We start from the raw sequence: 72,089 nt of genomic DNA, 5'->3' as shown, positions 1-72,089 counted from the left end.
TTCATAGTCTTAATTGTTTGGAATCCTAACTAGGGTCACCCTTATAGGTTCCAAGATGGGTTTTTTTTAGATTTATTTATTATTTATACAGTATTCTGCCTACATGTGTCCCTGAAGGCCAGAGGAGGGCACCAGATCTCATTACAAGTGGTTGTGAGCCACCATGTAGTTGGCAGAAATTGAACTCAGGACCTCTGGAAGAGCAGCTGATGCCCTTAAACACTGAGCCATCTCCAGGTTGTTTGTTTACGTTGCACTATTTTCATAACCCCTGGTAAAAGCTCCCCTATTCCAGTTATCTCTCCCTACCTTCTCCTCATTTGTCTCTTCCTTACTCACCTGATCCTTCCTGTTCCCATCCCAACTTGCCATCAGTGCACCCAAAATATCTATTCTATTCCCTCTTCCAAAGGAGAGATGCAAATCTCTCCTAGGGCCATTGTTTCTTCTTTAGCCCCGCAGCATCTATGCATTTTACTGTGATTAACTGTGATTGCTGTGATTGCACTTTACTGAACTACTTATATCTACTTTTTTTTTTTTTGGTTTTTCGAGACAGGGTTTCTCTGTGTAGCTTTGCGCCTTTCCTGGAACTCACTTGGTAGCCCAGGCTGGCCTCAAACTCACAGAGATCCGCCTGGCTCTGCCTCCTGAGTGCTGGGATTAAAGGCGTGTGCCACCACTGCCCCGGCTTGACTGTATATCTACTTATAGGTGAGTACATACCATGTTTGTCATACCATGTTTGACTCACTCAGGATAATAAATAACTAAAGAATCTTGACAACATCAAACTAAATAATCCCTTTATAATGGGATATACCTCTAAACAGAATTCTCAGTAGATGAATCTAAAGTTGCTGAAAAACACTTGAAGAAATGTTCAAAATTCTTAGCCATCAGGGAAATGCATATTAAAACTTCTTTGAGATTTCATTTTATATCTGCCAGAATGAGAAGATCAATAATACAAATGATAGCTAATGCTGGCAAGGACATGGAGCCAGGGGAGTCACTGCTTTGACAAGTGCAAACTTGTACAGCCACTGTGGGAAATAAATATGCAATCCTCTGAAAATGGGTAGTCAATCTACATGAAGACCCAGCTTGGGCATATACCCAAATGATGGTCCTCCACTCTACCACAATGACAATTGCTCAACTAGATTCATAGAGGCTTTATTTATAATAGCCAGAAACTGTTATGTCTGTGAGAGATTTTGCTGATTGATGATTGAAATGAGAAGGCTCCTCCACCTAGGTTAGCAGGAATGGCTATTCCATCTAGGGTGACTGTAGCAAGAACATACCCAAGTTACAGGGGAGGAATAATCATTCTTGATTCAGACATGATATAACACTCATTTATTCACACATTAAGATTACAAGTAATATTTATCCTGTCTTCCAAAAGGAAATGGAGTACCTCTCCAGGTGTACAGGTCCGGACTCGCCACATCTGTTCCTTTGGATCTTGGGTCAGCCTTCCTCCGGTTAGCCATGTCTTCACTGGGGACAGGATCTCACATCTCATGCAAGGGTCTGATGAGATCTGTTGATCAGGTCTGAGGCTTCATTTTATATCTCTTTCTGGCAAGGTTTCTAGTCTTATCCCAACTTCAACGAATAGATTATAGCTCATCCCTACTCCATTTGTGGTTTACTTAAGTCATTCTATTGCTTATCACTCCTGTTCACCCTAGGTCTTACATGTTTCTTACAGTGACAATAACCCTAATAAAGTGGGCCTGGGCTAGAAAAGGGAGCTAACTGAGCATGAGACTGTAGCTGGAGTTTTCCTGCCTGGCCCACAGTCAGGACAAATCTCTCTCACCTGCCAGTCCCACAGCCTCTTAGACCCGACCAAGTAAACACAGAGACTTATGTTGCTTTCAAACTGTATGGCTGTGGCAGGCTTCTTGCTAACAGTTCCTATAGCTTAAATTAATCCATTTCCATTAATCTATGCCTTGCCACATGGCTCGTGGCTTACCGGCATCTTCACAAGCTGTTTCTCATCGTGGTGGCTGGCAGTGTCTCTCTCACTCAGCCTTCCACTTCCCAGCTTTATTCTCCTCCTTGCCCCGCCTATACTTCCTGCCTAGCCAACGGCCAATCAGTGTTTTATTGATTAATTAGCAACACATTTGCCATACATCCCACAGCATGAGACAGTTATTGCCAAGAGAGAACACTGGAAAGCAATCTTTGCCTGTGGGTTTTGCCTTCAATTTTTAGCATGGGTTTTTATCCTCATCTCTCAAGGTGATGGAGTGTGATCTGACACAATCAGCCAAATAAACCCATTCATTGCCTGATATGTCTTTGGTTAGAGGCTTTAATTGCAGTAAGATAAAAGAAATTTAGAACAAAATATGTAACACCAACAGTGATTTTGTTGCTAGGTAGAACCTGAGAATGTTGTCTTTTGGAAGAATGTGGAAGATATCAGGACCTTAGTTGGCAAAAATCATAGAAAGTTACACACAGAACATTATTGGTCCATTGTGTATGACTAGGAATATGGGAATGTTAAGAGTAATGGCTGAAAATGGAGATTGAGGCTATAGAATTTCAGTCAAAATGACTCAGTAAAAATTAGGCTAAGAGTCACTTGTGTCATATTTTGGCTCCAAATCATTTCTTATTCTGTCAATGCCCAGGATATTTATTAATGCAGAATTAAAAAATAATGTACTAGTTTCTTAAATGGAATATTGAATGTGTTGGAGTGTTTTTATAGACTCATTCAGGTGAACAGTGGAAGAAAACAAGACAGGCAGAAACAATTGAAAATGAGAAGGTAGTTTCAGAGGGCAGTGAAGTGCTGAAAAAGGCAAGGGTTTTCAAAGACTTTATCACCATTATACAGAAAATGGAAGCACGAAGAGTAATGGAAGGTCTCCTAAGGTTAATGCTCTATTTACCTAGTGCTTGAAGTTATGAAATGAGTAAGCACAGTGATTTCTAGTCCCATGAAGCAACTTCATACAAAACCTGCTTCACCTATGGTCCAAGCATGTTAGTGTCCATCCCAATCAAGAAGTCAAACTTTGCTGGATCCCCCATCATTTGCTGGTCCTGAAAACAAGAGAGAATCAAAATTTAAGGTCATCGATTCTTAGCCTCTGGTTACAGTTCAGCATTTTTGCAGGCATTTATGATTGGCAGAGACAGAAATCAAGTGAGGAGATTGGGAGGGTTCACTGCATGAAGTAGTAAGGATGAGGCTTAGTGCTTTTTAATTCTTTTTTAACTCTTTACTGTTTTGGTGTCTGGCTACCCAGTTCTAAAATTAATTGCACACATAGAGGCTTAGTCTTTTTTATAATTGCTTGGCCTTAACTTGGCTTGTTTCTAGCCAGCTTTTCTCACCTTAAATTATCACATCCACCTTTTGGATTTTCACTTCCTCTATTCTGTATACCTTTCTTTACTTCTTACTCCATTGCTTGCTGTGTAGGTGAGGGGATGGCCCCTGGTGTCTTCTCTCTCTCTCTTTTTTTTCTTTCTTGCTGCTTCTTCCTTTTTTCTATGCAGATTTTTTCTCCCATTTATTATCTCTGACAGCCATCCTTGCCTATCCTTTCCTGCTGAGCTATTGTCCATTCAGCTTTTTATTAGACCAATCAAGTATTTTAGACAGACAATGTATCACAGCTTCACAGAGTTAAACAAATGCAACATAAAAAATTGCAACACATCTTTGCATCATTAAAAAATTGTTCCACGGCATACACAAATATAACACATCTTAAAATAATATTCCACACACCTGGGTTGCATTTTGTGACCACAAGATGTTGAGATACCTAACCTATGAGACATCTTCCATTTAGACTTAGCTGCATATAGAGAGTAGAAGTAACCATAGAGATAAATGTTTGGGAAATTGCAGGGAAAGGGCCATCTAAGCCCTTTTGAACTGAAGCCCCTTGCATCTGAGACAGAGATACAGGATTTGTTGTTTTTCTTGCTGTGCTTCAGTCTTTTCTTGGTTCAACCTTCCCTCACTGTGTCTCCATTTCACTGTTTTGGAATGTGAATGGGACTGTGTGCCATTGTATGTTCAAAATATGTAACTCTACTAATTTTTCAAGATATCACTGTCAAGAGATCATCTTGAGGGTCAGAAGATACTTTGGACACTTGAACAGTGTAAGGGCTGTTGCAGACTATGAGGATCATTGAAGTAACTAAATGCATTTTCCTCATGAATGACCATGATCCTTAATGACTTGGGTCAAAATGTAATTGATTTAAAACCTCCCAGGTAAGACACTGTATTTGGACACATGTTTCTCCTTGGATATTTCTTTCTATTGTTTTGAAACCTTTACTAGGAGGAGTCTTTCTGGATAAAATTCCTCACTAGGAGTGTAATATGCATTTATATAGTCTCAACACATTTCCTGTTTGTTCTGTATACTGTGTTGTGTTGAAATTAATCAGCCAGCTTCCTGTTCTGTCATGCCTTCACCAACATTATAGACTCTATCTCAAAATCACATAAGATAGAGTAGAAGCATTTGTAATTCAGTGATAAGGCAGTTTGGTAGCCTGCTCTTTTAATGTTTTGTTGCTGTTGTTTTTGAAGACAAGGTTTATCTGTGTAGCCCTGGCTTTCCTGAAAGGAGCTCTCTACACCAGCTAGCCTCAAACTCAGATATCCTGCTGATTCTGGCCCTACATCCTGGGATGAAAGGAGGGCCAACATTCCTAGCTTTTTTGTTTTTATATTATTGAGTGATAGGCTTGAGATATAGGTTTTTATACATGTCAAACATATGCTGTTATACAGATTTTCACCTGTATCTTGAACTTTAATATTTGGCAGAGAGCATCCCTCTGTTTCTCAGGATGGCATGTACTCATGACACTAATACTGCCTGCACCTTTTGAGACATTGTATAGCAGGTGCATGAACTTCTTCCTGCCTGTTGTGTTTTGTTTGAATTTTTAAGTAAATATGAATATTTTACCTGTATGCATGGATATACACCACATGGGAACCTGGTCATCACAGTAATCAAATGATGGTCTTAGAAACCCTGAGGTTGGAATAATGAATAGTTGTGATCTTCCATGTAAGCAAGAGCAATTGAGTCCACCTCCATGCAAAACAAACAAGAGCTCTTTGCTGCTATACCATCTCTCCTGCCCTGTGTTGATTATATTTGATCCACATTTATATTTCTAAAGTTTTCATCTGTCCATTTATAACTGTTACAATGTGCAGTGCCTTTTATCAAAATCTTATTGTTGTTACAGTTTGAATTGGGCACTTCATGTTCTTGAAGATGAAAACAGAACTGTAATGAATCCAACACTCTTTTAAGGAACTTCAGTAAAAACCTCTGAGTTTCCTCTGTAGCTAGAGTTTTCCTGCCTTGCCCACAGTCAGGAAAAATCCTTGTCACCTGCCAGTTCCACAGCCGCTCAGACCCAACCAAGTAAACACAAAGACTTATATTGCTTACAAACTGTATGGCCATGACAGGCTTCTAGCTATCTAGTTTTTACATCTTAAATTAATCCATTTCCATAAATCTATACCTTGCCACGTGGCTTACTGGCATCTTCACATGCTGCTTGTCTTGGCGGAGGGTGGCAGTGACTCCTTCTGCCTTCCTGTTCTTTCTTTTATCCTCTCTGTTAGTCCACCTATAGTTCCTGCCTAGGCCCTGCCAATCAGTGTTTTATTTATTTATCAATCAGAGCAATTTGACATACAGACCATCCCACAGCATTCCTCTACCTTTTTTGTTGATTTTTGCATGGAAGATAAGGTCTTAATGTATAGTTCTGGCTTTTCTGGACCTGATTTCATAGACTAGACTTCTATTCAACTCAGAGGCAGATATACCTGCCTCTGCTTTCTGAGTGCTTGGGTTAAAGGTATGAACATTACACCTAGTCTACCTAACCTACTTTTCTTTTCTGTAGTTCATAATTATTCATACAATTTCACTCATGTGTACTCTGTACTGTTGATCTGTTTACTTGTTTCTCTATGTTAATAGGCATTTCTCTTGCAAAGTAATATCTCATTCAAGGGGTATATAATTGACAGAGGTAAACCTCCTATTCAGTTTTTATCTAAAGTGACTTGGTGATTATATTGCAATGTCTATGTTATGAAATATTGTGGGAGGATCAGAATTATATGACTACACTGTCAAAGAAGTATACATTTACAATGCTTTCTGTTGTACACATGTATGGGATGTTTTAGAATGTAGTGACCTATGATGATGTGCATGTTGGCTTCACTTGGGAAGAATGGACTTTGCTGGATCCTTTCCAGAAGAATCTCTACAAAGATGTGATGCTGGAGACCTACTGGAACCTCACTTCTATAGGTAAGACTGAATACTCCTTCATGTTTTAAAATAAGGGGACAATATTTTCTTGATTATTGATTCTCTTCAGTAATTTGCTTGAGAAAGGAGAATGGGGTGAATAATTCAGTCATGCTTTAAAGAGTCACTGAAGATAGTAACTTAAATTTTGCACAGTTTTCAATAAAATATCATACATTTTCTGATACTATATTTTAGGGTACAGTTGGAGAGACAATACTACTGATGAACATTTTCAAAGTTCCAGAAGACATGGAAGGTAATTGTCTTGTGCAAGTTGATAAAAATGCACCTGTGAAGAAATTGTAATGTGTTCTGGAAGAATTAAACAAATGCAGCAGTGTAAATAAGCACTGTTTGAAGTGTGTTGGTGATTATTAAATTCTTAGAAAGCACATACCTCAATTTTAAGTAGGTGAATTGCATTTGCAAGGCATTCTTTTAAGAAAGAAGACAAGGGGAAAATGCCTCAACAGCTATCAACTTTTGAATCATTGCACCATGAGAGCTATGCTGTAGGACTATAAACCCATTTATTTTATCCTACTCAAATTACAAAATTAATAATCAGTGAAGAGGTGAGATGTGTATCTCCAAAAAGTTCTAGTAAGCAGAGTCCATAGTAAAGATAGTATTGCTCATATATTTATTGTGACTGTGCTGTTTAGTGAGAAGGGCAGTTAGAGTCAATAGTCAATGGGCATTGTCATGGAGAAATATTAATCCCTATAATAAGTCTATGAGGACAGGAAGTCAAACTGAATTCATTATGGAAACCTTTATTTGTCATTCTTCCTTTACTAGGTATATCATTTGTCACTCTGGATACAAGACATATGAGCATAGAGATATGGAAAGACATATCATACCTCTCTCTCAGACCAATTAGAAGATATGTAGCAGTCCCCACATTGAATATATTTGTTGAATTTGATGCAATTATTCAAGTAATTCTTTTTCTAGCTTCATTCAAACACCAACAAACTCACATTACAGAAAAGCCCTATGAGTATTAGGACTGTGTAACTACAACATGAGTGTAAACATAGTGATAAAATCTAAAGATCTGTTTCCTTTTATAATATGACCAAATTGTAAAAATCATTTATACATATATAAGGAGTCAACAGTGTATTGAGTGTGTAAAGCTTTTACATGTGCCAATTATTCTTGCAGGTATGAAAGAAACCAAACTGCAGAGAAACCTGTACTTTTTCAATGTGGTAAAGCCTTTGCATATGAGAGTCATCTTCACAGGCATGAAAGAACACATAGTGGGGAGAAAACCTTTGAATGTAATCAGTGTGGTAAAGCCTATAGTCATCAGAGTAGTCTTCAGATGCATAAAAAAACTCATACTGGAGAAAACCCTATGAATGTAACCAATGTGGTAAAGCCTTTGTTCATCACAATATTCTTCAAAGGCATGAAAGAATACATACTGGAGAGAAACCCTATGAATGCAATCAATGTGGTAAAGCCTTTGTTCATAACAATGGTCTTCAAGTACATAAAAGAAGACATACTGGAGAGAAACCCTATGAATGTAAGCAATGTGGCAAAGCCTTTGCACAATATGGTCATCTTCAAAGGCATGAAAGATCTCATACTGGAGAGAAACCCTATGAATGTATTCAGTGTGGTAAAGCATTTGTGCGCCAAAGTCATCTTGAAATGCATAAAAGAACACATACTGGAGAGAAACCCTATGAATATATTCAATGTGGTAAAGCCTTTGCACAACAGAGTAATTTTCAAGTGCATGAAAGAACACATACTGGAGAGAAGCCCTATGAATGTATTCAATGTGGTAAAGGCTTTGCAAAGCGTGGCAGTCTTCAAATGCATGAAAGAACACACAGTGGAGAGAAACCCTATGAATGTATTCAATGTGGTAAAGCCTTTGCACAGCGTGGTAATCTTCAAATGCATGAAAGAACACACATTGGGGAGAAACCCTATGAATGTAAACAGTGTGGCAAAGACTTTGCACAAAAGAGCCATCTTCAAATGCATGAAAGAACACATACTGGAGAAAGAATCTGATTAATGTGGTAAAGCATTTGTATCACAGTCATCTTCAAATTCATGAAACAATACATACTAGAGAGAAACCCTATGAATGTATTCATTATGATAAACCCTTTGCCTATCACAGTCATCTTCAAGTGTATATAAAAAACATACTAAAGAGAAACCTTATGAATGTAATTAGTGCTATAAATCCTTTGTATGTATCAGTAATATTTGAAATCATGAGAAAAAGTCATATTGCAGAGAAACCCTAAAAATATAGCCTGTGTGGTAAGGTTTTGCACTTTATACAGGAGTAAAACTTTTGTGTGCATCTGATCTCTTAAAGCCCTTTCTTATCACAATAGACATTGAGTACCTGAAAATGATACTGAGGGCTATTTATTATAATGTATTAGTAAGATCTTTAACCAATACACTTACAGCCAATTACACAACATTATTTATTTTGTAGAAAAAAAAAAGTTGACAGTTTCAACAAACTGTTCAAGCATTATGATTTCCATTTTTATATAGTTTGGCCCAGCTATCTCATGGGGGAAAAATCAAATTTATGAAGCACTGTGTGTAGAGTAAAAGGGCCAGCTAAAGAAACGCACTTTGTCCCTGAATCCAGAGCCAGTGAGAGATACACTGTGGTCCCGAAACTAGAGGCATAATTTTAAGAGGGACCAAGTGAAAGAAACATATTTTCCCTGAAAGCACAGCCAATGAAACACACTCTAGCTTTGACAAACTGAGCACAAAACCAACCGATCAATGAGCACAAAATGTAGCCTAACTCTGAGACTGTTCAAACACAGGGATTGAAATCCAAATAATTCCCACTCCAGAAATCTCCCTGGAAAAACTCAGCCCTAAGAAGCCCCATATAAGCCCTGTGCATGTTTAGTTGGCTGCTGACCTTTTCCATACTGGAAAAGGAATCCAGACTCTCTCCTTGATTCCTCCCTTGTAATACACGACTTGAATTACTTTTGAGTGAAGACATCCTTTTTCCCAAGTGGATCAGAATATCTCTAGTGACTTGGAGCAAAGATACAATGGACACTTCCTCTGGGAAACTCCCTTAGGGGAGTGGAACAGAGCAACAACAGACATCTCTGGTGGGAAAATTCTCTTAGCAGAATAGAGCAGAGCCCAGCTCTAAGAGCTCTCTCTAAGAGAGAAGCAGAATTTCTCCTTAATGTGTGGAGATCATCTCTCATGGGAACACAGCTCCAGGCATAGCCTAACTTCCTGTCAGGATACCTTTCTCCTCACCGCAGTAATTATATAGGATAGCTTCCAATCACACCTGTAGGTGTAGTCTAACTTCCTAAAGACAAGGTACATTCTTTCATTAAACAATAACATAACCCTTTTAGATTTTATACTTGTCTTAAATTGCATGAAATAACTAATTCAAGTGTAAAACTTCATGGATTTGTATTAATTCCTTTTCTGTTGTGATATAATGTCTAGGTCAACCTATAAAAGTGTTTAATTTGGCCCTTAATCCCAGAAGGATACATGATCACCATGAAAGTGGCATGGAAACAACTGTCAGATGTGGCAGCAGAAGCAGAAGACTAAGAACTCACATCCTTAACTGTAAGCATGAAGCAGAGTGTGGCACCTGTAAATGATGTGTGGACTTAAATTCCCTACCTGGTAGTTCCAGTAACATACTTCCTGCAGCAGGCAGAATTTCCTAAATCTTTCCAAATGAAACCACCAATTACAAGTATACATTTCTGGAACTCATGCTTTTGGTTACATGAAACAATTCATGGTGAAGAAACACTGTAATAAGCCATTAGACCAGCTAAACACTGGCTATAAGATTGAACACTTACAAGAGAAAAACTTTCATGAATGGAAAATTTGCTAAAATTTGCTTTAATTATAATTATGTGATGTCACTATTGGTCTTTTGGAGTGCGTGAATGTGCATTTGTTCCTGAGAACATTAAACACTTGGATCTTCTTGTAGCAGGAATTACAGGAAATTGTCAAAAATCAGACCTTGGTCATGGGAATGAACATTTCTTAACTGCTCAGCTATGCCTCTTGTGTTGTAAATATTTTACAAACTATTTCTATCATTTTGAAGTCAGAAAATGGGGACAAACTCATACAAGAGAAGAACCCTATTTGTGTAAATAATTTGGTAAAGACTTTTGACACCACAGTTGTCTTCAGCTTCGAAAAAAATACATTTCATTTATTTTTCATTGTAGCCTTGGAGGAAGTAATTTACTTACCATGTTCACTCAAGACATATGGTTGAGATCACTGCATTGTGGTTTCTATTTTGAAACATTTGAGGTAGATACTCAAGTGCGCTCTATGTATGGCAAATCCATTTAGTGAAGTTTATTTTTTGAACTTTATATACCTTCTGTGGCTTTTGTTCATCTACTATTGTGCTTTTACTTAGTGACAGGTATTTTTTTCTGCTGTAATGGATAGAATGAGATGCTATTCATCTCTGTGGTCTATTGTTTATTTAAATATCAGTCAGTGTGTGATCATACTTTTCAAGTAAGGTTGTCTATGAAAGGTGGTGGGTTGTTGTTGCTGGTTTTGTTTTTCATATTTTTACATATACCCTTGAGATTTTGTTGTTTGTTACTCATCATGACTTGAATGTCAGGAATGATTCAGGGATACATTTCAACTCAAAATCCTCATGTGTCTCTTTCCAGAATACAAGTCTATGGGTAGATGATGTACTCCTAATGTGTGCTGTATTGTCAACAAAATTTAACAATGATAATGTTAAAAAGCTTAATAGAAGAGAATATCATAAACATTAAATGCCTCACTAATGGAAACTATTAGGGGTCTAATCTCCAATAGTCTCCTTCCCAGGGTCTGCAGAAGAGTTTCTACCATCAGCAAGAATAATCTGAGGAAAACAACTTCAAGCATAATAAGCTCTTTGCTCTACCCACTTTATTCTTCTGTGACAAAATTCTCCCAGTCCTGTCACAGAACCAGTCTACAACCTAAGCAGCAGTCACTCTTTTACAATATAATGCAAAAGCTTTCTAGGTCCCCATAAGAACATTGAGAGTCAGCTTCATTTGCACGCAAAAGGGGAATGAATAAAGGAAGTGGGGTCACATATGGCCTGGAATAAGTCAGAAAGTGAATTTAGGTGCTCAAAATATATCTTCATTTGTGGATAGGTGACAACTTACAACTTTATCATAAATGAGCTCAAACTACAATCTAACAAGTTGTTAAGTAAGAGAGTCTTTGAGTCACTAAAATCGAACTGTCTTTATTTTCTTATGTACTCATTTCTGGCAGGGCAGAAGAGTACTTGAAGCAAGTATGAAGAAAAACCATTTGTTCTAAGTTAGTTGCCCAAAGGTGCCACTTGGGTTGTTAGAGAAAGGGAGGTCTGAGCTTAATTTGCACAATATGTGTAATGAAGGAAAGATGGAAGAGTTGGAGACACTTGCTCCCATGCACTCAAATATTCTCATTAATTCCAAACAGCAGAACATATTAGCCTCGATGAAGTAAGACCATATACTAAACCCAGGGTGGTGATTTTGTTTGATTTTTAGTAGATTCACAGAGTGAATTACACTGTTTCTCATTTTTAAGATACCCCCATACCCAAAACAGTGATTTGTTCTTCTTTTTCCTCTTAAAAATTTGTAAATGATTTATTTTATTTTCATTTTTTATTTATTGTACATACTGAACACAGTTTCTTTTCTCTCCTCTCCTCACACTTTCTCTCCTGCCTGCCCATCTACCCCACCGCCCTCCTCACTCTTGCTCCATCTCCATTCAGAAAGAGACAAGCCTCTCATGGGCTTGATCAAAGCCTGGCACATAAAGTTAAGTCTGATTTTAGTTCCTCTCCCTGCATCAAGGCTGGGCAAGGTAATCCAGCATGGGGAACAGGTTCCCAAATGCCAGCTAAGCACGAGGGACAGGTAAAGATCCCACTGCTAGGTGCCTTACAAACAGACCAAATTATACAACTGTCACACACAAGCAGAAGGTATATGATGGTTCCATGTAGGTTCCCTAACCATTTGTTCAGAGTATCTGAGTTCCTGCAAGCTCAGTTTAGCTGTCTCTGTGGGTTCCCCATCATGAACTTGACCCTCCAGCTTGTACAATCCTCCTCCCCTTCTTCAGCTTTTTAATTACCAATACTTGATGAATTACTTTTCATTTTTATGTTTCATTTTTCTTTGTTCTGATGGAGTTGGTTGGAAAATATTTGTACTTTAACAGGACATATCTTTTTTTAGGAATTCCATAACATATATTTAGACTACACTTCACTCTTCCATCACCAAAAATGTTACATGAAGTTTCTTTAAGCTCCTAGAGGGAAGAAAATCTTCCTGTTATTCATAAATTTCTCCACAGAAAATGATTAAAAATGTGATGTAAGCAATGAAATTCACTCACCATTGATAAAAATTTAAATCATGGAAGTTGTAGGGGAATCATCACAATTGAAAATAATTTTCTTAAAAAGCATGACTGTTTTTCCAAAAATGGAATAACTTTTGACTATGCCATATGTATGTTTTACTCTCACTTGTATATGCATGTGGATAAGGTTGAAGATATTTAGTATACTTACTGAAATTAGAAAATATTCTGTCAAATGGAAAGAAGAATTCTCAAAGGAAGTGATTGGAAAGAGAATGGAAAAGGAACACAAAAAATACTAAGGATCTAGGAGGAATTCCAAAGTTTTACAGGCTCCTGAACAAAAAGAAGAGGGAGCCATTAAAAGAAGGATAATCAATAATATGCACAATGTAAGAAAATGTCATTAATAAAACTTTGGCAACGAATGCTAGTTATAAGCAAAGTGTAGAGAATGAATTAAAAATAGAGGTTACCAGAGAAGACTCATGTACATCAAACATAGGGAATGTTTTAAAACTAAAAAAGAGGAAACAGCCGGGCAGTGGTGGCACATGCCTTTAATCCCAGCACTCAGGAGGCAGAGGCAGGTGGATCTCTTTGAGTTTGAGGCCAGCGTGGTTTACAGAGTGAGTTCCAGGAAAGATGCAAAGCTACACAGAGAAACTGTGTCTCGGAAAACACAAACAACAAAAAGAAGAGGAAACAATGTCAGGTGTCTCAGCAAAATTAAATCAAGACGTTCTCATCAAGGAGTGAAACAACAATTAACAATTAAGGGGTGTCTGACTTCATTAAAATTAGAATAATGGAAATAGTAAATAAAATATTCAGACAGAAATGGGGAAGTTGATAAACTTTGTAGTGTTAGAAGCAACAGTGTTAATGTGTATCAAGCCTGGGAAAAATTGGAAAGGCAACAAGTGAATAGACTCTTATTAGTGAAATTGGAAATGGAATGGATGAAATTACAATGTAGCATAGTACAGATCACCATAACCCAAATAAATGACAGGTGTGGTGGCCAGCCTGTAATTCAGATCTTACAGGCAGAGACATGGATATTGGTGAGATTATTAAGGCCACTCCATGTAGTTAAAAGGGAGGTTTATTAAGTGGTATAACTTACAAATGAAGGGATAGGTAGGTTGCAGGGTCTAGGAAAGGTGTGGCACAGTCCCGCGGTGTTCTCTGGAAAACTCTGCTCAGTCTACCTCCAGCATCAAGGGTCAAGGAACCAAGAGAGACAGCGCGTCAGGATCTCCAGTCTTCAAGGTCCTCTTTTGGCCCTGCCTTGTAGGTGTGACAGTTAGCAAAGGCTCAATGGGGGTTGGAACTTCCAGATCAAGGTTAAAATGGCTACCCACTACACATGGATACCCACAGAGAACGTTGAAAGACAGAAAGACTAGCTATCTTGATCAGCTGTGTGTTTATCTTGACTCAGTTAATAAGATGAACAATCAAGAAAGTTTTCTATAAAGCATATGTACATATCCATGCACGTGTGTTCACAAGCAAACAACTTCATACATGTTCAAAATAGAATACTGGAACTAGAAAATGGGACCCATACAAAGAAGTCAAATTATGCAGGAAAGGGTATTTATTAATTGGAGCACTGTACTGTCATTATGGCTCAGCAACCTGGAAGGAAATCAAAATCCAGAGTTTCTACACAATTTTTTTTAGGAGAAATGTTATTTTAATATACTCATCTCATGTAAAAATAATTAAAATACTAAGTGCACAAGATTCCATTATTTGATTCCTATGTCAATGCAATATGCATTTGTGAAACAAGGTATCAAGCCTTCCTCAAAGATAAGCAGAAGTTTGGAGTAGGTACCTCAGATCAATCTATAAAGCAAGACTCTGAATTCTGAACTGTGAGTTCTCTGTAGGTGACATCAGGGACTCAATGAGCATACAAGAAGCTCTAATGATGCAGAGTATTTTCATTGCTGAGGTTTCTGTGTGTTCCCTACTCCCTGGAGTATTTTTCTTGTTTGTTTGATTAGAGACAGGCCATTTGTATATAGCCCTACAGGCTTACAATGTGCTATGTAGATCAATCTGACATCAAATTGACAGATAGCCTTCATCCACTGCATCTTGTTGGGAATATTAATGACATAAGTCATCACACCCTGCCTCAGTGCTGAGTATTTATTATAGCCAATGGTAAGCACAGATACTATATAATCAATAAATCTGTTGAAAAGGAGTTAGAATATTTTGTTTAGTAGGAAACTGTGGTGAACATATCCATGGAACCATCTGTAAAAAAAAAAAAGATGGCTCTTCAAGCTTAAGAAACAGAACATCCTCATGTACATGTGATAGAAATGTAAGTTTTACAGAACATTTCCCAGGGTCCTCAATGTGACATGTTCCACAGAGTTCTTAGTCACAGAATGTTTTCTGTCTCAGAAAAGGCTGCATGACAGCCACACAATTTTAAAGAAATAGTACGTTCTAGCTTCCTTGATATGGAAGACTGCTGTATGGGAGATTTCCTTTAGTAAGAGCTGTACCAAGTTTCAAATTGCTCTTGTGTGCATCTTTTTCAGACACTATTTGTAGCATAAGTTTATTAATTTTACAATGAATAATGAAATTTGAAAACTGTGTTTTGACTGTTGAACTAAACAATCCTCACTAAATTACTGTTCAGAAATCCTGATAACAATGTCAAATTTAAAATGAGCCTGAACAATACTCACAGTCTTTTCTCTCCCAGAAGCATACCCAAGATAAGATTTACAGAAGCAATCTGAAAGAAGAAATTTTAAATGCATCCTGATATTGTAGTGAGTGTAATAGAACTAGAACTATGATGATTCTGACAAATATAATTTGACTAGAGTAAGTAAAGCAAAGTTTCAATAAAATCAGCTATTTTAAAGAGGGATTCAAAACATTATGTTGGTGGAAAACTTGCAAGTATACAAATTAGGGCATATCCTTCAATTTCTATGTAAACTTCATTCAAATTATTTATGCAACACTGGAGACAAAAGTTTGCATCAAAATTTGGAAACAGTTTTTGACTCATCTTTTAAATCTTATTAAGTATCCAAGATTCCTTATTGAGAATAAAATATGAGAAATCTGTGAAATGATGCAGGAGATCCTTCACACTCAAGACATGTAAGAGGCTCTACAGTGGATGGAAACCATGCTGTTGAACAGAATGTGCCAAGACCTTTGCCTAGTACTCCACTTTTAAAGAACATCAAAAAATCAGTACTGGAGAGAAAACTTATAAATGAGAAGAATGTGTCAATTACATTATATACTGCTCACATCTTCAAACCCACCACAGAATTCATTGAAGAGGAAAACACTATATGTGTACAGTATGAGATATCCATTACCTACTTCTCAAATGTGAAAGATCAACACAGAATTTATACTAGAGAGAAACAATACAGATATAAAGAATGTTACAAGTCCAATGCCTTGAGCTCAGAGCTTATATAACATAAGATTTATGTTGGAACAAAATTTGATACATAATCATTGTCCTACTGTTTATACATAGAAAATATTCTTTAAAATAGAAAGACTTGACTAGAGTATACTAAACATTGTTCATGTCTTACTCGATGTCAGAGAAAATAAAAAAAAGAAGACATACGTATAACTTAAATTTAGAAACTTTTCACCAAGAAATGCAATTTACCAAGCAGCTTTTTGGTAAATAAGCTACAGAGAAAACAAAATTTTGTACACAATGATTTAGAAATTATTTTTTTAAAATGGTTCAAATTCATGTGAGAATTGATCAAAGCAAAATGATTTAAAATATAAGGACTTAAAGCCAGGTAGTACTATTTATAAACATCAATAAGCTAGGATATTAGTGTTTGTGTTATATTCTACATGAAGATTATTTTGTACATAGGATTTATAATTTTAACTAAGTGTATATTATAAAAAGTTTTAACATTAAATTATTCCCTTGACTAAATTCCCAATAACTGTATTAACACCTTGTGTTCAATACCTGCTGCCTTGGCATGATAAGTAATCATTTTGTGGTAAACTATGTAATTAATATCATCTGCTCCATTGATCTTTATACAAAGTAAAATGTGTTTATTTCTTAGTACATTGTTTGACATAAAGTCTAACATAGAAATCAATAAATGTGTTTCTGGGGAGCAGAAGAACTTTGGAATTTGTGGAGGAATGAACGAGTTTCTTTTGTATAGAGGAAAACATCCATGTCAGAGAGCACACACTCAGGCCCATGAGAAATTTGTAAAACAAACCACTTCAGGCTTAGCAGAATGAGAAAGCCTCCTGTGCTCCATGTGGATATTGATAGTGTTCAGAAAATATTCACCCCAGCCTTCTCCAACAGTGGTTTAAGCTTCAGCAGTGCTCCCCTACAGAGACTGTCCCTCCTGATATGATTCAAACCTGCCCCCTTATTCAGTTGGAGAGAATGACCCCTCTACCTGTAGGTATTATCCCTGAAACATTGTTCAACTTTTTGTAGTGAATAGGCAAAGATTTCTGTTGATGTTGTTTCTCCATCAGAAGGAAAGATCCACCAAATTCCAGCCATTTTGTGTGTCCATTTTTCTGTTCATATATTTTTTCTTATTACATTATCAGCCACTTCACACATTTAATCCCACCACTGGAGAGCAAGAGACAAGCCAGTCTCTGTGAGTTTTACATACACTATGTTGTATAGAGTGAGTTTCAGGACAGCCAAGTTGATGATACAGAAAATCCCTGTCTTCAAAAACTAAAATAAAAAATGTTAATTATATTACAAAAGTAATTATAATAAACAAGGAGACAATGGGAAAAATCACCAAAGACCTTAGAGAGGCATGGATTGCCCTCATGCTTCTTGGCCACAAACACCTAGGTTTTTCTGTCTGTTGAAAGTGTTTGCATCTACTCCACAGATTTTGTCATTCGCAATGGGAGCATCCTTGTTATTTTAATCAGCCATTAGAGAGAAAGAGAATGTGTGGGTCTTTGGGACATACTTAAGGCTTCTGTATAACACCTGTGCTGAGCCTCCATTTGAAATGGCTAGCTGGCTCTGCTGGGTGCATCAGGTTAATTCAGTCTCATTCCCACCTCTGTACTGAAGCCCTTGAAGATGCTGGTCTGAATGTATTAAAGGAGAACCTTCAGTTTGGTCTGCCTCTGAGAGCCGGTAGAACTCTGTATCTTGGCTCTGCTTTAGAACAGGGAATGAGGATTGTGATCCTTGCCTTCCAGTCTCTGTTTGTGGTAGCAAGCATAGGGTGCTGTTGGGGTTTGAAATCTGAAATATTATCAGGAAGGTGAAATTTTAAAACAAAGTTTCCTGAAAGGATCCACATGGAAGGGAAAAGAGAAATGACATATTCTCAGGTAAGTATATAAATGTAGATAGGATATGTTGACTGATGTTACAGAAATGCTTCATTTGCAGTAGCCCCTAATGTTTAATTTACCCCCTAGTTTTGACTTGGCTTTCTTTTTCTTTTTCTCAAGTGGTTTTGAAAGTAAACAGTTTAAATGCATGTGAAAGATCTGTGTTTACCCACTTTTCACAGCTCTCCCACTATTTCAGTTTTTTCTGGATAAATTTTCTCAATTAATGCATGATGTAGACTTTTTTATATTACATACAAACATGTACACTCACTTCCTACTCACAGGGATCAAATGTTCATTACATAAAAGTCAAAGAAAGAGGCACAAAAGAAACAGAATGGAATGTCTGCATTGCCAGAAATAATATTTAAGATAGAATTTCTATAAAAGATATACTGTGTCATATACTATGATGAAGTATTTAAATGTGATAAAACTTCCAAATGCAATTCATCAGGCATAATGCAGTGTGAAACTATACTAATAGGAGTGTTTTCTTCTTCTGGGTTTTTTTGTTGTTGTTTTGTTTTGTTTTTCTGTTTTGTTTTTTTTTTTTTTTTACTAGATTTAAAGAGTCTATTCAATTGTTTCTTTTTGTCAGCTACAAACCTCCTAGTGAACCTGCAATGTCCTTCAGTTGTGCTGACACCTGCTACCAATCTCTTCCATGGGGGCTGAAGCTGATTTTCTTGCCCTGGCTTAGGAGTGTCACACTTGCCTTTATCACTTAGAGTTCACAGCTTTCTCTTTAGCAGTATTAACAGCTTTGAGAAAATTTACAGAAAAATATGCAAATTTAATCAGGATTAATGTGGAAACTGGAGTTTCTCTTCAGGTATCATCTTTATTCCCTTGTGACCCAGGAGAAAAGGTCCAACATTCTGTATCTGCACTCTAGCTGTTAAAGGCAGAGATGCTTAAGCAGGCATAAGTTCTATGCCTTTACATTTGTATAGCTTTCTCATGCTTGAAATGTGCCTTTGATCAAAGCCCATCCAAGATGAGAAACATCCTTTATGAACGAACAACTTCTAGTCTTTGCTAAAGAGATTAACCTCCTAAGAGAAGAACATTAAAATAAATGAGCTTATGGGGGTCATTCAGTGGGAACACAACCCACTCAAAAGGAAATAAGCCATGCCTTTAACTGGCCCTTTCTTTTGATACATTGTGAAAGTCTATCCACAAAGACAAGGCAGTGCCACTCATGTAGGTCATGTCCACTCAATCTGGGTTTTATTCAAGTACATGCATATAGTTAAGAATATTTCTAGGATTGGGAGAGGGAGGATCGAGAGACAGGAAGAGGGAAGAGTTGGATCTTTGATATGTAAAATGAAAAAATCTTAATAAAAAACAATATTTCTGTTGTGCTAGATTTATATTTTTATCTAGAGTCATTATCCTTCCACATAGTTTCTGAACTCTCCTACCCTCCAATCACTCATAAGCAATGTAAGAATTACAAACCTTAAAATATATTGTGCTATCACTAAGTATTTGTTAATGAGAGGGTTGGTTTCAATATCCTTATCTGTCTGTGAAGTATCATGCTCCAAATTTCTTCTGGTCAAGAATCAGTTGACAATAGCAATTCACATCAAAAAATCCAGATTTTTTCCATTATAAAACCAGTATGTAGTCTCCTAGAGGGTTTAGTAATATTAGATGTTCATTCGACTTTGGATATGACTGTGGAACATAAATAATTCCTTTTAGCTCCAATGCACTGATTCATTGATATATTCATTTGAAGATCTAGTTTTAGAAATAATTAGCTTCAGGCTTACATGTCACACTTCAATTTCTCCATCTGCTCTGATGGTATCATATGCCTATGTCCTGTGTGTGTTTCTGCATTAGACCTTGCCTCAGGATAGCAGCAATTCCAAACATTTTTTTTGCTATTTTAATTAATTAATTTTCCCAGCCTGACTAGAGCTTCCCCTCCCTTGCTCCTCTCCTTCCAGTCCCTTCCTCCAACCATCCCTCTGCCTATCACCATTACTCCTTCTCCTTTTGATTCAGAAAATTGGAGGCACCACTTGTATTTTAGCCAACCATGACATAACAAGATGCTATAAGACTAGGAACCTCATCTCCTAATAAGGCTGAACAACACAACCCAGTACAGAAAATAATATGAAAAGCAGGAAACAGATTCAGAGACAACTTCTGCTCCCACTGTTAAGAGTCCCACAAGAAAAAAAGTTACAAAACTGTTACATATGTGTAGAGAGCCTAGGTCAGTCCCATGTAAGTTCTCTATTGCTTCAGTCTCTGTGAGCCCCTATGAGTCCAGTTTCCTTGATTTTGAATTTGAACTATATCATTTTTATAGTTCAACTTGAAAGGAAAAGGAAGAGAGGGATCCCGTTCTTGTTATGGTATCACTAGAGAAATGTACATATAGGAATTCTGGAATGCCTTAGAAATCAAGTTCCTGTTTTTGCTGTGAAATCTATTGTTCTTCAATATTTCTTTTCAGACAATAGATAAAGGCCTCTTCATACTTGTATATCTGGTGTATGTTCATCTGTCTTTCTGTGCCAGAGTTGTAGGGATGAAAATTGCCTTCATTTAGCTTGATGCTGGTCTTGCCTAAGAATCAACAAGCTAAAATTACAGTGCATTCCATTCTGGATTTCTCCTTTAATGCTGATTTATACCTCTCTACCCATCATGTCACAAGCACTTATTTCACACCATCTTCCCTCTCATAACCAATCTATTCAAATAATATGTATCAATTACTGACAAAAGAATGTTTTATATTTAACTAATTTTTCTCTGAGCCATTAATGCATTACATAAATGGACATAAGTTAGAACAGTATTGTTTTCTGAACCTGTTGATTGTCAAGGATGTGGCCATAGACTTCACCCTGGAGGAATTGGGTTGCCTGGAGTCTGCTGAGAGGCCTTTGCCTGGCAAAGACGAGTTGAAGAACTATACCAACCTGGTCTCTACAGGTAAGATTATATATTTTTTACTTGATAAGTAGTTTATCCCTAAGATTTCTATCAAGTGTTATTAGAAGACACACATATTTTGTGTTAATGAGTCTTACATGTCTTTTTTCAAATGGTTGAATTTTGGTATATAACACCCATTTATGTAACTCATTCTTGTTTTTACATCCATTCTCCTGCACATGATATAATTCTTACAATCTTGTATTATACATTGCTGCAAGCAATGTATACCCATCTTAACATGATGTTCCCTGCTTGTATTTCTGTTTTGTTGTAGTTATAATAAATATACAGAGAGAGAAAACTGAAAAATCACTCAATATTTTAAAGTATTTTTAACAAGGCATTTACAATGAGGAAATCAAATATGGGTCTTCCATTATTTTCCTCTTACTCTGAGTTTAATGCTGTGTTAGGATTCCAACTGTATTGGATCATGTAAAGACAGTGTCATATGTCTCTTCTAATGCACAGGACATTCTGTGTCAACACAAGAGCTCTTCACCAACCTTGACCAAAGCAAACATTCCTGGAATGAGGCCATAGAGCAGAGAGGATTTGAAGAACCTGGTAAGTCGGAATGAAGCACTGACATGGGCCATGGGTTCATAGCAAGGCAAATTCAATCCTGCAGTGGCTGAGGCCAGCTAGTTAGGAAAAAGTATTCCTGAAAAATCTCAGGTTAAATAATGTCCTCAATGTGCTTCCCAAGATGTGTGTAAGATGATCTTAGCCTGTTCACATATGAATAGTGTTGATTTGAAATTTAGAAATTTGGTATAAGCTTGGAAATGAATAAGATGGCCTATTTATGCCCATCTGCATTTCTGTATTTGTCAGCAATGGAGATGGTATTAAATTATTATGGTTGCTTATAAAAATAAATCTGGAAATGAGGTAATATAGACCAAGGAAGTTTTTTTTCTATTTAGAAAATTTTTGACTTCTTCTTGATTTCATGAATTTCCACAATACATCCAAGATGACTTTATAAAATTCTGCAAGCAACCATCAGTAACTACATGGTCTGAAATTGATCAGAGTCCAAAACAGTATTACTGTTTTGCTATAATCCTTAAGAATTAGGGAATGTAGCCGGGCGTTGGTGGCGCACGCCTTTAATCCCAGCACTCGGGAGGCAGAGCCAGGCGGATCTCTGTGAGTTCGAGGCCAGCCTGGGCTACCAAGTGAGTTCCAGGAGAGACGCAAAGCTACACAGAGAAACCCTGTCTCGAAAAACCAAAAAAAAAAAAAAAAAAAAAAAAAAAAAAAGAATTAGGGAATGTTAATTTTAATTGATTTGAGGTCAAATAGGTTTCACAGAGACATTTCATGGTTCTCTAATTGACTGAGATTTTTCTTGTTTTCCATTATGATGTCTGTTTTAGAGGGCCTACCATGGATTGAGCAGTAGAATTCATGTTCTTCGATATTGGTATGGGATATTCTATAGATAACCCTTCTGGCTGCTTGATGTATAATTTCTTTTCACTTTTATATTTACCCTACTTACTTTTTTGTCCCTATCACCTGTATATATAACAGAGTGTTGTGATGAAATCATGTAATATTACTGTTTTTTGCTAATCTCAGTGTATATTTTAATTATTATGTATTTTTAGAAACAGTCTGTACATTAATTTACTGTATATATACTTTGGGTAGTAATATCATCTTGATTGATTATTGAATTAACTGAGATGTTAATTCCTTCTTTGTATTTTTCTTTTAAATTTTCCTATAAAGTTTATTTCATCAGATAATAGGGTAACAACAACTATTTGTTTCCCATTTATTAGAAAAAAAATGTTTCATTTTTTCATGACAATTCTTACCTTTAGATCTGAGTTTTTTGGAAGTAATAGAAAGATTGGTTTCATTTTTTAATCCTTCATGTAACTTGCATCATTTGATTAGACAATTGATGGCATTATTATTTCAAGTTATTCTAGAAATGTATTTGTAGTATAAACCTTTAAATGTATATTACTCTTAAATTTTTTCATTTGTTTTTGTTTGCGTTCTTATTTGTACTCTGTGTTTTAGTAGTTACAGATGATTTTATTTACTTTATCTGCTCTCTGAGTTATGCTTATTTCTCTTTTTTCTTTCACTTTTAAAACAGTTTTTAATTCTAGTTTGATCACATACTTCCTCTTTCCCACTTCCTCCTACAAACTCTCCCTCTTCCAACCAACTGAACTTTAAGTTGCTTTCTGAATAAAACAAACAAAATCCCAATTCAACAGCAATGGCTCCCAAACCAAGGAAACAAAATAAAACCTACACAGCCAAACAAAGAAAAAAACACCATCATTTAACCAAGTAAAAGAACACACAAAAACACATGTGAGGTCCTTTATATTTTTGGTCAAATACTTGTGAACATGAGAGCAGTTCTGGAGTGTTTGACAGATTGAGTGTCACTCTATTGGAGAAAAGTTATGGTGTGTCTCAGCTGGATAAGTGTCAGTTTACTTGCTCACATTTAAAATAGTGGTTTGGTTTAATTCAATCTTTAATTTTCTAGATGTAATAAAATAAATTGTAATAAAATAAAACAAAACTAACATATTGAAGTTTTAAAAACTAAAACAACAGAACAGATGGAGTCAAAGGATAGGCATAATAATCAGAAATCAACTCATTTTCCTGCTCAGGAATCCCATAAAACCATTAAACTGGCAGACACAATTTATACAAAGAAAACTTGTACAAACCTGTGCAGTCCCTGTGCTTACTGCTTCATTCTCTCTGAGATCATATGAAATCCCTCCATGTTAATTTAGAGGGCTTGTTTTCATGGTATCTTCTATCGCTGTGGCTCTTACACTTTTTTTTACCTCCACTTCGGCAAGTTTGCCTGCGCTATGGAGAGGAGGTATTAGAGAGAAAGATCTCATTTAAAGCTGAATGTTCAAGATCTCTGTGTCATTGTAGAATGCCTGGCAGTGTGTCTATCTATCTATCTGTCTGTCTGTCTATCTATCTATCTATCTATCTATCTATCTATCTATCTATCTATCTAGGTTTTTTGAGACAGGGTTTCTTTGTGTAGATTTGTGCCTTTCCTAGAACTTGCTTTGGAGACCAGGCTGGCCTTGAGCTCACAGAGATCTGCCTGCTTTTGCCTCCCAAGTGCTGCGATTAAAGGCATGCACCACCACCACCTGGTATGTCCATATATTTTTGTATATTCTTTAGGAGAAACCTTCCATGATGTTATGTGAACAACATGCTGATCTATGAGTATTGCAGGATATCATGATGAGTCATATTATCACTACATTTTTTTTTCTCTTTTAGACAGGTAGTATTTTGTTTTACTTTAATTCCATGGGTTTTCTATTACGAGGTTTGTGATCACCTAGAAAATGCCAGGTATGGTATCTATCTGGAGAAATGGCCTTAAGTCAAATCAATTATTTGTTGCTTGTCCCATCAAGCTTTGTTTTACCTTAGTCCTACTTTATCTTGCTGGGAGAATACATTGAAGATATAGGTTTTTTTTTGGAGGGGGGTAGTGATTTGGCATACATGTTTATGTCTAAAAATGCAGAGATTTTTTTCTTGTACCAAAGAAAATAAGAGTTGCAAGCTCTATGTAGTCACTAGACCTAGGTCTCCATTTTTGATAATTTTTATAATTATTGTCTTCAGCAAATAAACCATGCTAACAGTTCATGGAGATGTTTGTGTAGAACTGGCCACAGCCTGACTTGTTTTGATATAATATTTGGACTTCTTGGCTGACCACTCAATTGTATGTAATGTAATTTTCATAATGAAAACTGTGTTAGATTATAGGAGAGAGACAGTAGGGACTTTCGCTCTCCCATTATTTGGCAATGTTTTTCAGATATCCTTCATATATATTTCTGGAAGTTCCTACTGAACTTGGTTCCAATAGTACCCCTCAAATGACAATTTTAACAATCTTCCTCCATATTCCTGCCTAGAATCCCATCTCCACTCCACTTGCACACTTGGTCCTCCTATTCAGTTGTCCATCTATTTGTATTTGTTTATTCTATTTCCCTTCCTTAGAAGATAGATCTTCTTCATCCCTCCTGTGATTCTACAGTTTATAGCTTTGTTATCATTGTCTTAATGGCTCTTATCCACTACATGTAAATGGACAAAGAGTGAAAGGAGTCAACAGCAGAATGTCTGATAAAGATCTGGGGATGAGTTTGGGATATGGGACATAGAAGTGAAGATGTACAAATAATCTCCTCGCTTCTCTGGTCAGGATGGCCTCTGTGTTCAAAGAGAATAAGCCCTGGAGTTTCAGGTAGGAATAAAGCAATGAGATAGGAGATAAAGATTTGGGTTGGGAAATCTGTGTGATCCATTTTAGATTGGTGCAGGAGGGAAGGAATGGCTTCAGAAGGTGTTGTATTTTCTTCCAGATAAGGGACAAAACTTGGGAGATAGATTTAGAAGAACAAATAAAGGGGTGAAGATCAGTAATCCATTTCCCTAGTTCCCTTCCCAGTTTGGTTCTTGTGTCTTTGTTTCTGCTGGATTTGGAGTGTTTGACAATGCTATCAGGAGTAGAAGGAAGGTTTGGTGGTGGGCTGTGTGATCGATCCCCCAGAGATAAGGAAGGCTGAGGTTGCTACAGTTTCACTACAGAGCTGGGGCTTAAATTAGTGTATTGAACTTAAAGAGCCAAGATGAGAGGTGATGTTCTGCAATTAACCTACCTGCTTCCCTGGCAGGAGTGGCCTGTGGGCTTCAATAGATTTTCTGCCAGATTTGCTTGCTGAGATCAAGAAAGTTTGTGAGAATGATGTTAAAATTGGAAGATGTATTCTAATCAATGGAGATGAAGTCACAGGCAGCAGAGAATCTGCAGTAGACCATTTTGTCAAAGCTGTAGATTGGTCTGTGGGATTGGATTAAGAGAAAAAAAAGTTGAGGTGAAGGTCTACAATTAGCGTATCTGCTGTTCTAGCTGGAGTTGCCTGTGTCCATTCATCAGTCTTATATGCTATTTTCTATCTCTTGTTTTCTATTGGCCTGCATGTTATAAGTCATTCCATACATTCTAATTCATAACAAAATCTTTCTTTTTTGATTACAGCAGATAGTTTTGCTTAGTACAGTAGTCAGTATGAGCCCTTATTCCCTTTAGAATTGCACTGTTCTAGGCTATTTTGGTTAGTACCTTCTCCTGTGAAATCAACTTTTATTCTAATGGGCTTTTCTTTACATGAGATATTTAATTCCCCTCTTCATATTTTAATGCTCTTGTTTTGTTCTGTACATTAACTAGGGCTTGCTGTGTGGTATTTCTTTTTATATTTTTCCTATTCAGTGTTGTGAATGTCCAGTATCTGCAATATTATGACTTTCTTGAGTTTGACAGATTTGACTTTCATGATCTTGAGGGAAATTTTATCTATGGCATTGAGGTAAGATTCTTATCTTACATATATACATTTATTTAAATTTCTTCACATTCCTATGGTGTAGAGCATTACCTGTGTAATTATCTTTGTGCTATATTTAAATATACAAATATATATGTATATATACACACACACATATGTATATATGTGTGTTTCTGATCAGAAGTTAAATTACTATTCTTGTTTTATTGAATTTTAATATTCAATTTGCTATTTTTCTGTCTTACTTATAAAGTTTTATGTTGACTTTGCTAATTAGTTTCCTGTTATAACTTCACTTCAGACTGAATTCTCATCAATAATTCTATAGCTTTTTTTGAGGTTTTTTTTTTTTTAACAATGGACTGTCTTCATTTATGTCTCTGTGGTCTCTTACATCAGTCAGATTTTTAAGTTCCTCCTCACTAATTTTTAACCTTTCTAGATCTTTATAGGGGCAGAGAGAGCGAGAGAGAGAGAGAGAGAGCGCAAGAGACAGAGAGACCACATAGAGGTGGGGAGAATATGGAAGGAGAGAGTGCAGAAAGAGAGCTCTCATCACTAATTGTATTGGGCTGTTCCTTTTTATCTAATTTAAGTACTTTGACTACTTTAATAATGTTTATGATAGTTTTTCCATCTTCTATATCATGGTAATTATTAATTGAAGAATACTTCTATGAGATTGATAAATTTGGGGGGTAAATGCTACTTTAATTTTTTTTATATTCTATGTGTGATTTTCTGTTGTTGTGATGAAACACCATTACCAGGGAAGTATGTAAAACAAACAGTTTCATTGGTCTAACAGTTCCATGAGAATAAGACTCCACTATGCCACAGAATGAAGTCAAGAGGCAGCAGACTTAGCAGAAAGAACAGATAACATTCAAATATCAAATTTCAAGCAGGCACCAGAACTAAAAGATAGTGTGTAGTTCTGACACTTCAAGGTCCTGACACAGATCTATATTTTATTCATTAAACCCCAATTTTGAGTCAAAGAATGTGGCTACTTGAAAACAAATTTGTCAAGTATCTGATCTTTAGGGAATATTGGTGTTTGAAGTAGCATACATAATGATCATGTTCTCATCATTAAAATTGAGCTTGTTAACTATTTAGTCATTTCTATGTCATTTTAAAAAACAGATTAAACAGGCAACAATGAATGCAGGGAAGTTTATATGTGAAAACTATATATAGCATGTGTGAAAGGGTGTCTCAGGTACAGGGGCTGGGCAGAATTACAAGATATGCATCTCATTGTAAGGGTGAATATAAGAATATTCTGGACAGAGATTAGTCTAGATATGAGCACATGGGGTGGAATACATGGGAGAGCCTGGGATTGGTGAGGAAATGTCAATGAGGGAATATTGTTGATTCACCAATCTGAGATAAGGTGTAAAATGTGTTTTACCAGACTGTCATCAAAAGTGTTGATGATTTTCAGAAAGTAGAACTGGGAACTATTCTGTATTTCCTTGCTAGGGGTAGAAGAAAGCCAGGAACTTTTATTGTGTTTGTAAGATTTAGCAGCACAGATTGTATTTTCTATTTTTATTGTCTGTGTAATAAGTGATCCAAAGTCAGGTTATCATATATTACTTGTACAGCTGGTGTGGAAGAGAGGATATGCTGGCATGGACATAGTGACTCACTCTTATGGGATATAGTAATAATGCAAAGGGGATGGCAGACATAATTGTGCAGTATCTAATGTGTTCCTAGAGAAGGGATGAAAGGCCTGATCTCTTTGTGGGAGGAAATCAGTTGGGGTGCAATACCAGTTACCCTGTTTTAAAAAAAGGAAAGAAGAGGCTGTTCACAAGGAGTAGTGTCAAAAAAAACCCTTGTGATTTCTTAGACTATGATTGTTTAAGCAGAAAGAATTATAGCAGGGAATTCAATGGGCATGTTCCTAATGCACATGGCAAGTGGGAGAGAGCTTCAATGTTTTTGAAAATTGTTGTCTAAGTTTGCCTATTACATGACATTTTGAAGGACAAACATTCTATGAGTTTCACTCACTTTTCATAAGCACATTTAGTTCCTACAGCAGAAACTACCTAGACTGAGTCCACCAGGTTGATCTCAGTCTGTGGGGAAGGCTTTGCCCTGGAGGAGATTGGAATCGGGGGCGGGCTGGGGGGGAAGGTGAGGGGGGCGGGAGGGGAGAGAACAAGGGAATCTGTGGCTGATATGTAGAACTGAATTGTATTGCAAAATAAAAATTTAAAAAAAATCAAAAAAAAAAGAAAATTTCCTATTATACAGTCATGACATGTTCCCAGGACTGCTATCATTTTATGCGTAATATTCATATAGTGTTTTATTTTATTTTATTTTTTTACAAATCAAGAGTTTGTATTCTTTTATTCCAGCTCTGTCATATCACCAGACCCAGGAGGTTTTCCAACAGAAGTACAAACAAGATTCTTTACAGGGAGAAAGAGCAGGCATATATGAAACTAGTGGTCTTGACATGCTACATACAAGGAAGTTCTGGGAATATCATGGTGACAACAGACAATATGAATTATGTTGTAATGAGAGTGTTTATGAAAAAGATACCAAAGGCATTACTTATGAAAAACATCATATACCTCTAGTATCTCAAAAGACATCGTACTCTGTGTCAGTTACAAGTTCAGAACCAAATGAGTATATGGAAAAATATTTACACCAATCATGGACACCTGGCTATACTCTACATGGATATATGAAAACTTCACAAGGGGACACACAGTGTAACACTTCAAAGTCTTTGCAACACTTTTCAAGTGCTGTGAAATTAAATGATACTCCAATAGTCCCTGAAGAAAGGAGGGATTTAAGCACAGAAAAATATTTGAATTGTCAGCAGTATGGTATTTCCTCTGCTCAAAATTCAGTAGAGGTTCCTAAACAATTACTTCCACTCTATGACAACCTCCACAATTTAGATCAACATAAATATTTTAGGAATGAAATGTGGCATAATATGTATCATAAGGAAAGAAGTTGTGAAAATTCCAATATATTTAGTGATGTTGATAATGACCTTGCTAAGTTTTCTTTGGTAAATAATTACCAGAATAGTCAGTTTGAAATACCTTTTAATGGCAAGAACTCATGGGCTTACTCTACTAATGATGTAATTCCTAGTAATTCTCACATAAACACATACTCAACAGTTAATCATTTTAAAATCCATGAACATCAGAAAGTTTTTCATAAGTACTCAAACACTTCTTTGCAAAAACATGAACATAGCCAAGAGAAGCACAGGACAAGCAAACACCATGACCAAATTCTTAATGAATTCTCAAACTGTATTCAGAATAATGAAACTAGTACTCAAGAAATTTATGAGAGACTCAGACGTAATGCATGTAAGAAGGTAACAATTGAATCCTCAAATTTGGAGATGGATAATATGAAGTATACAGGAATAAAATTTTGCCAGATTAAAGAATGTGATAAATTCTTTGATTTCAATTCAAATATCATTCAGAATGATTCAAGTCACACTGCAGAAAAGAAACCATACAGATATAATGATTGTAGCAAGTCCTATAGCAAACTTTCATACCTTCATATTCATCACAGAATCCATATGAGAGAGAACCCTTATAAATGTGATGAATGTGGAAAATCCTTTAGGAAAAGTTCATCCCTTCATGTTCACCACAGAATCCATATAGGAAAAAAAACTTATAAATGTGATAAATGTGGAAAGCACTTTAATAGTTGCTCATCTCTTCATGGTCATCAGAGAATCCATACTGGAGAGAAACCTTATATATGTGAGAACTGTGGAAAGTCCTTTGGTAAGTCCTCCCTTCTTCAATGTCATAGAAGAATCCATACTGGAAAGAAACCTTATAAATGTGATGTCTGTGGAAAGTCCTTTGTCCAGTCTTCCCATTTTCAATGTCATAGGAGAACCCACACTGGGGAGAAACCTTATAAATGTGATGAATGTGGAAAGTACTTCAGGGATGGATCATCTCTTCTTGTTCATCAGAGAATCCATACTGGAGAAAAACCTTATAAATGTGATGAATGCAGAAAGTCTTTTGTTAAATCCTCCCATCTTCAGTGTCATAGAAGAATCCATACTGGAGAGAAACCTTATAAATGTGATGAATGTGGAAAGTCCTTTGTCCGGCCCTCCAATCCTCAGTGTCATAGGAGAATCCATACTGGAGAGAAACCTTATAAATGTGATGACTGGAAAGTACTTTAGGGATGGAACATATCTTCATGCTCATCAGAGAATCCATACTGGAGAAAAACCTTATAAATGTGATGAATGTGGAAAGTCCTTTGTCCAGTCCTCCCATCTTAAACGTCATAGGAGAACCCATACTGGAGAGAAACCTTATAAATGTTTTGAATGTGGAAAGTCCTTTGTCCAGTCCTCCCATCTTCAACGTCATAGGAGAATCCATACTGGATAAAAAACTTATAAATGTGAAGACTGTGGAAAGTACTTTAGGGATGGATCATCTCTTCACGTTCATCAGAGAATCCACACTGGAGAAAAACCTCATAAACGTGATGAATGTGGAAAGTCCTTTGTCCAGTCCTTCCATCTTCAATGTCATAGGAGAACCCATACTGGAGATAAACCTTATAAATGTCATGGCCGTGGAAAGTGTTTTTGCGATGTGTCATCTCTTCATGTTCATCATAGAATCCATACTGGAGGAAAACACTTATAAATGTTATGACTGTGAAAAATACTTTAGGCACGGCTCATCTGTTCATGTTCACCAGAGAATCCATACTGGAGGAAAACACTTATAAATGTTATGACTGTGAAAAATACTTTAGGCACGGCTCATCTCTTCATGTTCATCAGAGAATCCATACTAGAGATTAACCATAGAAATATTAAAATGTGTTGTCTTTTACCCATTTCTTTCTATTAAATTTCATCAGAAAACTAGCATCTGAGCCAAGCCTTATAAATGTAAAGAAGGTGAAAATTTCTTAACCAAATCCTCAACACTTCATCTTCCTTGAACCCATTCTAAAGAAAATATTTACAAATATGAGGAATGTGGAAAATACTTCTCATGAGCTCTCACCTTAGAAGACATCAGAAAAATCATAAGAATCTTAAAAAATTCTCTAATAATTATTAAATTTATTTCAGTATCATTATATTTATGTAATAAAATTTCCTTCAAAAATATATGGAATATACATGATATTTGATCAATATTCACTCCTTATTCAATATCACAAACATCACTTTAGGAAGCCCTACCATTGGTGTGAATTTGGAAGTGTTAATTCAGGAGTACACCTTATAATTACTAAATGCTTATTGAAAAATTTGCTCTGGATATTGTTGTATTAAACTATCAACACATTAATTTCAAAGAGTTCTTGTTTGAAAATACTAAATTAACAGTAATGTGAAACAGAAGAATTTTTGCTAATAGATGATTATTGACTACAATAGAAAATCCAAATAGCTACATAATATTTTTGCAATTTGTTGAAGATGATGTCTTTTGTGTGATATTATTATATTCTATATCACTATTATATTCCCAGTATTTTAGCTTTTGTAGAGTGTATATTAATGATTGTTTTTAACTTCATATTGATTCCCTGTTTTTACAAGTACAAATAAATGCAGTATACTTTTTGTTGATTTTTATTTACCTTGATGAGATGAATCTTCATTTAGTGTGAGGATGGCATAATGAAGATTAAATGTTCCAGAAATGACAGTGCTAATAAAAACATATCATTAAAAACAGGTTGTATAGAAAACTGTACCAGTCAAAATAAGCATATGCAAATAGCAATATTATGATTCCAAAACGAGGGAGACATCAAGATTATTTTAAGTAAATTATGTCTCTATTTTCACATAGAAATAAGATAATGCTTGATCCCCCCTGGTTCCTACAATCCTTTTTCTCTCTATTCTAGGAACACACAAGTCTTAACCAGCAAGCAGCGAGCCTTCATGTGACCAAACTCCACCCTCTACATATATGTAACATATTTGTAGTTTGTCTATTTTTGGAACTCTTTACAATAGGGGCAGGGTCTATCCCTAATTCTTTGATTGGCTCTTTAGAGCCTATTCCTCTTACTGTATTGCCTTTCTTAGTTAACTACAAGGGGAGGTTCTTAGTCTTACAGCAACTTTATATGCCATGCTTTGCTGATATACATTGGAGGCTGGCACCTTTCTTATCAGAGAAAGAGGGGGAGTGGAATACAGTGTGGAGGGAAACTAGGAAGGTAATTGGAGGAGAGAAGGGAGGGGAAAGTGTGATAAGGATGTAAAATAATAGATTATTAAATTTTTAGAAGAATAAAGAATACAACCACACAGACAAAAACAAACATAAAATGTTGTTTGTATATTGACTACTGATGAATCTCAGTGTAGCAAACCATTTTTAACATTACTAATACTGTGATATTTTAATAGGTCTTCATTTTTTGTCACCTTAAACTATAAAAGTATTTTTGTTGCTACTTCATAAATATAATTTTGTTCCTGTTATAAATTTTCATGTAAATATCTGATATTTCTAATGGTCTGTGATGACCCTTGGTAAAGGGTCTTTGGACCCCCAAGTGAATATGATCCACAGGTTGAAAACTGTGGCTGCATGGTTTCTCTAAACTGATTATGTAGAGAGATATACATATAAGCAACAATAAGAAAGATGTAACTTATTATTTGAATACTGTTAAGTGATTTCAAGTTAGACCCCGGATAGCCTAGTATTTTTGAAAACATCTCCAAAATTGACAAAAGGACTCCTCAAGTAACCTACAAATGTTTTGCAAGAGCTAAAATGAGTGTTCTATCCAAGTAAAATGAAATGTTGGATCCCCGTGGCAGCTGATTTTGATTTCATAAACTGTTTTGAGTTTAATAATATAAAGTAAAGCTATCAATATGTCACAGAAAAATCATCCAAACCTTTAAACTTTCACAAGTTATTCACTTCATAGAGAAAGTAATACAAATGCCCCAGTGTGATCCAATATAATTATGACATGCAGGATCTTTTCTTATAGAACTTAATCCTGAAATATAACATATATCCTCACCCACAATTATTTTTATTGAAGATTATTGTCACTCTTTAATCATTTAAAAGAATGTTGCAGAGTATAATTTGAATGAATATTTATACTTGATATTAAGGATATGGTATCCTTAACATCATAAAACTTCACTGAATATTTTCTTTTTTTTCCTTTTTTTTAAAATTTTTATTTTGCAATACAATTCAGTTCTACATATCAGCCACAGATTCCCTTGTTCTCCCCCCTCCCACCCCCCTCACCTTCCCCCCAGCCCACCCCCATTCCCATCCCCTCCAGGGCAAAGCCTTCCCCACAGACTGAGATCAACCTGGTAGACTCAGTCCAGGTAGGTCCAGTCCCCTTCTCCCAGGCCGAGCCAAGAGACCCTGCATAAGCCCCAGGTTTCAAACAGCCGACTCATGCAATGAGCACAGGACCTGGTCCCACTGCCTGGACGCCTCCCAAACAGATCAGGCCAATCAACTGTCTCACACACTCAGAGGGCCTGATCCACTTGGTGACCCCTCAGCCATTGGTTCATATTTCATATGTTTCCATTCGTTTGGCTATTTGTCCCTGTGCTTTATCCAACCTTGGTCTCAACAATTCTCGCTCATATAAACCCTCCTCATTCTCACTAATTGGACTCCCAGAGATCCACCTGGGGCCTAGTCATGGATCTCTGCATCCAGATCCCTCAGTAGTTGGATGAGGTTTCTAGCATGACAATTAGGGTGTTTGGCCATGCCATCACCAGAGTAGGTCAGTTTGGGCTGTCTCTCGACCATTGCCAGCAGGCTGTTGTGGGGGTATCTTTGTGGATTTCTGTTGGCCTCTCTAGCACTTTGCTTCTTCCTATTTTCATGTGGTCTTCACTTACCATGGTCTCCTATTCCTTGTTCTCCCTCTCTGTTGAAGCAACTATATTTTTTAACCAGTTGAAGAATTACTTTCATCTGCAACTACCCTACAGATACCGTTTGCTTTAATCAACTACCTCATAGTAAGAGAATGTGAGGGTTCTTAATGCTTCTCAATGTCAGCTTTGCTCAGTTTCAATTTGAAATGCCCACCTGACTCTGCTAGATCTAGCAAGTCAATGTAACCATGTTTCTAGGTCTGTAATAAAGGCATTCATGCTGGCCAAACAACCTACCTGCCTGAATGCATGAAAGTAGAATGTATCATTTTCTCTGCCTCTGCAAGCTCATGTTGTTCTACATCTCAGCTCTTTTATAGTACACAGAGTGAGCTTTTATGATCCTGCCTTCCAGTCTCTTAGTGTGGTAGAAAGTACATGGGACTTTTCTTGCTTTGAAATCAAAATATTATCAGGAAGGTGAAATTTTGAGATAAAGTTTCCTGAGAGGATCTGCACAGAAGGGGAAAGAGAGATGGCTTTTTCTCAGGCAAATGAATGAATGGAGTGGATTTGAGACCTATTGACTATTCTTGTACAAATGCTTCTTTTTCTGTGATCTCAAACTTTACATTACCTCTCAGTTTCTACAAACCATTATTTTTTTTTCTGAAGTAGTTGTCAAGTTAAAGTCTTTTGAATGCATGTCCCATGTATTCCACTGCTTTCCACTGTTTTCTCACCATTTTATTTTTTAGCATAAATTCTCTGAGTTAATGCATAATGCATCCTTTTGGTAGACAAAAAGAACATGCATATATATGTTCTACTGAGAATGGTGTTGAGGCATTTCACATGAATGAGAAAGAAGCCAAGTTCCATGATCATTTTGCCCAGATATCCATTTGCTCAATATAAGCTTTTCCAAGGAGGAGGCACTGTGAAAAAGGATGACATGTTTTCCTTCAATGTATAATGTTTAAAGCAGTATTGGTATGAAAGACATACTGTGTTATATACTAAGATGAAATGTTTAAATGGAATACACACTTCCAAATGGAATTTGCCAGTCATAAGGTGGTATGAAATTACCATATCAGGCAATTTTCCATCTTTTTGTTTTTCTGTTTGGTGACTGGATTCAAAGAGTCTATTCTATCATTTCCCTTTGCTAGCTACTAACATTACAGTGAACTTGCAATGCCCTTGTGTTATGATGACAACTGCTAACAATCAGTCCCCTGGGAGCTGATGCAACCTTACATCTCATGGTTATATAGTACATTTTTTTCATCAAATGAACAAATGGAGAACTTGTAGGTACTTATATTCCTGTGGATTTCACAAACAATCAATAAGTCTCAAAAAGGAAATTTTATGTGAATGGAGTTGAAGTGTCTTTATTAACAACCAAAAGTACTAAATTGAATGCAGGGATGGCATTATTTAGATACAACTTTTGCAAGTGAATCCAAAAGAAGCTTTTTCACAGTTTAAAATAAACTTAAGAGAAAATCTAATCATTTGCCTCACTGAAATACTGTAAAATGATGGAATTTTAGTAAGGAACATGGATAAAGGAAATGTCTCATTGGAGATACTGTTGAGGTATCAATTTTTTACTCTGCCTTGGTTGCAAGCAAGTATATTAATTACCCAGGGTGAGAAATACTTGCAGTTGAGGCTACCCCTCAGATTTCATCCATTATTTAAAATACAGGTGTCAGTTATGTTTTAATTAATGATCTCAGGAAAATGGAATGTGAGGAAGGGGTCTGTACAACTTTGTACAGCTGTGTTCAGACTCAATTTAAAGTAGGGCACTGACACCACATACCCATGTGGTATAGATTTCCATGATCTGAAGGAGTAAAGGACCTGTTCAAGGCAGGAAAGACAAAGCTACGTTTCGGTCTGCCTGTAAATGTTCATGGTTTCTGCATCTCTGCTGTGGCATAAGTCTCCAATTGCAAATTTTTTTAACCTGCTTTTGGATCTCTGAGTGTGGAATGCAGGTGCTGCAGCCTTTCCCACAGAATAGTATCAGAAAGGTGAAACTTTAAGATAAACTTCCTGACAGGATCCATTAAGAAGGGGAAGGACAGATGGCATGTTCTCAGGTAAATTCATGCACAAGTATGGGATGGTTTGACATTCCACACATAAATGTTTCATTTGCAGAGCTCTCAACCTTCACTATAATTCCTCACTAGAAGAAAACTATGATTTTGTGTTTTATTATATTTCTTATATAAATTCTTTATTATAACTGTCATCTCTGTTCTACATTCTGCTTTCCACTCTTTCCTGCCTCCTTTATTTCCCAGTATGACCTAACTACATCAATTAATAACCTGAAATATTTACAAATTTTTTGATATTAGAGTTGACTATTGAAACAAAATTCCTACTGAGTGCAACTTCAGACATTATTTATCACTGAGAAAAGTTGTATATTTCATGAAATGTTTGGATGTTGGGTACTTTGATTTCATGAAAAAGTCACAATGTCCTCCCTCTTAATATATAACATTTGAAAATTGCAGATTACTGATAACACAGATAATTATTTAGTTAAATGCTCTTTCCTGGGGCAAATAAGGACTCAAACCATCATAACAAAGAAAAATTGAATTTTCACTTCAGAGTCCATTGACATTCAAGGATGTGGCTATCAATTTCTCCAAGGAGAAATGGGAATGCCTGGACACATCTCAGAGGGATTTATACAGACAGAACTACATGTTGGAGTTCTACAGTAACCTGGTTTCTGTAGGTGAGAGTAAATTATTTCATAATTGCTGCTTAGCCCTATGAATGTCTAGTACTTGTATTAGTACTTGAATTGTTTTCTATCAGTGAATCTGAACTCCCAATTATTACTAGTTATTGTTGAGTATAATATTTATTAAAAATTTTCTTATTCAGCTGGGCTGTGGTGGTGGCATGAACCTTTAATCCCAGCACTCGGGAGGCAGAGCCAGGCAGATCTCTGTGAGTTCGAGGCCAGCCTGGGCTACCAAGTGAGTCCCAGGAAAGGCGCAAAGCTACATAGAGAAACTCTGTCTCGAAAAACCAAAAAAAAAAATTTTCTTATTCTAAGTAGTCTTTTAATTTATCAAATACTCCCTTAAATACCATGGGGTTTTTTTAAAGTCACTCAGTAACAATAATGTGTGAATACAGTCTGATTCCCATAGTTTTATTTTTGGAATGGCATAATGTATACAGAGTTGAATGTATACACAATTAATATTATTGATTTCTTAAAACTCTACAACACCTGTCCAGTATGGACTAATAACACTTCAATTCTGAGTTTTTCCTTGCGTACCTTCATATCCACTGTGTTGGAACTCACCTCTTTTCCATATCATGTAACTAAATTGTCATATGCCTCTTCTAATTCACATGCCTTTCTGTATCAAAACCAGAGCTAGTCACCAGGCTTGAACAAAACAACTAACCCTGGATCATGAACATAGAAGAAGCAGAGCATAGAGAATCAGGTAAGTTGGAAGGAAGCAATGGTTTATGTGTAGAGTACAAAATGGTTTATGTGTAGAGTACAAAATGGTTTATGTGTAGAGTACAAAACAAGAAACAAACCACAACTGCAGCTCCTTACTAGAACTGATGTCTGAGAATTTCATTTAGAATAGTACCCTAGGATCTAGCACAGAAATTTTTGCATGATTTTTCTCATTTCATCAGAAGAGTGATTAGATGAAATTTAGTATGTCAATAGCAATTTGAAATGTTTGTGGTGCTTTATTTTGTGTTCCTGTAAATGTCTGAAGTTTTCTCCTGTATGTCAATGATTCAGGTTTTTTCTTTACTTTTTGATCATTTTTGCAATACATCTGAATTAACACATTTTTCTTTCATTTATCTTCTTGCATAGTACCCCTTACTACCCTAACCCAATGTCATGATTCTCCATCTTTTCTCATTCCCTCTATCAAAGAAAGAACAGAAAATACATACAAATTCAAGGAAGATTTGTGTTGGCCAACTGTTTCTGAACACAAGACTTTGAAATTGATTGATATACCCTGGTGTTACTCAATTGAAATACAGATATTCTTACCCTGGAAGCCAGGGACTGCAGACAAGTTCTTGTCAAGGAGTTGTGACTTTGGGCCTACTTTTCATTTCACAAGCTGAGATTTCAAATGTCTTTGGCTTTTGTGGCTTTTGGCCTTGCTGTCACAAACTTGGTGATTGTATGGTCCTTGTTCCTATATTTGTAAACTTCTTCCCAAAAGTCATTTACCATTTCTTGCCTTTATGTTCCTTCTGAACCCATTTGTTCATAGGTACCTGGGCCCTGATACAAGGGTTAAGATAAAGGAATCCCAAGTAGACCGTAGTTCTCCAAAATCTCCATATTAAGCATCTCTAGTGAAGGATGAGTAATGCACAAATCTATGGTAAAGCAACATAGCATTAGTTTAATGCTATTTTCATTATGCAGAAGAATAACAATTTTTTATCTAGGCCCATGACCAATTTGGTTTCAGTTTTTTAGCTGCAATAACAGTGTCAGATATGGGTTACAACAATGGAGTTGGAGTTTAGACAATCAAATTCTGTTTAGCTATTGCCAACACAAATGTGCCAATTTTTCACATTTATTTCAGACAAGTCAGAATGTACAGTCACATGGTTCATAACAGGCAAAGACTGATGAGGACTTTTCTCCTCATGTAGCACAAACAGTGCCATCTACACTATAGATGTGTTTTACTTGGGTTGAACTGTTTAGTTGATCACATGTTTGATATCTTTTCATTCAATATTTTAAGTATGTGAGCCTCATCATGGAATCTTGGTGATAAGTAATTACAAAGGCTATACTCACTATGTTTGAATATAACACCAGAAAACAATACAACCCATTACTTGTACAGGAGGCTTTATTTGTTGGCACATGATTTCCAGTTTGAGTATTGACTACACCATTATACTGTAATGACACTTAAATAGTTTTTAGACATGTATGTGTTTTAACAAGCTTCTACAGAAGTAGGGTTCCCTATGTTTCTTCAAAAGATTTTTCATGAGGTCCCAAGAGATAACATAATGGGTAGAAATGCTTCCATTCAAATTTGATGACCAGAGTTCAATCATCAAGGCACAACCAGTGGAAAGATTTTTCTAAAAACTACTCTCTAATCATATGTATGCCACATATATAGTCAATAAATATATAAATGCATTTTTCAGATTATCAAAAAAAGGACTGTAATCATAGTTACTCTTTTTTGTATTTGCTATTCTACACTATTCTATCATCACTTTCATGACTTAATACTGTTTTAAATCCTTATTCTTTTTAACAATACTGTTTTAAATGATCCCTTCTTTGGAAAAGAACCCTATATCCCCAGTCTACCTAATCTCTGTAGAAAATATGGAGAACCAATCTTAAAAGCTAGCATACATATATTTGAGAAAATATGCAGTATTTGTCTTTCTGGATTAAGTCATTTAGGATATTTCTTTTCAGTTGCATCTATTTATCTCCTATATACATAAAATAAAAAACAAATGCATGAATTTTTAGCATACCTAATAGAGATAAATCAAACAGCATAAATAATTCATTATGTCACATGTCCTAAAGTTGAATAGATGGAACAAAAAAAACCTCTCAAAAAACTAAAGAAAGCCAGATTGATTCAGGACAGAAACCCACCAGACCATCAGAGAATAACTAACACTAATATATTTCCAATTATATGACAAAATGGAAAATTTCCACTACAAGAACATCTCAACATAATTATCTACTAGGATCAAGGTGGCTTCATCCAAGAGATGTTAATGGAAATCAACTTAAGTAAATCAATACATGTAAAATATTAGGAGAGCAGACTACAAGAAAGGGAGCAAATGATCTCCTCATTGAACACAGAAAAGGTTTTTAACAAAATACAACATTCATTCATTATAAAAATTCAGCAGTAGGAAAAACATATCTACATAAAATGGAATATGATATTTTTACAAGGTAATTACCAACATAATCATTCTAAATGAAGGAAATTCAAAAGAGTTATTTTATATAATTGGGAAAATAAAGGATACTCACTCTCTCCATACCTGTTATATGTTCTGTTTGAAGTCCTAAGTGTCAATCTAAGATAAGATGAAGTTCAAGGACATACAGATAGGAAAGAAAAAAGTCATGGTATCCTCATTGCACATATTTATTTTATACCAGAAACTTTGAAGTAATGCTTATGCTAGGTGCTATGGTTATTACTAGTCTTTCTTTCACCTTTTGTAATGATTTTCCATCTATGATAACTGAACAATCCTCCTAAATTTTTGTTTCCCAATTCATAGTGTTCCTCTATCTCAAATCCCTAATCAAAAATTACAGACACCTAATGAATGCTCTGACAAGGAGAGTTACCATCTGTCATGTGTTATCACTAATAATAAAGCTGGACTAACATTCTGAAGTGATATACATATATATTATATATTTGAAAAAATACATACATAAACACATAAGAGTAACAATTATCAAATGGAGGTTACAATATTGATTTGGGGATATGGGAAGAGTTGGAGCAAAAATGGCTAGAATAAGCTTGAAATGAAACAATATAATTATTTTTAAATTAAATCTATATTAAAAAAGAATTTTCAAATTTCACATGTAAACTCTGAGTTATGATATTTCACTTTGAAATAGAATTCTGCATTTCAGTCTACTTTGAAAATGTAACTTTTATTTTGTAGGGCTTTTATCAACTCATTGTTTTTCGGGGGGACAGAATTTCTCTGTATAACTGTCCTGGCTGTCCTGGAACTTGCTCTGTAGTCCATGCTGGCCTTGAACTCACCGAGACTTGCTTGAGTCTGCCTCCAGAGTTCTGGGATTAAAACCTCTGTCTTCTGAGTGCTGGGACTAAAGATATGTGACACATGGCTGTCCAGCTTGCCTTTTCTTTGTTTCTGAATCCAAACTGTATTAGAGATCTAAGACGCCTTGGAAAAACAGATTGTAATGGACTCTGGCCACCATTTATAGTCTGCATTCAAGCCACTGAAGAGTACTTTCAGAAAAAGCCAGACTATGATTCATAATGAAAGGCCTTCTGGGATGGTTCTATCAGTTAGTTACACTAGGACAGGACATAGTGAGGCCAATATCAACATTTGCATTGTAGACAATTATTTTTACAGGGGAGAAACCCATGCATCTTAATGTTGCCCAGGGCTACTTTGCCTAATTGACCCTATTAGCACTTTTTCTTGCCTGGACATATAATTTACTTTTCTTACCCCTCCCCTTTTTTGAGACAGGGTCTCTAACCATGTAGTCATGATTGGCCTGAAACTGAATATGTAGATCAGGTTGGCCTCATACCATGGAGATCCACCAGTCTCTGCCTCTGCATTCCAAATGATGAGATGAAAGGCCAGTCTTTTATCAATTTAAGATATTCTTAGGCATCTGCAAAAATACAATTCTTATAGAATTATCACATTGAGTATGAGGATTTTGAAAATTTCTCTCCTCATGGCCATAAAGCTCTGTGGACCTGATAGGTACATTTGTGTTTCATGATCATTTTATTGTTTTTTAATAATCACTCTCCCATAATACCAGTGTATTAACATGCATTAATAATTATTAATCAGAGAAAAAATATATACGCATTGATTGTGAAAGTTAATAGTTTAAGAATAATGACTAAACTTCAGGAAAAATGTTTGTAAAAGGTAACACTGTTTTGTTATGTTTCATCAATGTTGACTAAACTTTTAACCCCAGATGTCCAAGAGAAAACAGTTAAACTCATGTCCTAAAACATGATTTGATCTATGTTTTGGACCAATATGAATCTATTCTTGCCTACTGAATTCAATATAAACAAAGAATCGCTCTGGTTGCTAGTCAGCCAGGCTACAGGATTCTCTGGGTGATTATCCCTGGCTCAACCTATCCATACCTACTCCTTTCCTCCTCTCTAAGACCTGGACATAATCAGGGCATACTGCTGGCAGAAAACTATTCTAAATGGCTATTGTAGTATAACAGAGGTATTGAATTTAACAAAAAATTATGTGCCATATTATGTGAATGCATTATTTGTAGGACATTATTCAATATTAAAATACTACACACACAGTATTTCCAATAATTCTGCTTCTAATCTCCTACTATTCATTATGTGGTTGTACCTGTAATTTCAAATACATTAAGTTAAAAATAGGTTTGTAAAGAGTCACCTTCAGTTTAGTGTTTCTACTTATGTGTGTGTATGTGTACATATGCCCATGTGTGATCTCATGCCTGCTGACATAGTTCTATAATATAAGGAAATATTCAATCAAGCAACATTAAGTCACTGAAGATGGTCTGCTAACTTCATTTGCTCTAAGAGAATTGCAGATGAAATATCAGCAAATGGATGAAAGGCTGATTTTGCCCCCATGTTTCTCTTATTTCAGTCAGTAATGATGAGAACATATGTACAAAATGCTACTCACCTCATTGAAACTGTGGTCTATGTAAGACATGTGCTACAACTCTGATTATATCACAAAGGTATCATCTTCTTGTTAGAGCCTTCCTGTGCTTATAACCTCCCAATAGTGCAACTTCTGAATACAGTTCACACATGTCCAACTGTTTAACAGTTGAGTCTCTTTCAGAAATTCTGGATTCCAACCAAACAACTGGTCATGTTAACCAAATGATACTATCTGAAATGAGGAAGAAAACCTGTTTTACTGCTCTGCATGGAAATTTTTTTTTCCATAATTTAATTGATGCATTATTAGTTAGGCAATCACTGTGTTCTTTTTTGAGGAAGTTAGTATTTCTACTCTGAGCAATCTATAGTTTCTTATAGTATTTTTGTGAAGTTGAGGTGTCATGGGCTTTTCCTTGCCCTTCTCTGCATATCAATTGGTGCTGTACTTATTCAGATCATGTTTAGGCAGTTGTTTCTAAGACTAAATGAGTATAAATCTGACATAAAGAGATACAATCCACAGGAAATTCACTGAGCATCTGGCAATTAAATATTTCTGTTACAACTTTCATAATATTCTCTAAGATATGGGTGTAGTCATTGTTTTAGACATGTCCATTGTGCCTAGAATCCACCACTATGATATTTAATTGGCTGTGGTTTTCTGTAGAGGACTTCATATGTTGTCAATAAAAATTTCTTTGATAAATTGTTTAGACTAAATTGACATGTAAGTATAAGCCCAAATGTTTTTTGATTATTAGAGACTGTACTGGTCCAGAAAATTGTTATTATTAGAGACCCCTCAATAACCATGACTTCATTAGCACTGAATAGATAGATAGGCTTCCAGTACCAAGAGTGGTTTCTCTCTTTTTAAGCAGATATTAAGTCCAATTGAAATATAGTTTGCTGGGGGATGTCTTCCTTTGCACTGTGAATATATGTTGTTCCCATTGGTTTATTAATAAGCTGATTTGGCCTTTGGCAAGTCAGCATAGAGGCAGGCACGAAATACAAGGTGGGAGACGGGAAAGAGAAAGATGGAGTCTAGAGAGATGCCAGCATGCCACCCAAGGAATAACATGCCAGCAGACCGGTAAGCCCTGGAACATGTGGCAAAATATACAAAAATAGAATTGGATTCATTTAAGATATAAGAGCTATCTAATGTTGGAGAGGATGTGGAGCAAGGGCAACACTCCTCCACTGTTGGTGGGAATGCAAACTTTTACAGCCACTCTGGAAATCAGTATGGTGTTTTCTCAGAAAATTGGGAATAAGTCTTCCTCAAGACCCAGTTATACCACTCGGGCATATACCCAAGGAATGCTCAATCTTACCACAAGGACACATGCTCAACTATGCTCATATTAGCATTATTTGTAATAGCAAGTACCTGGAAACAACCTAGATGTCCCTCAACTGAAGAACGGATAAAGAAAATACGGTACTTATACACATTGGTATAAAACAATGATATCGTGAAATTTGCAGGCAAATGGATGCATCTAGAAAATATCATCTTAAGTGAGGTATCCCAAACTCAGAAGGACAAACATAGTATGTACTCACTCGTAAGTGGATACTAAATATGAGGGAAGGGATGGCCAGACTGCAACCCACAACTCCAGAGAGGCTAGCTAACAGGGAAAGACCCTAGGAGGGACACTTGGATGACCCTGTGAAGGAGAAGTGGATTAGAGCTACATGAGTAGACTGAGTGGGGGGGGGCATAGGGCAAGGAGTGGGGGATGAAAACATGAGGAAATGGGAGGATCAAGCTGGAACAGGGACAGAGTGGGAGGGCAGGAAGGAAGATATCAAGATAGATGACATCATGAGAAAAGGAAGTAGCAGGGTGCTGGGGAGCTCTTCAGGAATCCAAAAGGTTGACCTCACCTTGGTCTGTTGGCGGTGGTCTAGAGTGTTCCTGGACTGGTCTACTCTGGTGACCAGCCTAGCAAATAACCTAGCTGTCATTATAGAGCCTTTGTCCAGTGACTGATAGAGGCAGATACAGAGATCCATGGCCAGGCACCAGGCTGAGCTCCTGAAATCCAATTGATGAGACAGAGGAGGGATTTGACAGGCAAGGTAAGTCAAGATCATGATGAGAGGATGTGCAGATATGACTGGTCACTCTAGTAGAAACTTGTTAACTATGGATTGTTGACTGTGGAACCCCCATGGTACCTGACTAAGCCCTCTGGAATAGAAGATGGTTGTTTGGCTTGAACTGTTTGGGGTCACCCAGGCAAGGGGATCAGGATCTCTCCCTGGTCTATGGGCAGGCTTCTGGAATCTGGTGCCTATGCTGTGACATCTTGCACAGCCTTTGTGTAGTGGGAAGGGGCTGGGACCTAACTAGGCTCAGTGTGCTGGGCTCTGCTGATTCCCCATGGGAAACCTCGATTTGGGGTATGTGGGGATGCGGGGTGCCTTGAGAAAGATGGCTGGGGGTGGGTGGGAAGAGGTAGGAGGGGGTTCTGTGGATAGTATGTGCAGTGAGTAGAAAATTTCTTAATGAAGAAAAATGAAAAAAATGGCCTAGGGAGATAGCTTAACAGTTAAAAGCAGCACCAGATGTTGTTACATAGGAAACAGGTTAAACCTAACCATCTCCTGTAACTTTCTCCTGGCCTCTGCAAGTACTCTGCACAGACACCTGGAGGCAAACATCCATATACATAAAATAAAATAAAGCTTTAAAATGAAATTCTCTGCAATAATGTCACAGCCCTGAGACAGACATCAGGCAAGGCTAGTTAAAATGATCTCCTTCCTGTTGTGTCCAGGTCACAAAACTCCCAACCAAGGCCATCACAGAGCCATTATCCAATGAAAGCACACAGAGGTTTTCAATAACAAAACAAGCAAGCTTGGTCCATGCCCAACATCTGACACAGTGAGCCTGAGCAATCTCTTTAAGGGGTTAATATAAGAAATGTTTACTTGCACCTGGGGATTGGACAATGAGGCTAGGGGTGAGGTAGTTCTTTGAAGTTACTGGCTGAACTATAAGCATGAGGTTACTGATGAATAGCAGGATTCAGGGTATCTATAGAGATATATTTTTTACTACCTATGTCCTGCTTTTGTTAAACCCAAGATATATACACTCAGATTTATTGTTCCAGTCCTACTCTCCTTTGAGTTTAACTTCTGGTCAATTCAACCCATTACGCCCTATATCTTGTTTTGCCAAGTCCAGGATACATAGATTTATTGTCCCAGCCTTAAAAGTTTAACTTCTGGTGACTTCTAAAACTGCTGGTCAGCAAATACCTTTGGAGGAGGGGAGGAGCAACTGTCTCTCAAGATGGCTAGTGATTTTTCCATTTTTCTTCCCATCATGCATGTTTATAAGATATTCTATGAAATCAACTTTCTACATAAATGGAGAGATTCATTTTATGCATCCTGATCATGTAGAGAAGCTTTAATAATACAGTTGTGGTGGTTTTTTTTTAACCTATCTATGGAGAAAGATGTGCGAGCTAACAATGGTGCTCGTAAATGCATTCTTCCTGGCCCCATTACTCTCTCAGTATTAAACTTTCCATGAAGACTACTCTTTATAATTATTTAATTTGCCAAAATTTTGCTCTCAATTTCAGGAATAAAATTTCTTAAGCAATGGAACCATTATCCAGGTTTCTGATGAAAGAAAGACCTATTATCATGTTTGTGATCTAGTTTCTGCTTTTCTTTGCTGTTTGTCTGCAGTCCCAGTGACAACCTGGTAAAAAGTATCTTCAGTTCACCTGATGTCAGTGTGAAGTCACACAAAAACACTCGCCTTGTGTGTCTGTAAATATCTTTTTTTTTTTTTTTTGGTTTATAGAGACAGGTTTTCTCTGTGTAGCTTTGTGTCTTTCCTGGAACTCACTTTGTAGACCAAGCTGGCCTCAAACTCACAGAGATCCACCTGCCTCTTCTGCCACCCAAGTGCTGGTATTAAAGGTGTGTGCCACCACCACCCGGGTAAATATCTATTTAGTTGTTAAAATTTTGGTCACCCTTCTACCTGTGTGGCAGAGAATCATTCCATCCCACATAGTATAGTGGGCTGGACAAACTAGCTAGCCACATTGTGTTCAGGAAGAAGAAGAGGAAGTGCTTGTGGAGAGCAAGAAGAGAGCAGGTCTGCTTTACAGCCTGGGGCAAGTGCTATTGAAATGCATATTTCTGCTGATCTAGAAAAGTCTTTGTGGTGGAAGAGAGGGACAGCAACCATTGTGCTCTGTTTTTAAGCACATTGTAACCCTATGGGATGTGCTCTTGTCACTCAGGTCTCACTAGCCAATCAGGTCCTCTAAGTGACCTGCCAGTCAAAAGTGGTGCAGGGTTCTTCCTGCTGCCAAAGGTTTCAGACTTGGCTTTCAAGAGGACCTGGTGCTATTGGCTTTGTGTGCTGTGCTGTGACCCCTGCTTCAGGGAGTTGAGCAGAGAGCATGGCTGACCTAGGAACCCCTGACAAGGTGAGTGAGTTGCTTCTGTCTCCAGATAGGTTGAAGCAGATGGTGAGGTATAGAATCCATTGTGGTCTGTCCTCCCAGGACCTGGGTGGGAACCTATCTGCAGAATCTCTGTCCTCTGAGGTACCACGTGGTACTTGAAACTCCCTAAACCCAGGAGCAGGCCTCTGAATCACTGCTTTATGGGCAGTATCTGCTCACAGTCCTAGAAGTAGGGAGCTGTGCTTAAAACATCTTTGAAGCTGTGTGGTTGTGGTGCATGAGCCGGGCGGTCGTGGCACAATCCCTTAATCCCAGCATTTTGGAGGCAGGGCCAGGTGGATCTGTGCGATTTTGGTCTACATGGTCTACAGAGTGAGATTCAGGACAGGCACCAAAACTACACAGAGAAACCCTTTTTCCAAAACCAAAAAAAAAAAAAAATCTTTGAACTTCAACATGCTCTCGGTGAACCCATGGAAAGTAGGACGCCAAACTTAGAGAATACCTTCTATTAAAATATAGAGGTTTAGGCCGGGCGGTGGTGGCGCATGCCTTTAATCCCAGCACTCGGGAGGCAGAGCCAGGCGGATCTCTGTGAGTTTGAGGCCAGCCTGGCCTACCAAGTGAGTTTCAGGAGAGGCGCAAAGCTACACAGAGAAACCCTGTCTCGAAAAACAAAAACAAAAAAATATAGAGGTTTAGTGTTTTGCATTTAATTTTTATGTGTAAGATCCTTCAATTCCTTCAATTCTGGGCCTTGATTGGTCAATAAGAAGAAAAAACAAACTAGTTAATGAGCGACCCATAATCTCTCTTGATTTTAGTGGAGAGGTATAAATGAAGAGGAATCTGTGCAAGAATTGAATTCATTGATCACCTTTGAAGCTGGTGGAGTCACAGTGCAGAAAGGCAGAGGCAGGTTGGGGGTTGACAGATTTCCAACTTCAAGAGTACTTGAGAATAGCTATGTGGAATTAGGTAATCAATTTTAGATGTTCCATAAATGTCCGGATTGGCCATTTCTTGGGGTCCACAGAAAAGGGCAATCAAGTATCTGGATAAAGGACTGACCTTATCATAAAACCAAATTGCTATATTTACAGTGGTTCCATCAAAATACATGTAGGTAAAATGTGACCATGCCTAATGTGACTGTTATTTTTCAGGTTTTAGATATACACCCAGAGCTAAAGGTTTGAGAAGTCTTTCATGTGCTCTAATACAAATCCCTAGACTCTGGAGCACATGGCCATCATACCCGTTTCAACTTTTTTTTTTTTTTTTGGTTTTTTGAGATAGGGTTTCTCTGTGTAGCTTTGAGCGTTTCCTGGAACTCACTTGGTAGCCCAGACTGGACTCAAACTCACAGAAATCCACCTGTCTTTGCCTCCTGAGTGCTGGGATTAAAGGCGTGCACCGCCACCACCCGGCCCCTTTCAGCTTTTCAAAATATATTTTTGAGTTTTATCTACATCATATCCACATCCTCTTTTTTGTCTCCAAGGCATCCCATGACCACTCATTGTTTTCTAATTCATGACCTGTTTTTCTTTAACAAGAGTTATGCAGTAACAACAGTTACTATGGGAATGTGAGCTTTTTGGGCTACACAATTTCCAGATATGATGAGGCAATGGGTTGGTAGCACTGCATATTAAGTATGTAATTAAATGTTCTCACAAAGGAACCTGTGCTTTGGATGAGATACAGGATATGCTCTAGGAGAGTAGAAGAATGCCTACAAAAAATAGAAACTTTCTAGACTAGGACCGTGTACCCTGGGCTGGAAGGGCAGAGCTGGAAGGACTGTGCTTTCTGTGTCCTTTGATCTCTGATCACCCGGTAGGAGAGCTGAGGCACAGCTGGGTGGCCCTAGCCAATGAAAACTTATGGAATACTTTTCAATGAGTAATAAGAGTGGCAGGTAGCTTGCAGATTCATTCCATGATTACATTCTGCTTCTTCTGTAAATAGTTGTAGTGAAGATGACCAGCTATGCCATGGTGAGGATAGGGTATTCAGAGCAGGTCTCTTGAGCTGTTATTTCTGTTGGTATTTGGATGGATGATGAGCCAGACTATGGTTCTGTTTGTCTATGTGGTAACCTGTGCAGTGGTCCTTGTACTTTGAGCTGCACTGTTTATGGATTTCTTGTGTAGGGGGAGACTACAGTCCTGGCATGGGAACATATGATTCTTGTAATATCACTGTCCAGTGAGTACCCACAGGCAAGCTTTTGGTGTGCAGTTGGAAGACACATTAGAACACTGAATGTCTGGTTCCTAAAATTTCTGAATATTGCATTCCACTTTCAGGTTTCTCTTATAAATGTATTCAGTATTTTAGAAACTGGTAGAAAGATGGTGATGTGGATTGTGTTTCAGCAGTACATTATCAGAACACTTTTCAGTTTCTGCTACCCAGCTGCAATGGTGTGATTCAGCAAAGTTTAGTTCTAGGGGACAAAGGAGTTTATGAGGTACAGAGGTTTTTAGGTGTGTATGGTGTTGGATAGATAGATTGGATAGAATTCACATTTAGTGCCATAGTCCATGTGACATAATAAAGCAGATTATAATTTATTCTTTTATGTTGCTTTAGGATTGGACATCAGTGGAGCTGGACTTACCTGAAACCACAAAGAGGCATAAGGGGCTACAGAGCCTTAACAAGAGATCACCTCCTTTTGCAAAAAGAGGTCTAGAGCCTGGGGCTTCTGCATTTGTAAGAATTATCAGTAGCTTGAGGGTTAAAATCAATTGTTCAAAGGTCACTTTGAGTTAATTTTGTGGTAGTTGTGAAGTCTGTGTTTATTTAATTTCTATACACATAGAATCATAGGTAATTGAGTAACATTGTTCAAGATCACATTTTTTCTGGTTAAAATACCTTTGGTCTCTGATTTATTGTTGACTATATTTTTCTGCCTTTGTTTTTTGCTTTTCTTTCTATCCTCTTCATTTTTTCACAAATATTACACTCATTCTTGATCACTGTAGCTTAGTAGTAAGTATAGAAATCATATTATTTCAACCTGTGTACAATTTTTTTCATAATCCCAGGGATCACTTTGAGTGTTTTTACTGTGAAAGTAGCTTTGTAATCAGTTATCCTGTTGTAAATTGTTGAGCATTGTTATTGGACTGTGTTCATTTTATGCTGTAAATTTACCATAAGCAAAAACTTCATCTTGATGTATCATGTTCACAAGGATCATTTATTTGCTTCTGTATTTATTTAGGTTGTGGTTTATATGTGAAAAACTTTGGGTTTACTGGATAAAACATGTTATGATTTTGGCAGGTGGCTCAACACATATTCTTTTTGAGAATGACCTGAGTTCTGATACCAACACTCAAGTTGAGAAGCTCATAATTATCTACTATTCCAGATCCTGTATATGTATTGAAAACATTCTTTCTCATGCACAAACATATGCAAAAATTGAAAAAAAAAACCCTTGTTTTCGAAATGCTTATAACTTATAAGCAATTAGAGCAAAACAAGTTGTTTTAGGTGTATACTGATACATTCAAAATATATTGTTTTTTATTTTGTTTTAAAAAATTTTTATGTCTTCACTTTGATTCAGACTTATAGGCAATCATCAATCATAGGGGAAAATGGTGTCTAAGTGTTCCTAACAGACTTCCTTTTCTTTATCATAAAAGAATGAGATCCTTTTAGAAGTCAAATGATTTTCTATATAATTAAAACATCAAAAACCTTGAAGTGAATTTCTTCAATTTTGGTGACACACACTCCTCACACAACACATTTTCTATTATTGGCAAAGAAGAGAATTTTTGTACAGGATGTGTGTGAGTCAGTGATTTCTTGTAGAATGATTTTGATTAGTATCTTTTTGTTCTTGTTTAAGGGACCATGATATATTTGTAGGTTTCTTTTTCCATCTCATTTTTTAATGTGGTGCCATTGATGTTGTTAGTTTTATTATCATCTAATTATATTGTTGTTCCTCTGGAAAATTATGGACCTTCAACAATTTTGTATTCTGAATATTTCTTGTTATGAGTTCATTGTTTATTTGATGGTGTGTGAATGTTGTGTGGAGATACAGTTTTAGTTTTCTCTTCTTGATCTTAGATGCTTGCCTCTTCCCATTTCCAGGCATATGTATGGTTTCTGGTTGTTGCTATCTTCATATTTCTGTTTTTGTTGCTTAAGTGATTGATATAATTAATACATTGGCTTTGGATCTTTTAAACCTCCTCATTATATTACTGTCTTTTTCCCTCTAATTAGCTTCAGCTGTAAGCATGACATTTCCTAGAGTCATATGGGGGTACATCAGTTGAGAGTGTACCTAGACCAAAATATCTGGTTGCTAAGTCTGAGTGAGATTGAGTTGATTTTGATTGATGTGGGAAGGCTCTTCCACGGAGTTGGTAATATCTCTAAGAAAGTGGGCCTGGGCTGGATAAGAAAGCTAGCTTAGGAAGAGGCAGTGACAGAACAAGAGAGAAAACCAGGAAGCAATACTTCCTTACATTTTCCCTTCATTTATTAGCTTGCTTTCTATCCTAAGCTCCCAAAGGAGGGAATGTGGCCTAGAGGTATTAACAAAACAAACCAACACAAATCAACACAAACAAACCTATTAATTATCTGAGTTGCTTCTGGTTAGAGAATTTAATCACACTAACAAAGAAGAAAGTTGAATTTTTTTTTAAAAAAAAGGTACCTAAAATGTGATTTTCTGACTCCAACGGAGTTGAAATTGTTAGGTCTGTCCTTGCCATCTTGAATAGAATTATGTTGTGTTTTTGTTTTCTAGCAAAGGGAGGACAGTGACTCATGACATCTTTCCTCCCAGCTTCTGAATGCTGGGGTTATATATCATGTGATTCTATTAATAATAAAAGTTTAGTGTTAAATCAGAAGGTCTGAGTTTACTGTTTCTTGTAGGGTTAGAAAGGAAAGTGGTTCAGCCAATAGAGCTACATAAGAGAGTCCACAGAGACTGAGGGCATTTGTTCACATCCATTGTGCCATTCACTCAATGAGGGAATGATATGGGGAATTTAAAAACAAATACTCAACAAGTTTAAGATAATGATAACCAAGTTTTCCTGCTTGTCAGGTTTGCAAGAAGAGCTTACTCCAGCTTACTCAACACCATCTGAGTTACTCTGACTCATACCAGTTAGGAGATGGATCCTAGAAAATGGAATTTTAAATAAGAATTATTTAATGTTGGTATTTGCAATTTACAGCCCTAGAGAGTTTCAGAGAAGTAGGAATTCTCAAGTTAGCGTAATGAGGAATCTTCACACTAGGTGATTACTTGCTAGTACATGTATTCTATATATTTTAAAGTTTAAGGACTTCCCCATCACTTACCTATACTAATGGATGGTATCATAATTTGTATATCTAGAGTTGCCAACTTTGTCCTGTGACAAAGGTATCTATCTAATGTTTAGCACTAGAGAAGTTTCAAAATGGTGTTAACAGCTTCATAGACCAGTGCATATAGGGAATTTGGGTAATTGTAGCCACTATTGCTTTAGATAAAATAAGGTTAATCACTAAAAACTTCCCAATCTTGAAATTCACCTAAGATGGTTCAGTAGTAAAACTGAGTTAGTTCTTGTTTGTTCAAAAAGCAATCACACAAGACAGTATATTTGCACTGACTTTAGTTGCCAGCAATTATTTTATAAAGTTTTTTTTTTTTTGGTTTTTCGAGACAGGGTTTCTCTGTGTAGCTTTGCGCCTTTCCTGGATCTCACTTGGTAGTCCAGGCTGGCCTCGAACTCACAGAGATCCGCCTGGCTCTGCCTCCCGAGTGCTGGGATTAAAGGCGTGCGCCACCACCGCCCGGCTCAAAGTTTATTTACATGTATTAGTGAGATCTTGAGATGACTCATAAGTCAAAGCACATTGCTGTACAAGTGCAATAAGCTCATTCTGGGGAACTCATGGTAGAGAGAACCAAGTCCTCAAAGTTGTTCATGGGCTACTGTATATGAGGTCTAGCATGCATGTGCACTTCACATCAAACAGATACCCACATCAAACACACCTCTCTCTTTCACACACATACACACACATACATAAATACATGTACAATATACATATAAACATGCAAACCACACAAAAATAAACACACTGCACTCAAACATAAACTATACATACAAACACAAACACACACACACACAAATATGAGTACAAACATAAAGACACACAAATATAAACAAAGGCAAAGATCACATAAACCACACACCACACAAACCCATACACACAAACACATGCACAAATACACACACTTCACATGAAGAGATATGCACAGGCACATATACACACATACACCCACAAAGAAACTTTTAAAAACAATTTGTATTTAAAGAACTCTTCAGACATGTGTTGAATAAATTTACACAGAACTGGATGTTTTTCTTTGGTTTGTTATTTTTTATTTGTATGACATAACAGCATGTTCTGACAAGGACTTACCTTACAAAAGTAGTCATTCCTAGTAGCCATAACATAAATATTTGTCAAGTGTGGTACTTGGAATACTTTGACTACTATGAGAAGAAGTTGCATAAAATATTTTTGCATTAAAAATTAGTGGTTTAGAAGAATGATTTTGATTCTTTATCAGTACCACATGAGGCTGTGACTGTAAATGATGGAAACAGATGCAGAGATCCATAGCTAAGCAATGGGCTGAGCTCCTGGAGTCCAGTCAAAGAGAGGGAGGAGGGATTACATGAGAAGATCATGATGGGGAAACCCACAGATACAGCTAACCTGAGCTAGTGGGAGCTCAAGGACTCTGGACTGACAGCTGGAGAACCTCAATAAGACCAAATTTTAGATCCTCAGAATGTGGCTGACAGTTGTGAGTATTCTGTAGTGTGTGGCACCTCTGAAAGTGGGACCAGGATTTATCCCTATTGCATGAACAGGCATTTTGGAGCATTTTGCCTATGGAGGGATACCTTGCTTAGCCTTGATGCAGAGGTGTTGGGGGCTTGGTCCTGATTCAGCTTAATATTCCAGACATTGTTAAATCTGCATTAGATACCTTGCCCTCTCTGAGGAGTGGATGGGATGTGGTGGGTGAAGGTGGGGTGAGCAGGTTGAGAGGAGGAACAGGGAACTGTGGTTGGTATGTAAGATGGAAAAATATTTTAAATGTTAAAAATAAATCAATCCTAAAAAAATGGCTGTTACTTTCAGAGCCACTGAAATTTTAAAGACTCTTAAAGCTTAAGTAATAAAGAATTTTATATTTTGATCTAATAAAAATAGACTTTGTTTGGATTTGGTTTCATTTTTGACACATTCTGTTTCTGTAGCTCTAGCTGTCTTGGAGCTTTCATATAGACCAGGCTGGCCTTGGACTTAAACACAGATCCTCCTGCCCCTGACTCTCAAGTGCTGTGAATAAAAGCTTATACCAGCATGTCTGGCCTTCATTTAGGTTCTTTGAAAGAGTCTCAATATGTTTCCCTGATGGGTCTGGCATTGCTGAGCAGAGCAGGCTGGCTTCAAGCTCAGATATCTGCTTGCCTTGAACTCCAGAGTCCTGGGATTAAAGTCTATGCTGCCACATCTGGCTGAGATAGTCTTTATATGTCCAATAAATGTCAATGTAGGTTTTACTTTGAAAAAGCAGAATAAATCAAGGGGGGTAAAAATTTTTGGCCAGACTTACTTATTTTGTGACCTGGTCTTTAGTTGGCTGAGGTGGCTTTTAATTCCATACTCATGAGAGGATGGCCTTTTCTTGTAGCTCTTAGCCCCACACAAGTCACTGCCCAGCTTATGATTTAAACATGTAAACTGTGACAATGTTGTTCCTTTTTTCATACTGCACAGATTTTGGTTCAGAGTTAAAGAATAATTTTGTTTTACATTCACATCTGCTTGATTTCTGTTTGCTGTTTGTCCTTTGTGGTCCATGTCTTCACAAATTAGTTCTAAATCATCATTATTACCCAGCTTTTCTTTTAAAAATCTTATTTGCTCTTAGAATTATGATCTTTTGCATATCTTGGATTTATTACTCCAGACAATTTCATCTTGGAGTGAAACCCAGGCAGGGCTCATGCTAGGCATTGCTCTACCACTGAGCTGCTTTCTTCCTTAGAAATACTTGTGTGATGTTTGAACATTTTTTTGGTATGATCTCAGTAAATAGATAAAGCTTTTTGCTTAGTAAATCTTTCATATGAGATTTTACTTTCTCTACGTTTCTTATAGTAGAAAATTTTGCTATTAGATGACTTCATTTCTCAGTTTTTAAGGCTTTTTGTTTCATATATCTTGTCTTTGATCAAAGATTCATGTTTTTCTTGTGGATAATATTGAGACTCTGTAAGGAATTGTCTTTCATTTTGTCACAAAGCCTAAAAAAAATTGTAGCTAAATTATATTTAGCTTGTTTTTAAAATTATAAATAATGAATTAATCAATATATCTGAGCTAGTTTTGTTGGGCAACTTTCCTGGAATTCATCAATACAGATCATGCTAGTCTCATTCTTGGGGTAATCCTACTACCTTCTAAGAGCTGGGATTACAGGTTTGTGTCCAATAAACTATCATTTATCTTCCAGTTATTTTCTCCCCTCATAAATGTCTGATTAGATGATTGTGTATTGCAGCAAATGTGAAATCAGCTAACAAATGTAGCTCTTGCTTACAAGTAGATAATCATTGTGCTAGATTTTTTTTTATTCTTCAGTCGGAAGTTAGTTAGGATTTTTGAGTTCAGATTACTTAAATTCAGGACACATTTTCAGTCCTATGGTAGTATGGAGACATTATGTATATTTAAGCGATGCTATTATTACTTTTCTATAACAGAAACAATGTCCCAGGATGATCCAGATAAATACAAATTAAGGAATAAAGTTTTCCTACACTCCCAGAGTATGTTCTTCTAGGCCACTGAGAACAGGTTATGCTCCTTGTATGTGCCTTGCTTTGTCACAGATATAAACCTGTTTATCCAGTGTGGCTTTTAGGACCAGTTTGGGGTTTTCTAGAAAATAGTAGTTGTAATTGAAGGTTTCCCATGTTTGTACTTTGCCTACATGTATGTCTGGGAACCACTTGTATTTCTGGTACCTGTCAAAGCCAGAAGTGGATGTCAGATTCTCTGCAACTGGAATAAAAGATGACTGAGCTTCCATGTCAATGCTAGAAATCAACCCCAGGTCGCCAATAAAAGTCATCAATGGTTTTACTTGCTAAGCCTTTGCTACATCCCCTCAGTTTTTGCCCCCATTATAAGAAATCTGTTTGATCTTGTCTCTGTTAGACTTTAGTGCTATTGTGTATTTAGTTGAGGTTTTTTTTTTCTTTTTCAACAGGCTCTCAGGTAGCCCAGACTGACCTTGAACTCCTTTGAATCCTTGAACTTATGATCCTTCTTCCATGTTTCAAGAAGTGCTGAGATGACAAGTGTGCACCACTACCACAGCTTTTATGGGTCACAGCATCTCCTCTGACTCCACCTTTTTTCTTATTCTATCTCTCTTGGATTACCCACTTCATTCTGTTCTGCCTTGTCATAGGCCAAAGCAGCTTCTTTATTAACCAATGGAAGCAACACATATTCACAGAATACAGAAAGACAATCCCCCAGCAGCTGTGTCTGTCCCACTTTATGACTTGGTGGTTGGATAACCTCCAGCTGACACTGGGCAGTTCAGGTCATATGGTAAAGGGGTGGCCCACAGTCAAATGTTCAGTTTCTCCTAGTGACTGGAAATAATGGGATGTGCTCTCATGCTTGACCATATTTATTTTTGAAAATGATTCTATGGGCACCAGTTACAGACACTTCAAATGACTTTAAGAGTTATCGTGTTGTTCTAATTCTCGAATGCTCTGTTTCTTGTATGTAATTCAGTTCTCTCTCTCTCTTTCTCTCTCTCTCCCCCCCTCGTGTGTGTGTGTGTGTGTGTGTGTGTGTGTGTGTGTGTGTGTGTATGTGTTTGTGTGTGTGTGTAGACTGTGGCAATGATCTTCCTGCCTCTGTACCCAGTTTGCTGGCAGTAAAAGAATGCACTACCACTCACATCTTGAAAAATAATTTTTATGGTTAAAGTCTCTTTTTCTTATGGTGGACAGGGAAGTGAGGAGATGGTGTCAGGACTCCTGACACTGGAATTAGAGAAATTAGTGAGTCTCTGTATGTACTGGGAATGGAAGCTGGAAGCTCTGAAAGAATCTTCAGTGCTCTTAACTGGTAAGGTATTTTCCAACCTAAGTTTTCTGTTCTTGATTATGTTTCCTGTCCAAGGTAGCCGAGTCAGGGTCAGATACCAGATGCTGATTAAAAATAGAGTTCTCCTGAGAGAATTAACCTCAGACAAAGATGGGCTCCCTAATTCTTTAGCCAATACAACATGGTCGGCCCATTATCCATATACATAAAACCAACAAATATGGATGCAGCACACTGTATTAATGTATTTCAGCATACTTAATCACCCACACTTAAAAAGGGAGAATTTGGAAAGGATTTGAGAAGGGATGGAATGAAGAGATAAAAGAGGAAAGTGATGTAATATCTTTTACTCAAAAAATTATGAAAATAAATTTTAAATAAAAAAGAGCTAGATTAACAGCTAAGCAATTAAGATCACTGGGTGTTTTTATAGAGGACCCAGGTTCCATTCCCAGAACCCACATGGTAGCTAACCATTTGTTGTAACTCTAGTCCCAGGCTTTCTTCTGGCCTCAGAAGGCACAACACACAGACACATACAGACAAAGCACTGTATAAAAATTTTAAAAAAATTATAAAAAGGAAAGAATGCAATTATTTACAGTAATGTCATGGCCCTGAGCCAGAAAACAAGCCAGGGTTTGTTCAAATGAACTCCTGCTGGTCTTGCACGGAAACAGCTGTGACCTTCTGCTAATCCAGCCTGCTCAGAGAGAAAAGTAGTTTTGTTCTGAGGTTAACATTTAACATTTCTCTATTCTATTGGTGAACCTTGCCTTTGTAAATCTTTTTTGTAATCCTAAGTATTTCATTTCTGGAATTCCCTCAGTTTCTGTTTTTTTTTTTTAATTTGCATTTTCAGGTCTTAAACAGTTGTATTTGTTTCCTTTAACAATCTGTTTGTTTTTTCTTGGCTTTATTTAAGAGGTTTATTGTTTTACTCCAATCGTTTGCATTTTCCTAGCTTTCTTGGAGGACTTTATTGATTTCCTTTCATTGTTTGTTTGTTTGTAATTTCATGAATTTATGTAAAGTATTTATTCAACTTTTAAGGGGCTCTATCATCTCTATATATTTTGTTTCAAGGTTTTTTTTCCCTTGCATTTCAATTATTTTTGAGTATTTAGGGCCTGCTGTGGTAGGACACCTGGTTTCTGGTGGTGACATAGTGCCCTGTCTTTTATTATGTTCCTCTGCTAGGCATCTGGGTTTCGGGTGATAATAGGTCTAGGTGCTGGTTTATAACATCATCTTTGTTGGATGAGGGTTTTATTCTGTGGTTGTGTTTGATCTCTGGAGTTTTGGAGTATATGTTGAATGAGTGTTGCCTTTTTCCTGGCCTTCTTGGCTGGTGTGTTCAAGGGAGAATGTTAGTTGTGATAGGGACTGGGAAAAGAGGAATGCAGGGGAGATGATCTTCAGAGGGACTGGAGGCATGGAGAGCAAAAAGAGTAAGCTGCCTCTGATGGTCTACTCCACTGATAGGAGCAACTTTTTAAATCATCTGTGGTGTAAGAGACAATGTGGTAGACCTGCAGACATCCTAACTGGTCTTCCAGAATATGAGTAAATGACCAGAGGGTGTCTGCTCCATTTGGGTGATGGGACTCAGACATGAGGTCAGTAGGGAAAGGTAGGAGGGGATGGTCTTTGGAATCCACAGGAGACATGAAAAGGGAGAGGAGAAGCTGCAGCTGGAGTTCTGTTTCAGCCCTCATGGCAACCCTGAGTATTGGAACCCTGACAGTGGGGAAGGTCTGTGCATAGTCTTCCTGGTCCCATAACCAACATCTTAATACTGATTCATTAGGTTCCCAGGGATCATTTATTTACTTATTTAGGCTTCTGTTGTGGCTAATCTGTGAAAGACATTTAGTTTATTGGGGAAAAAAAGTAGTATTTGGGCTGCAAATGGCAGTTAGCAAGTATTCTTCTTGGGGGAGTTCAGATATAAGCACCCAAGTTTGGAGGCTTATAATCAACTGCTATTTCAGATCCAGGGGATCTGACATGCTCTTTGTTCTGTCATCTAAACACACATGGAAAATATTCTTTCTCATACATACAAATATACACATACAATTGGTCTAGTCTTGGTTTCAAAAGCTCTTATGACTTACTTACAAAGCAATTAGAGAAATTGAGTTGCTTTAAGTCTATAATAAAATCATACAATATCTTTAAAAAAACTATTGTCTTTCATTTATTTAAAAAATAATTCATTTCCTCACTCTGATACAGGTTTACACCTAATCTTCAATCATAGGAAACGAAAGTATTTCTAAATTTTCTGACAGACATCTTTTTTTTTTTATCAAAGGAGAATGAAATAGTATTAGTAGCCAAAACTGTTTTCCACAATGTAGAAATATCAGGATTCAAGTAAGTGATTCCAATTTTGGTGAAACAGTCTCCTCACCCAACCCATTTTCTATTATTTGAGAAGGAGAGAATTGGAGTGCACAGGGTGAGTGGAAGTCAGTGATTTATTTTATTTTGATTTTCATTAGAAACTTATAATTTTTTTTCAAGGGACAATGTAATGTTTGAAGGTCTGTCTTTTTCTGTCATTTTTCCCCTTTTATCAGTGGTACCATCTGTATAGTGTGAGTTTTTATTAGTTATGAAATAGTTATATTGTTTCTCTGGCAAATGATGGAACTTCAATTATTTTTATTTTATGGAAAATTGATATGTTAGGAGTTCATTAGGTTTTTGATTTGGAGACATTCTGTGGAGGAACTATTTTAGTTTTTTTCTTCTTGATCTTAGAAACTTGTATTTCTTCATTTCTTAGTGTATCTGTATTACTACTTGTTATCATCATTATTTTTTTTCTCTTTAGGTTATTGATGTAGTGGAATCATTGGGTTTTGGTTTGTAAAGTCTCATATATTATTGTCTCTATTTCCTAGTTACTTTTAAATGTCAACATTTCTAAGCTCACAGTCACGTTTGGGAACATCTGTTGAGGATGTGCCCCATCAGAGTAGCTAGTTGCTAAGTTTTTGACAGATTTTGTTGATTGATGATGGATGGGTGATATCCCTTCCACTGAGTGTGCAATATCCCTAAGAAAGTTGACCTGCACTAGATAAGACAGCGAGCTTCGCATAAAAGACAATGACTACATTAGAGAGAAAGCCTGGAAACAACGATTCCTCATGGTTTTTGCCTTCAGTTGCTAGACTGAATATCTATCCTAAACACTGACAATGATGGATTGTGATCTGCCAGAATGAGCCAAATAAGCACATTTGTTACCAAAGGTACTTTTGTGTAGAGAATTGATTCAGAGCAAGAAAAAAGCAAGTTATAACAGGATGTGGTAAACCCAAAGTGATTCTGTTGTTCAAAGGTGGTGGGGGAATAATTTTGGGTGTATGTGAACATATCAAAACTTAGATGGCAAAAGACATAGAAAGCTGCATTATGGGCTCAATTGGTAATTCTTGTAATACTTTGACTAAAATACTGTTAAAAGTACTGCAAACAATGAAGGTAGAGGTCAAAGGACTTCAGCAGGAATTAAAATAGAGGTCATTTATGTGATATTTTGGACCCTACTTTTTCTTTTTCCCATGTCCTCAAGAAACTGATTAAGGAAGAATTAAAAAAAATAATGGGGGATGGAGAGATGGCTCATAGGTTAAGAGCACTGTCTGCTCTTCCAGAGGTCCTGAGTTCAATTCCCAGCAGCAACATGGTTACTCACAACCATCTATAATGAGATCTGATGCCCCTTTCTGGCATATGGCAAACTTGCAGAAAGAATACTGTTTACATAATAAAAAAATAAATCTTTAAAGAAAATAATGGGGCTGATTTCTTAGATGGAATATTGACTTTCTTGGATAGCTATTACTTATGGTTCATTCAGTACAACATTACAAAAATCAAGAAGTGGACATAAATAAATGAAAAGACTATTGGTTGTAGAGAAAAAGAGCACTATGAATTTGCAGAAGGTATTCAAATGCTGAACAGAGTCTGGAATGTTCAGGGAGATTATCACCATTAAAAAGAAGGCCCTTATTCTACATCGGAAGCCTAGTAAAGTGTCCCAAGGGTAAGAATCCATCCTTATATGCCCTCAGTTAATGGAGGGATTATGCAAAGTGATTGCCATTCCCAGGAAGCAACTTTATTCAAAGCTTGCTGCAACTCTGGTCCAAGCATGGCAGAGGCCATCACAACTTAGAAACCAAATTTGGGAGAATCATTGATGTTGAAATTGTTTTGGAGACCAGAATGGTGTAAAATTTAAGATTACACATTTTTAGTCTGCATTTTCAGTTCAGATCTGTTGTTTTCCAGATTTATTAAGAATAGATCAACAAATACACCACAGAAAAGCCCCATGGGTACTAGGAATGTCTGTCTACATGATTCTGTTTGTCCTGGTTAACTCTGAACATGTAGCATGACTCACAGTATTGGTAACTTTATCAATGGAACAAGGGACATAAATGTGCAAATTCTCTCAGTTCTCTTCAAATATGTAAAAAACCTCAGAGAACAATGAAGCCACAAATATTAGCCAGGTAATAAAGGCTCTTACCATCAAGGCATATTCAAATATGCAAAGTCATCCTTAATGCAGGAGAACAACATGAGTGTAAACAACATGTTAAAACTTTAAGGTCCCAGTTTTCTTTATACTCAGACAAAATTATAAAATTAATTCATGAAGATATAAATACTCAACAATGTAATGAATGTGGTAAACCTTTTAAATGTTTCAATTATTCTTGCAGGCATGAAAGAAGTCATACTACAGAGAGATCATATGAATATATTGAGTGTGGTAAAGCCTTTGAATGTCATAGTCATACTCAAAGGCATGCAAAAACACATACTGAAGAGAAACCCTATGAAAATAATCATTATGGTAAAGCCTTTGCACACTCCACTCATCTTCAAGTACATAAAAGAACACATACTGGAGAGAAACCCTATAAATGTAATCAATGTGGTAAAGCCTGTGCTCAACACAGTGCTCTTCAACTGCATGAAAGAATACATACTTGAGAGAAACCCTATGAATGTAATCAGTGTGGTAAAGCTTTTGTTCGTCACAATGATCTTCAAGTACATAAAAGAACACATACTGGAGAGAAACCCTAAGAATGTAATCAATGTGGTAAAGCCTGTGCTCAACACAGTGCTCTTCAACTGCATGAAAGAACACATACTGGAGAGAAACCCTATGAATGTAATCAGTGTGATAAAGCCTTTGTTCGTCACAATGATCTTCAAGTACATAAAAGAACACATACTGGAGAGAAACCTTATGAATGTAAACAATGTGGTAAAGCTTTTGTACAATTCAGTCATCTTCAAGTACATAAAATAACACATACTGGAGAGAAACCCTATGAATGTAGTCAGTGTGGTAAAGCTTTTGTACAATCCAGTCATCTTCAAGTACATAAAAGAACACATACTGGAGAGAAACCCTATGAATGTAAACAATGTGGGAAAAGCCTTTACACGTACATATCATCTTCAATTACACAAAAGAACACATACAGGGGAGAAACCCTAAAAATGTAATCAGTGTAGTAAAGCCTTTGCTCAACACAGTGGTCTTCAACTGCATGAAAGAACACATACTGGAGAGAAACCCTATGAATGTAATCAGTGTGGTAAAGCTTTTGTACAATTCATTCATCTTCAAGTACATAAAAGAACACATACTGGAGAGAAACCCTATAAATGTAATCAATGTGGTAAAGCCTGTGCTCAACACAGTGCTCTTCAACTGCATGATAGAACACATACTGGAGAGAAACCCTATGAATGTAATCAGTGTGGTAAAGCCTTTGTTCGTCACAATGATCTTCAAGTACATAAAAGAACACATACTGGAGAGAAACCCTAAGAATGTAAACAATGTGGTAAAGCCTTTACATGGCCATATCATCTTCAAGTACACAAAAGAACACATACAGGGGAGAAACCCTATAAATGTAATCAGTGTAGTAAAGCCTTTGCTCAACACAGTGCTCTTCAACTGCATGAAAGAACACATACTGGAGAGAAACCCTATGAATGTAATCAGTGTGGTAAAGCTTTTGTACAATTCAGTCATCTTCAAGTACATAAAAGAACACATACTGGAGAGAAACCCTATGAATGTAATCAATGTGGTAAAGCCTTTGCTCAACACAGTGGTCTTCAACTGCACGAAAGAAAACATAGTGGAGAGAAACCCTATAAATGTAATCAGTGTGGTAAAGTTTTTGCTCGACACAGTGCTCTTCAACTGCATGAAAGAACACATACAGGAGAGAAACCCTATGAATGTACTTAGTGTGGTAAAGCCTTTGCTTGTCACTCTCATCTTCAAACACATGAAGAAATACATACTGGAGAGAAACACTATGAATGTAAACAATGTGGTAAAACCTTTGCACAGCCTAGTTATCTTCAAGTACACAAAAGAACACATACTGGAGAGTAACCCTTTGAATGTAGTCAGTGTGTTAAAGCCTTTGTTTGTCACAATGCTCTTTAATTGTATGAAAGTACACGTGGGAGAAAAAACCTATGAATGTAAACAATGTGTTAAAGCCCTTGTATGTAATAGTGATCTTCAAAGGCATACAAAAACACATACTGGAGAGAAATCCTATGAATGTAATCAGTGGGAAAAAGCCTTTGCACAACACTCTCATCTTTAAAGGCATGAAATTACATTTATTGGAAAGAAACCCTATGAATGTAATCAGTGTTCTACAAGCCTTTGCTCATCACTCTCATCTTCAAAGTTATAATATAACACATACTGGAGTGAACCATACAATTGTGATCACTGTGATAAAGGCTTTGTTCATCATAGTGCTCTTAAATTTAATGAAAGAACACATAATTGAGAGAAACCATATGAATGTAAGCAGTGTGGTAAAGCCTTAGCACAGCCCAGTCATCTTCAAGTACATTAAAGAACACATACTGGAGAAAAACCCTATGAATGTAATCAATGTGGTAATGCCTAGTCACAACACAGGGCAACCCTATAACTGTAAAACTTTTAGTGTGTAATTGGTCTCTTAAAGACTTTGAATATAACATTAGACTTTGAGGATCTGAAAAAAATTCATACCAAAGGCAATCTGAATCTATATGAATTGTTATGACTTCAGGCCACATACTTACATTCCATTACACAAAATTATTTTGGAAAAAAATCTAAATTGTGTCAACAATCTGTTCAAGCATTATAATGTCTCTTTTTATTTTGTTTACACATGTCAACTAATATGGAAATAGGCCTATAAATTTAAATGATAAGGTAACTAAAACAAGGTCTTTACATATCCCTGGCTGTCCTGGAACTCACTTTGTAGAGCAGGCTGGCCTCAAACTGATAGAGATCCACTTGCCTCTGCCTCCTGAGTACTGGCATTAAAGGCGTGCACTACCCTGCCCATCACTTTCCATCTTTTTGAGTTTCTGCTTTTGAAGGCTAACTGACCTACACACTTCTAGAAGACACCTCTCTTCAAATACATGAAATAATAAATTCTGGTGTAAAATTTCATAGATGTATATTATTGCTTTTCTGTTGCTTTGATAATGGATCATATCTAAGTGAACTGAGAAAAGGGTTTAACTTGGCCCTTGATTTCAGAGAAATACAGGAACCCCATAAAAGTGGCATGGAAACAAGTGTCAGACATGGCAGCTAAAGCAGGCAGCTAAGAATCCACATTCTTTTTTTGTTGTTGTTTTATTTTTTCGAGACAGCATTTCTCTGTGTAGCTTTGTGCCTTTCCTATATCTCGCTCTGTAGACCAGGCCGGACTTGGACTCACAAAGATAGGCCTGACTCTGCCTCCCAAGTCCTGGGATTAAGGGCATGTGCCACTACCACCTGGCTTTAGAGTTCACATTCTTGTCCCGCAGCATAAAGCAGAAAGTGTAAATTGGAAATGGTGTGCAGATGTAAATACTCAGGCCAAACCTCAAAACAGATTTCTTCCAGCAGGTACCATTTTCTAAATTTTCTGAAATCTTTCACAGACTGAAAATGATAGAATACTCTGACTTCAAGCCTACATGCTTGCTATCTGTTACATGGACTAATTCATGATTGAGAAAAACTTTGTAATCCTTTAGATGCCTCAAAACCCATGCTACCAAAATTATAATAGAAAAACATTCATGATTGAAAATTAGTTTAAAGATTTGACTTTATTTTAATTATGCTGTGTGTGTGTTTGTGTGTGTGTTTCTGTCTGTCTGTCTTCCTCTTGGTGCATGAATGTGCATTCTGGTTGCCAAGAAGGTTAGACCCTTGGAGCTTCTTCTTGCAAGAATTACTGGAAGTCATCCAAAAATCTGATTTGGTCCAGGAAATCAACTTGTGTTAAAGGCTTGATCATGTCTCTATCCCTGTCAATATTTTAAAGCTTTTTATATTCTCTTGAAAACAGATAGGTACTCATATAAAAGAAAACTATGTAAACAATTTGGTTAAGACTTTAACACAGTTGTTTTCAGTTTCAAGGAAAAAATCCTGTTTTAAGTCTTCTTTTGTTGTAGATTTGATGTAAGTAAATTATTAACCAAGTTCACTGAAGAATGATATGAAGATCCCATTGCAACTTCTATTTGGCACCATTTGAGTAAGATACTGAAATGTGGAATATAAGGCAAATTCAATTAGTAAAGTTTGTTTTGTGGTCCTTATATTCATTCTGTGGCTTTTGTTCACCTTCTTTGGCACTTCCACTTATTCAGAGATATTTATCTGCTGCCTTGTGTAGAATGGGATGGCTATCATCTAAGTGGTTCATTTTTATTTAACTCTCAGGTAGTATGTGATCACACTTTTTAAGTAAGGGTGTTTGTGAAAGGGTGGTGGATTTTTGTTCATGGTTTTATTTTTAATATTTTTTCATAAATTTCCTTGAAATGTTATTTGTTATCTGCTTGGTTTGAATGTCAGTAATTAGTCATGGATACATTAGAATTCATTATCCTTGTGTGTCAGTCTCCTAAGAACAAGTCTAAGGGTAGATGATGTACTTTCAATGATTGTTGTTTTGTAAAAAGTGTAGGGAAAGGGGGCTGGGTAAAGAAACCCACAATGACCCTGGAGCCCAGAATTAGGGAAAGATGACACAGATAAGGCCAGTTAAAAAAAAAACACAGTTTGGGTCAAATCAGTGCCATCTCTGCCCCTGGCCAACTAACTTGTGAAACTAACCAATCACAGAACAGGATAGCAGAATCCTGTCCCTAGGGCCCAGAACCAGGGAAAGAAACATAACTTATGTGTTGGACCTGAGCCAGAGAAATGAACCAAGGAAACATGCCCTGACTCTGAAACTGGTGCCAAAATAACACTCTTGGTCTCTAGAATCAGAGTCAGTAAAACAAATATGCCCTTCCCTTAAAGGTAGTGTCAAAAAGCCAAGAAAGGCCAGTGAAAGAAGAACAATTTGTCCCTGTAATCAGGACCATCTTTGTCCTAGCCCACAAAACTGGCCAAACACTGGCAGAAAAAAAAACTGATTGGTTAACTCCATCCTCAAAGCATCCTATATAAACTGCCCTGCCTGGTCAATTGTACTCTCTACCCTGGTAGAAGCAGCTACTCTCCTGGACTCCTCCTTCCCCCCCAAAAAAATCTCAAAAGTGTTTTGGGTGTGAAGACCTTCATTCACTGGTGCACGAAAAAACCTTATTGGGACGTCCCAAGTTGTTTTGAGCAAGGGGGAGCTGAATAGAAGAACCTTACTGAGATATGCCATAGTGGATTCAACAAGGAGGAGCTGAACAAAAGTACCTTGCTGAGATGTTTCAAGTGGATTGAGCAAGGACTAGCTGAACAGAAGATCCTTGCTGAGTAGACAGAGCAAAAGAGCTGAAAAGTAACACTTTTGTCCTGAGCCAGAGGAGATTGCTACATTTTTTGTAATTTCTTTGGCCAGAGAAGCAGGGCTTTGCTAGGAAGCCCCCTTAAGAGGGTGCTGAGCAAAGCTCCGCTGTAGTGGGTCTCCAGGAGAGGAGCAGGATTGCTATATCCTGCAGGGCGACCATCACCCATCACCCCAGGTATAGCCTGACTTTTCTGTAGAGTCAGGATACCCTTCCCTGCTGAAGTACTTCCAGGCCTGACTTTCCTGAGAAGTCAGAAAATCTTCCCTCCAGGGTTGGGCTAAACAGCTCCAGGTTTCCAAGACACCTTCAGGACATAGTTGTTGTTTTGAGCAGCTTGAGGTGTCTGGGATACCTTGCCCTCTAGGACTGAACTTTTCTTTTTGCAGTTCCAGCTATCAGAGCTGTGCTAAGCAGCTCAAAGTGTTTTCTGACTCTCAGGTAGTCAGGACACCTTTCCTCAGATTTGCAAAACCCTCATTTTGGTGACAAAATCTGGGACCAAACTCAGAGTTGTTGCAACCTATTTACTTACAAATACATTTTAATGAGGTTAATTTTAAAATAATTAAGAGAAAATAAATCATTAAATACTTCATGTATGTATCCAAAGAAACATTTTCATCTATCTGAAAGAGTTGTAATAATTTAGGGGAGTCAGTAATCAACTGTATATTTCACAATAAAATTAATGTGCTATGAATATGTATACATTATTTAAAGTCCCATGCATCTTCATGTCCTCATCTGTTATGCATTTGGCACTTCATCCCATACTGTTGTCTTCTAAGGGAATTATCCAGAGATGTCAAATAATGTAATAGCAGTGAGATTTATTTTGAGGGGTCTACTTTTGTCCAACTTCATATGTTGATCAACATAACATTGCAGACTTGCACAAGAAAGACATATCCACCACAGCTGTCTCCTTGATGCTCAAATAAAATTAGTAGTAATATTAAATTAATAAAAAAACCGTCTTTTCAGATTGTAAATATATTTTTCTTGAAAGATAATGCAAAGTAGGAGAAATTGAATGGTAACTCCTATTTGCAAATGCAAATGATACATTGCTATCTCTTTTTTTCCTTTTATTGCATGTGAATTTATTTAGTTTATTGTGAGGACCAAACATTTGTTCATAGCAGTTTCTCAGATCAACAAATGAATGTGTGAGAACATCTTGAATGTCAGTTATTAGTCATGAATATATATGAATTCATGGTCTTTATGTGTCTGTCTCCTAAGTACAAGTCAAAGGGTAGATGATTTACTTCCAACAATTGTTATTTTCTCAAAATATTTTAACAATGTTAATGTTAAAATACTTAATAGAGTATATAAAAACATTAAATACTTATGTGTGTATCCAAAGAAACAGTTTCATTTGTCTGGAAGAGATTTAATAATTTAAGTCAATGAATAATCAACTGAATATTTTACAATAGAACTTGATTACTGTGTATATGTATATATTATTTAAGGTTCCATGCATCTTCATGTCCTCAACAGTTATCCATTTGGCATAATATCTTCAAGTATTACTTAAAAAAATCTGGTGTGTGTGTGTGTGTGTGTGTGTGTGTGTGTGTGTGTGTGTGATATGTGACTATGGGTTTTTAGGCCATGACAGAAATGTGAAGAATAGAAGACAACTTTGTGGGGTCTACTTTTGTCCATCTTCATATGGTGATCACGATGAGGTCACAGCCTTGTAAAAGACAGATATTTCTAACAGAGCTGTCTCATTGATGCTGAAATAAGATTAGCTGAAATATTAAAACAGTAAAATATTGTTTTTTTCTGATTGAAAACATTTTCTTTTAAAGATAATGGAAAATAGGAGACACTGACTAATAAATACTATTTGTGAATAAAAATGATATACTCCTATTTCTTTTTGTCTTTTTCTTGCATGTTGAATGAGTTAGTTTATTCTTAGGACCAAACATTTTATCATAACACTTTCTGCAAACAACAAATGAATGTCAGAGAGTAGTTTCTGTGAGTAAAGGTGGTTGTTGCTAAGCCTGGTGTCCTGAGTTCATACTCTAGGAACCCATATCACTTTTACAACTCTTTCTCGTATTTCTACATTTCTGGTGTGGCATACAGACACTCACATGCCAGCACCTACATAAATAATTTCAAAACACAAATAGGTTCTCTTGAGGTAACTGGCAACCAAGTGATTCCCTGGCTTTCATCTGGAACTAACATAGTATGAATAGATAGCACACACATAAGTTGTCCTCTTGCTGCTACATACACATCATGGCAAAAGAATAGCATCAGTACATTCTGGATTTCATTTTTCAGGATGCCTTTCTCTTAGCATCAGTACATTCTGGACTCCATCCCCCAGGATGCCTTTCTCTACATCATTACTACATGTGGGACTTCATTTCCCAGGACAGCTTTCTCTACAACATCACTACATTAGGACTGCATTTCCAGTATGCCTTTCTCTAGAGCATCCATACATTCTGGACTTCATTTCCCAGGATGCTTTTTTTTTAGCATCAGTTTATTTGGACTTAACTTCCCAGGATGGCTTTCTCAACAGCCACACTACATAAGGACTTCATTTCTCAGGATGCCTTTCTCTCTACAGCATCAATACATTCTGGACTTTATTTCCCAGAAAGCCTTTCTCTATATCATCACTACATACTGGACCCCAATTTCCAGGCTGCCTTTCTCTATTTCATGAGTCCATTCATGACTTCATTTCCCAAGATGCCTGTCTCTAGAGAACCACTACATTTCAGACTTCATTTCCTAGGATACCTTTCTCTATAATACCAGTACATGTTGAACTTCATTACCCAATATTCCTTTCTTTAGAGAATCACACCATTTGAACTTCATTTCCCAGCTTGTCAATCTCTACAGGTTCACTTCAAGTGGGATTGCATTTCCCAGGATGACTTTCTCTACAACATCACTACATGTGGACTTCATTTCCCAAGATGTATTTCTCTATAGCATCAGTACATTCTGGACTTCATTTCCCAGAAAGCCTTTCTCTCCAGCATCACTAAATTCTGGACTCCATTTCCCAGGATCCCTTTTTCTGCAGCATCAGTACATCCTGGACTCCATTTCCAGGATGACTTTCTCTACAACATCACTACATTTCAGACTTCATTTGCCAGGATGACTTTCTCTAGAGCACCATTACATTCTGGACTCCATTACCCAGGGTACCTTTCTCTATAGCATCAGTATATTCAGGACTTCATTTTCCATGATGCTTTTCTCTACAGCATCACTACATAAGGTCTTCATTTCCCAGAATGTCGTCTCTACAGCATTAGAACATTCTGGACTCGTTTCCCAGGATGCCTTTTTTTAGAATCAGTACATTTGGACTTCATTTCCCAGGATGCCTTTCTGAACAGTATCACTATTTGTTGGATTTCATTTTCCAGAATCCCTTTTTCTAGAAGATCATTATATTCAAGATTTCATTTCCCAGAATGCATTTCTCTAGATTATCACTACATTTCAGACTCATCTCCCAGGATGCCTTTATCTAGAGCATCGTTACATTCTGGACTCCATTTCTCTGGATGCCTTTCTTTACAGCATCACTATATTTTGGACTTCATTTAAGTCTAGAAAATATCATGCTGAGGGAGGTAACCCAATTCCAGAAAAACAAACATGGTATGAACTCATTCATAAGTGGATTCTAGATATAAAGCAAAGAACAATCAGACTGCAACACAAGGAACCATGGAGGTGACATAGCAGGGGGGACCCTAGGATGACTGTGGCTTATAATAAGTTTTGGTTTTACTCAATCACTGGGCAAGACTCAGTGGAACATTTCACTATTAGGATAAGAATTTGTACAGTATCAAGCTGAAAATAGAAAAAAAAAAAGTAAAAGAGAAAAAAAATAAGACTGACTTTCCCAGGATGCCTTTCTCTATAGCATCTGTGCATTCTGGTCTTCATTTCCAAAGATGCCTTTCTCTACAGCACTGTACGTTGGACTTCATTTTCAAGGATGCCTTTTTTCAGCATCAGTGTATTTGGACTTTATTTCACAGGATGTCTTACTCTACTGCATTATTATATTCCAGACTTCATTTCCCAGGATGGACTTTTCTATAGTGTTAGTACATTACTTACTTCATTTCCCAGCATGCCTTTTTCTTGGGCATCAGTACATTCTTGGCTTCATTTCCCAGGATGCCTTTCTCTATAGCTTCAGTACATTTGGACTTTATTTTCCAGGAGGAATTTCTCTACAGCATCACTACATAAGGACTTCATTTCCCAGGATGGTTTTCTCTATAGCATCAGTATATTATTTACTTCATTTCCCAGGATGACTTTCTCTAGAGCATCCCAACATTCTGAACTTCAATTCCAAAGATGCCTTTCTCAATAGCACCACTATATGTTGGACTGCATTTCCCAGGATGCCTTTCTCTAGAGCATCACTACATTTGAACTTCATTTCCCCAGAAGCCTATCTCTATAGCATCAGTATATATGGACTTTATTTCCCAGCATGCCTTTCTCTA

The 72,089-nt window shown here is 36.8% G+C and overlaps 2 pseudogenes; both read left to right on the top strand.

Moving 5' to 3' along the window:
* LOC131900971 (zinc finger protein 120-like) overlaps positions 1–8,512 on the top strand; it is a 12,423-nt pseudogene extending 3,911 nt beyond the window's left edge.
* A 12,474-nt stretch (positions 8,513–20,986) lies between these two features.
* On the top strand, positions 20,987–64,565 carry LOC131900970 (zinc finger protein 431-like; annotated as a pseudogene).
* The last annotated feature ends 7,524 nt before the right edge of the window (positions 64,566–72,089 follow it).

Source organism: Peromyscus eremicus, unplaced genomic scaffold, assembly GCF_949786415.1.
Source record: "Peromyscus eremicus unplaced genomic scaffold, PerEre_H2_v1 PerEre#2#chrX_unloc_1, whole genome shotgun sequence".
Lineage (NCBI taxonomy): Eukaryota > Metazoa > Chordata > Mammalia > Rodentia > Cricetidae > Peromyscus > Peromyscus eremicus.
This window is presented reverse-complemented; position numbering and strand designations above follow the sequence as displayed.